At 50.9% G+C, this 69,681-nt stretch overlaps 2 protein-coding genes across 3 annotated transcripts; both read right to left on the reverse strand.

Moving 5' to 3' along the window:
• Window positions 1-2,215: 2,215 nt before the first annotated feature.
• Window positions 2,216-15,668, reverse strand: SASH3 (SAM and SH3 domain containing 3). Of its 2 annotated transcripts, XM_028122684.2 has the most exons (8): window positions 15,430-15,666; window positions 8,610-8,705; window positions 7,807-7,953; window positions 6,251-6,392; window positions 4,922-5,070; window positions 4,562-4,771; window positions 4,273-4,423; window positions 2,216-3,712 (listed from the first exon to the last, which is right to left on the reverse strand). In XM_028122684.2, exons 1-8 carry the CDS (start codon window positions 15,484-15,486, stop codon window positions 3,522-3,524), a joined length of 1,143 nt encoding a protein of 380 aa, XP_027978485.1. In that variant the 5' UTR covers window positions 15,487-15,666; the 3' UTR covers window positions 2,216-3,521. The 2 variants fall into 2 exon arrangements, with proteins under 2 accessions (XP_027978485.1, XP_087884780.1); XM_088028654.1 differs by lacking the exon at window positions 8,610-8,705 and having other exon boundaries at window positions 15,430-15,668.
• A 9,254-nt stretch (window positions 15,669-24,922) lies between these two features.
• Window positions 24,923-54,980, reverse strand: XPNPEP2 (X-prolyl aminopeptidase 2). The gene is made up of 21 exons (XM_088028526.1): window positions 54,941-54,980; window positions 48,358-48,434; window positions 46,483-46,593; window positions 45,270-45,333; window positions 44,266-44,370; window positions 43,931-44,017; window positions 42,886-43,032; window positions 40,121-40,222; window positions 39,370-39,451; window positions 38,867-39,062; window positions 38,012-38,101; window positions 36,713-36,822; window positions 35,929-36,006; window positions 34,718-34,789; window positions 32,437-32,497; window positions 31,078-31,147; window positions 30,457-30,561; window positions 29,957-30,016; window positions 29,423-29,499; window positions 26,020-26,109; window positions 24,923-25,404 (listed from the first exon to the last, which is right to left on the reverse strand). Exons 1-21 carry the CDS (start codon window positions 54,978-54,980, stop codon window positions 25,210-25,212), a joined length of 2,019 nt encoding a protein of 672 aa, XP_087884652.1. The 3' UTR covers window positions 24,923-25,209.
• Window positions 54,981-69,681: the final 14,701 nt, after the last annotated feature.

Consider the following 69,681-nt stretch of genomic DNA (forward strand, 5'->3'; position numbering starts at 1 on the left):
GTCCTCTTGTACTAGCCCACCCCTACCCTTCCAAAGGGAGCTAGAGGCTACAGATGCCTGGGCTTCTGACATACTAGGTTGGGGGTTGGGGTAGAGGGTCTCCAGCTGGGAAGACTCAGCCTCTTGGACTACAGCCCTCAGTTTGCTGGACTTAGGGTACCTCTTGGCATCTTCTAGACGTCCATGGGCTGGAGAAGAGGTTCTGGCAGCCCTGCCTGGAGGAGGAGCTTCGGGCCATGGGCTGTAGCCTCACCTGGCACTGCCTTTCTCATCCCTCAGGCCCTGGCCTGTAGAGTACATTTCCTTGTTGCCCCTCCTCACTTGCCCCTCCCAAAGTCCTGTGGTCACTGGAGTCTTTGTACAACTACCTACTTCTAGCCTGTATCCAGCCTATAGGCCCAACTGGGGCCGGATAATTCTGAGATGCTCCCACCCTCCTCCCTAGGCTGGGATGGGAGTTCAAATTACTTTCTCAGTCTGATTTTGCTTTCTCTGATATTTTCCTTTCCCCAACTTAGACCTAATAGGTAGTACCCAGGGATTTTGAAAGGTTTAGGAATCTCCTCTGATAAGGTCCCCTTGCTGTGTGTGACTTTTAAGTACTTTGGGCATTATTCATCCCCCACTCACCACCTTTCCAGAAGCCTGTGCCAAAAAATAGCAGGGTAATGACTTTGCTGCTGCCCCAAATTGCAGGCCAGAGGTTTGGGCCTATTTATTTATTTGGTTTTATTTTTTTCAAAAATTAAAATGTTGTTCCTTTTTAAATAGATGTAGAATAATAGATACTTTTGAAATTCAAACAAAAGAAGAATATAGAAAGTGAGTGCTTCTCTCCCTTACTCCCCCAATCCCACCCCACTTTTCTCACTGGTAACCATTTGGTGCAGATCTTTCCAGTCTTTATTCTTTTGTATGCTTTCCTTTTTTTCAATAAAAATGGAATCACCCTATAAATAATGTTTTAGTATTTGTTCCCCCCCCATGATATAGCACAGACTTCTTTTACAACAAGAATGTTTGTACATTATTTGTATAATTTAAAAAGTTTTAATTAATAAAAAATCATGAAGATTTTCCCTGTGTCATTATATATTTTTCTCCATCATGATTAACAGCTACACAGTATTGTATGAACAAACTATAATGTATCTAACTAATTCCCCATCTGTGTTGTTTCCAATTTCCTACTCTTACGGACAAAGCTGTTGTATCTTTGTCCCTATCTGGGTGCACTTATGTGGCTCTTTCTGTGGATCAAATCCTAGGAGGGGAATGGCTGGGTCAAAAGGTGTCAAAGGCACGTTACAGAGGGTCGGATTGCCCTCCGGAGGGCCGGGGGCCTCTGAAAGCTTGTTGGACTCCCTACTCAACTTCCTCAACCTGTCTGAGCTACAGTTTCCTCCTCTGTAAAATGGAAAGATGATGGTATGTACCTCAGCGGGGTTCTGTGAAGATTATCTGAGGTAGTCAATGCAAAATGCTTGGTTTCAGGCCCCAGTGTCGGTGCCCACTAAGTGACAACAGTTACTCAGTGCCATTGGAGCCTTGAGGCTGGGCTTCTCCTTGTTTCTTTGGTGAGGATAATGCTGGCTGTTTCCTACTGCCCACAGCCACTAAGGGCAGTGGGATGAGTGCAGCTGAGAACAAGGCCTGGAAGCACAGTGGCCTTGTCTTCGCTCTGGGAGCAGCTCTCACTCCAGTCTGCCCTCCCTGATGCAGTTAATGCCGGCAGAAACAAAGGAAGCCAGGGGTCTTCGTCTCTGTCCCACCTCCTGGGAGATGGTGTAGCTTCAGTGGGCATGAGGTGGGGCTCAAGAGGAGGTGGCCTCAGAGGGAAGGCCCGGCCAAATCCAAATCTCTCCCTTTTGGACACTGGACAGGCCCTAGTGCCGGTCCGTCCTCACTGGGGAGGCCCTCAAGGCTCTTGTTAAATAATCATTCTAGGAAGAGACCACTCTCAGACCCCAGCAAGGCCTGTGGCCCTGGGAGCCTGTACTCAGGGGACAGCTGGTTAGTGGGAAGAGCAGAGACCGTTAGCACTTCAAACTGGAGCTTTAGGTCAGCAGGATCAAGGGCACTGGGCATCTGCAGGGAAGGGGCGGATGGCCCTGAAAGGACAATGGAGGTCATTTTGCCAAGTCCAGCTTCGAAGGATATTGGTCTGACCCTCCCCCAGCCCTCTCTTCATAGGAAAGATAACTGGAGACTGTAATTTGTTCTACCTATGTTTATTGCTGCCAACTTATCCCCCTCCACCCCCTCATATGTACACCCAAACCCTTCCCCCAAGCTAGCTTTTACCAGAGTTCCTCGTAGTAGGTCCAGAAGTGCGTTCACTAAGCAGGCAGTCCTAGATGTAGTGGGCACTGTCCCCAGGCCCGCTGGGCCCTGGGGAAGGGTTACTCTGCGAATTCAGGGCACAGACTTGGTACTGAGGTCAAGGGAGGCCCCCATCAACAGATACACTTCCTCCCTTTCTGGAGCTCAGGGTACATCAAAACCTTTTGCAAAGCAAAGTTGGTGTAGCAGACTCCCCAGTGTCAAGCTTTGTGCTTTCTTTGCTTATAAGAACCCATAAAGGTGGCCAAGTCTGAGTTCAGACTTGCATGTGACTTCCAAGGGGCAGTTCTGTCCTTGGAAGCCAGATCTGACCATCTGCCATCAGCGTTCAGGGGAAGTGTCATTGGATGGGGCCAGAAGTGGAAGGGGAGAGTGCATGTTGCATGAGGTCTGGGCATTGTTTTAAGCTGGGGGGAGCTGCAGCTTGGCTTGAGTTATGTGGGGAGGTATGGAATGAATGAGCAGGAGGAGCCATTTCACTTGGGAGCCCAAGGCCCCTTCAGCTCCCTCAGTCAACCCCACTGGTGTCCTGGGCCACAGGTAACAGGAGAGCAGACATTTAATGTCCCAGAATGTCAGAGCTGGAAAGGCCCCCAGCAGTATCCATTCTAATTCCCACCAGTTAGTGGCCAAACCTCCAAAAAGGTTAAGGAGAAGGAATGTGGGAAAGGTACATGCGGCTTTCCTCAAGCCTTATTTGGGGAAATCTGTACCTACCCATGATCAGTTAGGGTCCTTTTAAAGGGCCAGCTTCCCTAGGGTTTTGAAACCGACCCAAAATACTGACCTGGCCTCCCTTTCAGGAGAAGTGTGCCAGGGGAAAGTGGTGTGGGGCTGAGGAGGGTTTGGGGGCCTCGATGGTGAGGGACATGGGTAGGGCGGCCCCTCAGTGTCCCATCTGCTGTGGCTTGGAGCAGGTGGTGCCTGGAAGTTCTATGCTGTCAGTAGCTGATGGAGGGAGGGGGCTGCGCGGGTGGGATGTGCCTTGGGTGGCTCCCCATCCACTCCAGCCAAGCCTACGGTGCCCTGGCCGGCCCCTACTGCCCTGGGCGCTCCTAGGGGAGCAGGGCCCGGCTCAGCACCAGTCCTCCAGGGAGTGCGCCACCGTGGGAGGTCGGGCCCGTCCCTGCAGTCTTTGCTGCTGGGGCCCAGCCTTGGCCCTCGCCTCCACTTCTGTCTCAAGGCGCCCCGGCCAGGGAGAGGCCCTGCAGCTGCTCCTCAGCGCCTGCCAACTCGGCCTCATCACGTCCGCTCTCTGAGCCCTCGAAGCAGCCAGAGTCTCGAGGAATGTCCACCTTGGGTCCAGACACTGTGTTTGCAGCTGGCTCCTGGCTGCTTTCCGCACCCTCTTCCGCCTCCTCGCTGCCGGCTGCCGGGCCAAAGAGGGGGATGGAATATTGGGGGGGGGGGGCTTGGCCCTTAGCTGGGAGGGGTTCAGAGGCCCCAGGGAGCCCCTGTGTGTGGGGGGGGTAGGGACTCTGGGAAGTCCACTGTGGGCAGTCTCTCCCTCTGGGCACCCACCACCACCCTTGCCCCTCTCACCCTTCCCGGCTTAGAACCAGGTAGGGTGGTTTCCAAGCCAGCAACTCAGCCCCGGAGCCCAATTTCTTTAGCAGCCAGCTAGGGGCTGGGAAACCTGCGCTTGATTGCTAGCTCTGCTATGACCCAGCTTGGAGGCCTCGAGTACATGCCTTACTTTCTCTGGCCTTAAGTCTCCCCTTTCATCCCAAAGGGAGTTGGACCCCATCATCCCTAAGGCCCCTCTGTCTGCAAACTTTGCCTGAGTCTGGAGTTCAAGTGTGGAAAGTGCCTTCCCTCTGCAGAGGGGTGCCGGGGCTGAGTGTGGTCACTGGGCCAGGCCAGGGCAGGCCTTCCCTCCCCGGAATACCTGGAGGCATTCCCCCCAACCGGGTTCCTAAACCCACTCACTGTCGTAGTCCAGCAGCAGCTCAGCGGCCGTGAGCAGTTTGGCCCGGTGCTGTGGGTCCATGATGTTCAGCTCATTGAGGTGTGTTTCCCGCAGCTCTTTGAAGTCCTCCAGTGTCTGGTAGCCATTGAGCAGCAGGGTGGACGTGTGCTCCTGCAGGTGGAGGCAGACCCCCAGTTGGGCCCCTTACAAGTCACCCCCGCTTGGGATCCCTCCCTTCCCACATAGCTGACCATGCCCTAGCCTCCATCCCTGGGGCAAGTGTGCCTCCCTGGAGGTCCCAGCTCCAACCTCCAGGCCTATGCGCTCCAGCAGCTCATGCAGAGTCTTGGGCTTGGGCCTCTTGCCCTTGCTTTGTCGGCGACTGGGGCGGGCGGGGCCCGCAGCCTCCTCAGGCAGCACATCCACGTAGATGAACTTGAAAGATCCCAGCCTGCCATTGAGCAGGCCCAGCCACGTGCCCACAGGTGGCTTCTCAATGATCTGGATCACATCTCCTTTCTGTGGGAGGACAGGAGAGCAGAGTGGAGCAGGGGAGAGGAGAAGGGTATTCCCTTGGCTTCCTTGGACACCATCCTATCCTGGCTCAATACAGCTTTCTTCATGGGCCCAGCCTGCCAGGCTCAGGAGAGGCCTAGACGCCAACCTTACCTGCAGTTTCAGCGAGTCACGGTCATAGGGGCTGGGAGTGAAGTCGGTGTGGACTCGTGCCCTGCCACAGAAGGGCCCTGTGTACTGGGGGGCAGGTGGTTCCTCTCCGAAGCTGCTAGAACCCGGGCTGGGGCTGCAGAGCTCACTGCCTGCAGGAGATGGGGCAGGGAGGAGGGTCACCTTTGTTGCAAGACAGCTGGGGCAGTACCCGGCAGGTACCTGCCAGGGGCTGTGGCTAGAAATCCCAAGGCCACCCTGCAGGAGCACAGCTTCACCTTTGGGGCCTCAGACATGGAAACAGTTGACCACAGAAGGAGAAAGGGCTCACAGACTAAAGAATGAGCAAATTGGGAGGACCTCTACAGGCCAACTGGGTCCAATGAACAGATAAGGAAAACTGAAGCCAGACAGGCCAACTGAGCGCCCAAGACCTCTCACCTTATAACTGGTAGCCCTGGGTCCATTTGACTCCAGGTCTCCTGACTCCCAGTCCAGTGCTCCTGGAAGCCACCTTCCACACAGGAAGCCATACCCTGAACTAGTATTTTAGTTTCTGTATGTAATAAGACTCAGCATCTAGTTACAACATCACATGGAAACTCAGAAGGGCTCTTTCTCTCTGGGAAGGGCGGGATGAAGGGCATTATAAGTGGCTTTCAGTGGGGGCAGGGAGGTGTCTGTGGAGCCAGAGAAAGAGCACGGAACTTAGAACTAGCCTGAGGAGTGAGAAGGCCAGTGCCTCTGTGGGTCTGCAGCTCAGAGCCTGCAGCCCCTCCTCCCGGAGGGGCTGCTGGAACCTCCTGTCCAACCTCATAGGCATCTAGAAGATGCCAAGTGGCTCCCTGAGCCCAGCAAACCAAGGGCTGCAGTCTAAGAGGCTGAGACTTCCCCGCCGGAGACCCTCTAGCCCCACCCCCAGCCTGGGATGTCAGAGGCCCAGGTGGCTATAGCCTCCAGCTCCCCTTGGAAGGGTGGGGTTGGGCGAGTCCAAGAGTGCAGTGGGGCTCATCGTTTCCCTTGGGCCCCTCCAGGGCCTGGTGACAGCAAGTGGCAGCCCCTCCAGGGTAGACCTCAGTTTGAGACTGGGTCATCTGGGCAAAGGGAAAAACCTCCCTAAGCCTCAGTTTTCACATCAGTAAAGTGGGGATAATAGTGCCAGCATCATGAAGTTATTGTGAAAATGTAATATGAAGACGGCTGGGAAAGTTCCCCAAAGGCAGACTGCTAAGGTTCATTTCTCTTACCTCCCTCCCACACAGCCAGCTGCAAGGCCCTAACCCAGTCCTTTTCTCCAGACTCAGCAGATGTCCCCTTGGGTCGCCTACTCACCCGTGGAGGCCTGGCGGCTGAGTCCCGGGAGCTCACACTCCTCCTGCTCAGAAAAGGCCATGACCATCTTCTCGGGGCCAGGGCTGTCCAGGCTGCCCTCTGGAGATGTCGGGGAGGCGGAGCCCTCCTCCAGAGTGTCTCCCTGCAGGGGACGGGAGGCAGGGGGCCCTGAGCAGCCCTGGCTGGGGCGCCCAGGGGTGCAGAGGAAATGGGCCTGGGCTCTCCGGGGGGTGGGTGGGGGGGTGGGGGGGCTCCCAGACTGCGCCGTGCTCTCTGAGCACAAGCTTCCGCTTCGCTGATGTGGGAATGGCCGTCCTCAGGCGGCGACCTCCTGCAGCAGGAATGTGCGGGGCCCGCGCGGAGAGGGCTGCGGCGCCCGAGCTGGGGCTCAGAGCTGCAGCCAGGGAGGAGACCGGCCCGCAGGGGCGCCGGCGCGGAGCTACCTGCCGCTGTGCTCCTGCGCGCCAGGTGGGCCTGTCAGGTCCTTGCACCCTCACAGTGACACTTCAAGGTAAGCGCTCTGATTGTCCCCAGTTCACAGAGGAGAAGTCACGGAGGAACGTCCCCAAGGCCGCATAGGAACCCACAACGGAGCTGAGCTGGCCTGACTCCAGAGCTCCTCCGCCTCACCACACACCTCAGGGCGGTGGCAACCCCTTTCACAACCGGCTCTCTAGGAATCAAAGGCCCGATTCCTGCGTTGTAAAGACTCCCCTCCGTGGAGTCGCTCACCGAGCAGCACACCGTGGGGGCTAATTCCGGCACACAGAGACTACAGAGGCAAATGACCTCAAGAGCCCAGAGAACAGTGAAAGGTAGTATAAGATTCAGGAAATTACGAGTTTTGAAGGTTGCCCGTAGTCTCTTTATTTTCAATAGAACTTATTTAATTCTAAGTTTATAGAATGTAATTTTCGGTAATGGTTGGGTTTCACCCCTGGCTCACCAAATTCCTCAAAATTTGACCAATTGCTGTCCTGAGCTGGTAGGAGCCAGTCTGAGAGCTGACTTGGGCACTCCCCCACCCCCGACCCCCGCCCGCAAACCTTCGGTCAGAGTCATGGCCACAGCCAACTCACTGTGTGACGTCAGCTACTTGCACGTGCCTGCCCCACAGCTGTCTGTCCCACCCTCTCTCCCTGGGCCCAAGCCAGCCTTCTCTGTTTTCTCTCCTAGGGGCCCCTTTTCCAATCCTGTCTTCCCAATCCCAGAGGCTAGTTCCAAGCAAAACTTTGAGGTGGATGAATCTGCTTCAGGCAATTGCATCTCCCTTTCAAGCGCCACCCTCCTCCTCAGGCCAGCCTTCCTCGGAAGCTTCTGTTACCCAGACTTTCCTCCCTCCTCAGACCCCACTCCTGCTCCCTCAGGACCATGCCTTGCTGCCAGGCTCATGGCTGAGTGAGCTCTCCTCCCAGATGACCTTCCTTCTCATATTGAATCAGGCCCTCAGGCCCAGTACCCGGGCTATGGCCGTCAAGGTGGCCATGCTCACACGCGGCCAGAGCACTGCCTGCCCTCCCTGCCCCCCCACCCCTCCCCTAGACCGCAGGCCTCACCATCTCTTCTGACAGCGCCTTCACCATCATCTTGCCCATCTTCCTGTTCATGGTTCGGGAAATCACGGCCCTCCACTTTTTCCCCAGCTTTTTGCCACTCTTCCCAGCATCTTCTGCGGTAGGGACACCTGACTCATCTTCTGGAATCTGTGACAACAAAGGAGGAAGTCCGGGATTTAGGGGCAGAAGGAGGCCTTCAGGTCCTGGCAGAGGATGGAGGTGGGAATGAGAGGCTCGCATCCCCTTCCCTCCTAGCCCCAGTCTCGTACTCAGCCCTATTAATTTGTAATTAATTTGACAATTACAGTTGACCCTTGAACAACGTGCGGGTTATTGGCGCCAACTACCCCCGCCCCGCGCAGATGAAAATCCACGTATAGCATTTGACTCCCCCAAAACTTAACTATTCATAGCCAACTGTTGACCAGAAGGCTTACTGATAACAGGGGGTTAATGCATATTTTGTGTGTATATGTACTATATTCTTACTACAAAGTAAGCTAGAGAAAAGAAAACATTACTAAGAAAATTATGAGGAGAAAATACATTTACAGTCCTGTACTGTATTTATTGAAAAAAAATCTGCGTGTAAGAAATCATGCTGTTCAAACCCGTGTTGTTCAAGGGTCAACTGTAGTTTGTAGTTGAAAACAATGTGGGTGATTTCTGGGGGCCCAGAATTTTGACGGGTGGGAGGGTTGGCCTTCTGTGTGTAAGCAGGCTTTCCTCAACAATCCCCAGATCTCCTCTTCCCCCCACCCAGGGCCTGCAGCCAGATCCCCCTGGGAGGCTCTGCAACTCACATTATCATCCAGATTAAATTCCTTCTCGCTCACCACGGGGGAGCTGGGTTTGGATTTGGCAAAATCCTTGAAGCTGCTGGAGCGCTGAAGTGAGAGCTGGAAGAAGCAGAGGTGTGGCCCTCAGTGGCTGGAAAAAGGCTGGCAGAGTGAGGAGCCAGGAGCTGTCCCCGGCTCTGGGCACGCGCACACCCCCCAGGGCTAGGCAGCGCGCAGGTGCCCTGAGGAGCCAGGGCTACCGAGCCGAAGCGTCAAGGTGTACTTGGAGCCACCTGGCTTCCTGCTACCCTTCAGCCGAGGGTAGCCCCTAATGCGGGCCCCAGAGCAGGCTCCAGACCTCAGGAGCCTCCAACCTCAGCCAAGCCTCACACAAAGCCCACATGACCACCAGCACCTGCAGTTTGGTCCCCAGAATTTTGGAGGCAAAGACTAAACGAGTCTGAGCAAAAGCATATCTCCTACTAGAGACGTACCTCAGCAGGACGATAGCATCACCTTTACCTAATAGAGCAAACCTTCCCCAGCCCTGCCACCGCCTCTTTGCTCTGGACCTGAGGCAAGCATGGTGTCCCTGTCACGGTGATAGAGCTGAACACACTGAGGTCGCCAGCCTGATGAATCTGTGTCCCCAGAAGAGCAAGGCAATCCCCCAGGAGTCAGTAAGACCTGGCATTCCGCTTTCTGGAAACCCTCGGGAGAGGCTTATTAAGAGAAGGTGCCAACAGATTTGGGACACGAATGACTGGGGCTCATTTAGTAAAAGAAAGTTGCTGTTTTAAATTCCTCCATCTCGGCTTTTAACCTTAGCCGCTAACGTGATGAGCTGGCTACTGCTGACGACATGTGCCAGAGCTTGGACTTTTAAACCCGGCTGATTGTTTGCGCTGATGAGACTGTTTTCAGGAAATGAGCTTTCTTAATTGCATATGCATGCGCATGGCAAGATAGCAGCCAGAAGCCAGGGCCCAGCAGGTTAGGAGTCAGGCTTTACACACAAGAGGTAAGGCTGAGCCTGCATCAAGATCAGGAGTCAAGACCAGAGAGAGATACACACAGGAACCAGGGTTCACAGATGGCCAGACAGATAGAGCGGGATAGACTGCAGACACCAGAGATAAGGGCTTGAGGAACCGAAGCCCCAAAGCCACACAAAGCTGAAAGTTTCACATCCTCTTTCCTATGAAAGGGGGGTCCAGTGGCAACACCCCAGGGCCGGGGCAATATCACCTGCCCCCAACACACACACAATTGGCCCCAACTCGTGGGGACTCCTGGGGACTTTGGTTCTCCTGGTGGGTCTTGACCAAGGCAAGTCAGCACTCAGGGTCAGGCGCTACACTTTCCTAGAGGTTTCAGCAAGCTAGTGGACCCAAAACTAGGTCAGCGGTCAGGCCATCAGATGCTGCCTCCACGGGGGCCTCCCGGATGGGGCACTTACGGCCTCCATCAGGAAGGCTCTTCTGTGCTACACTGGGGAGTTGGGGAAGGGGAGGCCATGAGTGGGCATAGGCAGGGGAGAGCATGACCGTGGGGTGACTGCTCGGATTCCCATGCGTCTCCTCCATCCTCCTTCCTTGGTTTCCCCACCCACTATTCTTTCCTCTTTTTCCCCCTTTCTTTCCCCTTCTCTCCTCCACCTTTTGTTTATTTCCTCCTCTTGAATGGCTAGGATGCAGCTGCCTGGGTAACTTCCTCCTCTTACTGCCTGGAAAAGAGAGAGGGTGGGCACCAGGCTGGCCTGGGCCCAAGGAGCGCAGGCTGGGCTGCTATTTATAGACCGATGGGACCTATTACGGCCTTCCCTTCACCACCCCTCAGCTTGGTCTGCAGACCGGGAGGCTGGGAGTAGCCCCAGAAGTCCCAGGGACTGTGAACCTGGAAAGCATGCAAGAGGGCAGGCCCGGCGCTGGAAGTAGGCTTTGTTGGGGAGAGTAAACTCACCACCGGGCCCCAGTTCTTTCCTTTCCTGTCATTAATCTGCAGGCTGGGGGCTGGGAGGGGGGCCTTTGGCCCCCAGGGACCTTATGTCAGGGCCCCTCTGTCCCAGCTTTAGCTCAAAGCTGGAGGAAACAATCCAAAAGTGCCGTGGGGTGGCGCTGGGACTTGGGCCCTGCTGGCCACTCCTCGGCCCAGGGATATGGAAAGGACTAGACATGTGCTTCGGGTGACAAGGGTCTGGGCCAGCCAGGGTGGCCTTTTGCCCGGCCTACCTCCAACCTCGGGGCCAACCCCAAATATCCTGAAAGTCTTTGGTGACCCTGAAATGATCCCACTCCCAGGTATGAGTTAAAATCCTTGAGTCCCCTTGGATTTTCCACCTGGTTTCCCTTTGGAGCGAGACCTTCCTGGGGGTCCTGCACAAGGCAGGAGGTAGTACCCTACACTGTTGGCCCCTTTTCCATGTCCAAGGGGAGTATGTGGGTCTCTTGGAAAGAGCTACTTTTCTGGCATCAGACATTGGTGAGTTCAACTTTGGGATGTGTGACCTTCGGGGAGTTATTTAACCTCCCAACCTTCAGTGTCTGTGAGCTGACAGGTGGTCACATCTTGGTTCTGCCATTGACCAGCTGTGTAAAGTGGGGAGAGTTCCACAACTTCTCTGGGCTTCCATTTCCTCATGGGTAAAATGAAGACAAAGGCACCTACCTGGTTGGTTGCTGTGAGGATAGAAGTCCTGTCTGCTAACACAGCAACCCCTCAACGAATGTCCATGTGTGCTTAGCCTTTCCTCTGACCCCCTCCAGACTCTTACCCAGGGCGTGCCCCACCTGGAACACTCCACCCTTCTCTGTCAACCATAGTTTCTCCCTTCCTTCAAAATCCAATGGAACTGGAAACAGTCCACGTGCCCACCAACTGTAGAATGGATATAGGAATTGTAGCAGTCATTGAAGGGAATAGTACATAGCGATGAGCTTGGTACAGCTTTCCCTAACAATATGGATGAATCTTGCAGATACACTGTTGAGCAGAAGGGGCCAACCACCAGAGTACATGATATGGTTCCTTGTATAGAAAGTTCAAAACCCGGCAAAACTAAGTTATGCTGTTGGAAGTCAGGATAGTGGTTACCCTTAGGGAAAGGGAGCATGTAGTGACCAACAGGGGCATGAGAGAAGCTTCTGGAGTGTTGGAAGTGCTTTTTTTTTTTTTTAAAGTAAGCGCTATGCCCAACATGGGGCTTGAACTCATGACCCCGAGATCAAGAGTTGTGTGCTATACCGACTGAAGCAGCCAGGTCCTCCAAAAGTGCTTTGTTTCTTGATCTGGGTGTTGCCTATGAGGGAATGTTCGCCTTGTGGAAATTCATTGAGTGGAACACTTGTAATTTATCCACTTCTTTGGACAGATATTATACATCCATAGAAAGGCTTTCCAAATCCAGTTTCAAAGGTGCTGCCTCCTGTAGGAAGCCTCCCCTGATCACCCCCTCAGAGCCTCACACTGCCCCCCATTGGCATCTTCTTCCCCTGCTTCCTAAGCAAGCTTGGCTTTCACCGGGTGTCTCTGCAACTAGCCCCTCAGCTCCTTCAGTGGACCAGTCACATACCCAGCACCCTCTGGGCTCCAGGCACTGGCTTGTGCGTGTGTGGGAATCTGGGAAGAAAGGGGTTAAATACCTCCCATGTGCCCTGCACCCTGTCCACCCCTTTGTGGGTGCCGGCTCACTCCAGCCTCACCACAGCCCCATCTTAACACCCTTCCTGCCCAGCTGAGGAGCCTGAGACTCAGAAATGAAGTGTCCGAGGCAGAGTTACACAGCAGGCAGCAGCAAGAGCAGGGGTTTGAACCCCGTTCTGTGACTCTGGAAGCCTGTGCGTGTTGCTGTGCTCAGAGCTCACTAAGTTGTCTCCCAGTATAGAAATGCATTTGAGTGTACTGGAAACTGTGGGTGGTGTTTGGAGGGAGCTTCCTGGAGAGTGAGCGGGAGCATGGAGGAGGAAGGGCTCAGGAGGGCTTCTAGGAGGAGGAGACACATTTAAGCTGAGCTATGCAAGGGATCAAGGATTTCTCTGGGAGAAGCTGGGAAGGGTTTAAACAAGAATGAGAGTTAGAAACATTCTGAGCATAGTCAGTGTGGTGCGAGGTGAAGCAGAAAAGGCCATGGAAGGCCCTGGCCAGCCATGCCAAGGAACTTGGGCATTAGCCTGCGGGCAACGAGGAGCCACTGGAAATGCAAAGTGTATGCTGGTGGGGGTGTCACGTAGAGGTGTGCTTTTCTACTCATGGGTTGAGTCTCTCATGTTCATCAGATTCTTCTAGTGCTTCTGGGATCAGTAGGGGGACAAGAGAGTAGAGGAAGAAGGGGTTAAGACTCTGGAGACTGATAAGTCTTGGCTTGGATCCCTGCTCTGCAGCTTACTAGCTGTGTGAATTTGGGTGAGTCACTTCACCTCTCTGAGACTTGGGCATAAAATAGAGATAGAGGCAATATCTGCCCCTGCTTCACAAGGTTCTCATGAGGAGCCAACAAGCTCCAATAGGGGTAGAGTGCGCGGCACCTGGCGCCTGACGAGTCCTCCCTTAGTGCAGGCTCTTAGTGCTTTTAAGTCTCGTTTCCTCCACCTCAGGGCTGGGACCCAGGCTTGGTCTTCTCTGCAGTGCACACCCCGCGCCCGCCCACACCTACAGCGTGCACCCTACTCGTGTGCACATGCTTGCCCGTGAGGGAGCACTCTCATGTTTATTGTCCCAGGCCATCTGCACAACCTCCTGAGATGGGCAGATCAAGAGCTGGCCTCCTTTTCCAAGGTGAAGGAACTGAGGCCCAAAGAAGGTCAATGAACTGTCCAAGGTCCTACTGCTAGAACCCGTAGGATTTCAACTCCCCTGTCTTGCCTCCCACTCAGCACACTCATTCTGGCAGCCCTGGGAGGAGGAGCAGGGGCAGGTGAGAGAGGCCTCACTTGCCTTTGTGCTTTCCCCCCACCGTGTCACCTCAGCCACTGAGAAGGGACTTGCCCAAGGTCATGGTGCTGGAGCTGGGCTGCTGTCTCTGGGTGTGGGGAAGATGCTATCTCTACCTTCTGGAAACTTGGCTTCTCCAAGGCCATTTCCACAGTATTGGGGCTTGGAGAGTGGCTCTTGAGGATGGCCCAGGCTCAGGCAGGGGTGGGGCGGGGTTTGCCTGGATGATCCTCCCTGGAGGGAGGGACATGGACCTCAGAGTGCCACACGGGCCTTGCTTTTCCTGGGAGAAGCCTGGGGGGACAATCCCAGAGGCCTAGCCACCAAATACAGAATCCGGATAATGGAAGTCAGGGAAGAAGACAGGGACTTCCGGCTTCTGTGTGCCACTGGGCACCTCCGCTTGAGATGGCACAGGGTCCCAGTGTCAAAGTGTCAGCTCTTTCTCAGGCTCTTTCCCCCAGCTCGCTCCCCTGTGGTTTGGGGCCCAGCAATGTCTACAGCAGTCTCGGCTTCCCACCGCCATCAGCCAGAGAGCAAGGGGAAGTGGGACCTGCTCACCCCGGAGTGGCAGCCAATGGTAAGTCTGCTGGGCCTAGCGCCAAGCAGGGCTTAGATGGGGGTGACGAAGCCTATGTGAAGACTCGTGAATCTCTACCCCCCTCTGCCCACCTCCACTGCAACTTAGAGAAGCATCTGGGGTGGGGAGAGTACAGCCGGAAGTGGCAGCCACCCCAGGACCTGAGATGGGGCAGGATGCACACCCCAGTGCCCAGGGGCTCAGTCTTTCAGCTGGCTTGGCCTCCACTTGGGAGCTGCTCCCCTGACAAGGGAGGGTCCCCCACAGGGCACCTGGGCTGAGCTCCTGGGAAAACAACAGGACACATTGAGGGCCTGGAGGTCCCCCGAGTGTGGCCTGGGGCTAGGCCTAGGTCTCTTGGACCCGGTTCAGGCCTGCTTGGGGATGGTCCTAGGATCCCGCTGGATGTGTGGAATGTACTTGGCTGGTGTCCTGGGAGAGTACTATAATCAATTCAAAGAATAAGTCTAGAAATTCTCAAATCCAACTAGAGAAACCCAGATCTGGCGGTCTTCAAGGAATCTTCTGGTCTGGTCTCTGCTCCAGGAAGAGGAATATTTGAGCTGTCCACGACAGCTGCTTTTCCTCTTGGCCTTTAGAGTCAGTCCCTCTACTGAATTTTTCTTCCTCAGCCCCTATTTCCCATCTCACCAGCTTCATTTCTCATTCTTCACAAATAATTTCTTCCCGCCTGGGAAGAACCTGCATGTCCCCTGCATCCCACTGAAGGTTTGGAGAGCCTTTTCCTGAGTCTAGGAATCCCCTGGGCCCCCTCTGCATGTTGGCCGCCTCTCCTGAGGGCCTGGGGAGCTGCAACAGAGCTGAGCCAAGTGGGCAGAGTCTGGCTATGGCCAGAGGGCAGGGGCCCCAGGAGCATCATGGCGCCCATCTGGGTGGCCCAGCAGGGCCCTTTGAGTGAGATGGCTCCTGAGAGGCCGTGCTTGGGCAGAAGCAGTGGCAGGACCAGCATAGGGGAGAGAAAATTGAGTACAGTCTTGGGATGCACCTTGAGAAGTATATTTTGTGATTCTTGAATTCTAGTCTAGGATTCTAGCCCCTGATTTTAGATCTCTATCCCATCATTGTAGGGTTGAATTCTGTAACTCTAGACTTCTAAGGGTCTGGAACCCTGACTCTCTAGATTTTGAAAGTCTCTTCTGTACTTTTGTTACTCCAGTAACCTTTGGGCCCCCGTCCCAATGCCCTTGGGAGAATGGCCCTTGCCTACAGACACAACGTCCGGCCTTTGGCTCTTCCCACTTCTAAGAGTCCTGGAGAGGGTGGGTTGAGAGAGCAGAGGGAAGGAAGACGTGAGTTCCCAGAGATGCTCCTCACCTTTCTCTTCTGAGTGGGCTCCTTATCGCTGGCGTTGGAGGGTTTGCGGCGCAACATGGTCCTCTGCCCTGGTGACACTCCGTCCCTGCAATCTTAGGTGTCGAGATGCCGAGACCTCTTGCTCAGCCTCGCGAGCACCGTCCAGGGGGCACGGCATGGACCGAGCCTCTGGCTGCCACTCTGTGTGCTGGAGTGGCAGCTTGGGGGCGCGGGCCATGGACACCCAGCGGCAGCAGCATACAGGAAGCCCAGCCACGTGACCTGCTCTTACAGCAATCGCAGCCCCTGCCGGCCCCGAGGGAGGAAGGAAGTCCCAACTTCAGTCTCCAGAGATTCTGATATAGACGGCTCTTAGGTTGAACAAGCAGAGAAAAGTCCCTACCCTGCTGTCTCGTGTCAATCATTACCTGTCCTGCTCCATCTCCTTGGGGGTGGCCCATCGACTTGACATGATATGGCCTACTGAAGCCTCTTCTCCCGCCAACCAGAAGCCAGAAGCCAGAAGCTGAGCCATCTCTGCCCTTTAGGCCAATGCTCCTGGTCATCTTGCATCACCAAGGTCATCACTACCACCACTACCACCCGTACAACCATGACCCTACAGTCATCCCCTACAGCCTATCATCACAACAGCAAGCACCCTAAGGCAACACCCTCGGATGTCACCCCCATAGTCATCATCATTGCTGCTAGCACCCTCACAATCAGCAGCCTCATGGCTGTCACCCTTATGGACATTCCAGCTAGTCACCAACAGTGATCTGACCCCTACAACCATCAGCCCTACAGTCATCACACTTATAGCCATCACGACATCCTTGCAGGGGTCACTGGGGCAGTCATCCCCACTGCCACCAGCATGCCTATAGCCATTCTCTTCAGAGCAGTCATGCCTGCAGTCAAAACACCTTGGCTCCCCCGCCCACCCCCGTATATTTATCATCACAACAGCCATCATCATGAAAAAGGCATGTTCTCGCAAGCAACTTCATACCATCAGCAAATGTCCCAGGCAAGAGGCATTTCTTAAATGCGTGTGTGGTTTAGAATGTTCGCTTTGTGGGTTATCTGTAGCAGATATTTTAATAACTTCAATGATCTTATTACAGAAGCAATTCATATTCATAACATAATTTAGCAAACACAAATACACAAAAAGAAGAAAATTAAAAAATTTTCCATAATTATACTGTTTGGATAAATATCTTTTTCTTTTTTTGAGGATTTAACTACCCCCCTCTCTATTTTACAAAAATCATACTGTGCAGAAAGCAGATCTGTGGTTTGAGAGGATAAGGAGGGGAGGGAGAGGTCAGAAAGGGCACAAGGACCCTTTCCGGGGTGATAGATATGTTCACCATCTTGGTTGCCCTGATGGTTTCATGGGTGTATACGTATGTTAAAACAAATCATACATTTTAAAAATGTGCAGTTTCTTTTAGGCCAATTACACCTAAACAGAACCATTTTTAAATTTTTAAAGTTAAAAAAAGTCATACTTCACAAACGGTGTTGATATCCGCTGGTCAAACTGAATACAGTATCATTGAGATTTTCTCACGCTGTGAGATATTTGTCAACTAACGCCATTCCTAATGGCTGCCGAGCAGCCCACGGCCCGCGGGTACCATGATGATTTCAACAGGCCCCCACCAATGAACTTAGGTTGGCTTCACTTTTTTTTTTTTTTTTTAGTCTTCGTGGTACATCCTTTTTTTTTTTTTAAGATTTTATTTACTTATTTGACAGAGAGACACACAGTGAGAGAGGGAATACGGGCAGGGGGAGTGGGAGAGGGAGAAGCAGGCTTCCCACTGAGCAGGGAGCCTGATGCGGGGCTCGATCCCAGGACCCCGGGATCACGACCTGAGCCGAAGACGTTTAACAACTGAGCCACCCAGGTGCCCCTTCATGGTACATCCTTAAGGCAAATATTCACATCCACAATTTTTTCCTTTGGATAGATTTCCAGAAGGGGAATCCTGGGGTAAAAGGTGTGCATCTTTTTAAGGCTTTCCTTTCTGTGGCACTTGTGAAATCCTGGGCTGGCCCTCCCCTGTTCCCAAGATGTTCTTGTGACTTCCTCCCCGCTGTCCCCCAGCCTGCCCCACGCCCTTTGACCATCCATCCGTCGGGCTGAGCTCAGGGAAGACAAGGTCCTTCTCCCCCAAGCTGAAGCCATACTTCTTTGGCTCTGTCCTCCTCAGCCGGCCAGGCCGGGGGCGCCAGCACCCCAGTTCGCTCCCCCACGGGCCACGCTCCCCTCGTTGGCAGCGGGGGGAGGGCGGGGGGGGGCGCCAGGGCTCCCACTGCCGGGCCTTGGAGGCCTGGGAAGGAGCCTGCCCAGGTTGGGGATGCGGCGGAGGGAGGAGTGGCGGGAGGGTGACCCCGCGGGAGGCGAGGGGCGGGCACAGGGCTGCAGGGGCTCTGGGCACTCAGGGCTCGGGCAACGGGAGCAGTCGGAGCCGGAGCCCCCAGCAGAACTTTCTGGGCCTGCGCCGCGACTGTGCGTCCGCGGACAGGCGTGCAGGATGTGCCGCGCTTCCTGTTTGCTCAGCCCCGGCCGCGAGCGCAGCTCACACACTAACCGCAGAGCCTTCAAAGGCAGCCAGCTAACCAGGGTGCTGGGCGGCCACCTCGCCTGGGCCTGGGAAAAGGCGGCAGGGCTGGAGAGGAGCCTCTAGTAAAGTACAGAGAGGTCCCCAACCCCGCCAGGACAGAAGGGAGCGAGTGTGTTCAGCGCTGCCCTCTGTCTCCTCTTCAGATGTGCCTCCTCCCCACCCCCGCTCTGGGGGTCCAGGGCTCCCCCATTTGGACTCGCCTTCCCCCAACTTTTCCCTCCCAGCACATTGCCCTGGCCCGAGTCCCTTGAGGTCAGGCCCCAGCTGGTTAATGGGCCCTAAACACCTTTTAAACAGGTTTCCCTTCCGGACCACACATCAACATTTTATAGGTCACTTCCCAGGTACACAGAGCCCTCAGCTAAAGAGGTGATCCAGATCAGTAGTGCAGTGAACAAGGCCACCTCAAACTCGATAATGGGCTGGTAGACAGGACCTAAGAGTAGCTCTGGGCAGAGCCTTGTGCTAAGCACTATGAAGAGATGCAAAATAAATAGTTGTCCAAGTCCCTTGCACCTGGGAGCTTACGTCTGGGCAGGGAGGCAAGCTTACATTTGCCCAGCATTGTTCTTTGCCAAGCACTACATTAATCCCAACACAACCCCCTTAGGTAAGCAGTTTAAATTGGGATTATTATCGCGAAGATGTGTCCAGTATAAATGTGGGATGGCAAAGCTTTGATTTAGCAGCAATATTGCTATTGTGTGTTTTGGGGTGCGAGGTGCCACAGATAAGTGAGATCCGTCTGAAGCCTCAGAGGGTAGACAATAGGGCTGCCAAAGACACAACGGTTATCATAGGCTGCATTCACACACAGCAGCCCCCACCTGCACCCCTAAGGAGATTCTAATTTGATAGAAGATCATGGATGGGATATTTGGGGCAGTTGGGACCCAGATATGTGTGAAAGTGTCCTTCACTCTCCGAATGGGTACAATCCTGGTTTGAGAGAGTAAGAGTTTGGGTATCGAAGGATATCTATATTTGGATAAACCTCCCAAATGATTCTTATTCTCACCTCTCCCAGCCACACACTCACATCCCGTGGAAAATAATACGCTGTGGCAGGCGGTGGGAATGAAGAGAAAGGGGAGGGCATCTGGAAGTCTGATCCCATGCACAGAAGCTGAATAGCTAGGGCTGTGTGTGTGTGTGTGTGTGTGTGTGTGTGTGTGTGTGATCTATAGGGGAGCTCCATCAACCTGAGGAGTACTCAACACCTGTAATATTTGGCTTAGAGGGTTGGGGTGGGGAAGCAAGTTGACTTTGAAGAGCTGTTATAGCGAGGAAGGGATGTATTCTGGTGGCCAGGAATGACGGGAAACAAATGGAAGGTTTGGGTTCCTTCCCAGGAAGACATTTTATATATATATATATATATATTTTTTTTTTTTTTTTGAGAAAGAGACAGAGAGTGAGTGGGAGGGGGAGGGGCAGAGGGAGGGAGAGAGAATCTTAAGCAGGCTTCACACCATTGTGGAGTCCCATGCAGGGCTCAACGCAGGGCTTGACGTGGGGCTTGATCTCACAACCCTGAGTTTGTGACCTGAGCAAATAGCAAGAGTCAGAGGTTTAACTGACAGAGCCACCCAGGTGCCCGGACACTTTCGATATTTAGATGATACTAGTTCAGCCCTGGTTTAAGTAGTAGAGCTTCCTGTCTCTGGAAACGTTCAAGCAGAGGCTACACAGTCGCTTGGAAACACTTGGGCACTTCTGAGGTGCAGTGCACTTTGGAAGGCCCAGCCCATTAGCAGATTTCATGGTGGTAGCCTTAGGCAGGGAGGATGAGAAGAAGAAAAGCCCGGGTAGGAGAAGGGCAGAGGAGGGCAAGAACCTGGGCAGGAAGCATCCATGCCTCGGGCGCACGGACAGTACCCGCAGGACGCTCAGCTCTAGGAGCACTGGGGAGTCCCTGGCAGCAGGGGCTGATGGGAGGGAAAGTCATCTCTGAATCTCTGAACCAGTGATAAGGTCTTGGTTTAAAAAAACAAAGAACACCTGCAGGCAGCTGTGGCAATGACCGCAAAGAGGCCGGGCTTTGGCGCTCAGATAAAAACACTCACTAGGCACTGCGGGGCCTTTCTGTGGAAGACTGGGAGCACCGGGCTCCTCCGCCTAGGGCTGTGTCCCAAGGTTACAAGGACAAAGGTCGCTGAGCAGTCTAGGGCACAAGTGTCTAGGGAAGAGGAAGGGCAGGAGACCCCTTCCAGAAATCGGGTCAGGTAGAACTGGATTCAAATCGCCATATATCACTTAGAGGCTGCGTGACCTTGGGCAAGTGACCTTGAGCAATGAGCTCTTGTGGAGACAGTGATAATGTGGGCCTCATTTGGGGAGAGAGAGAGAGAGAGAGAGAGAGAGAGAGAGTGTGTGTGTGTGTGTGTGTGTGTAAGTAACCAGAGTTACCCAGATGACATGTTAGACAGAATGCTGTCAATCCAGTGCACAGCTCATGCAAAATGCTTGGTACCTGGTGGGGGACTATATCTGTTCACTCCAGGCTCCACCCACAGTGTCTCCTCTTGCCTTGGCACCTGCTTCTACATCTCATCTGGACCCCGTCTGAATCTCCGCTACGTGACTCTGTCCCATATGCTGTGTGTCTCCACCTCGCCAAGGGCAGGGTCCCTCAGGCCAAGCTATTCTAGAACATAGACGGTGTGACAAGCGAGAGAATCTAGAACTACTCAGGACCCGCTGGGAGGGAAATTAACTTTTCAGCTTCACGGTCTTGCTATGGACCACTGGGGTTTTCTCAACCACCCATCCTACCCTACTTGAGCTGCTTGCTCAGTTCCTGTTTCACAAAGAAACAAGGAAGTGAGGAGGTGGGCCAGCCTGAGGGCAAGGGCAGGCTGGGCGTGGTCGGGGAGCACCTCCCACTTCCAGCTAAGAGAGCCTTGGAGGGCAGGGATGCACGCGGGGGAAACAGTTGCTACTGACTCTTTCATATTTCCAGATATTTTTTGGCACCAAAAGCGCCCAACCACTGCTTTGAGGAAGTGCGGGGTGAGTTGGTAAACTGCACTGCTGACGTGGTTTGGGGGGCTGAAGGCAGCCAGCTCCAGCCCTCCCGTGGCCCCAGCTCATGAAGCCCCCGAGCCAGCTGGCTGGCAAATGAGAGAGGACTGGCTTCGTTGTCGTTTTAAAAATGAACCATTTAGACTCTTTCTGTATATACGTAAGTAAGTATGTATGTATGATCTCACCCAGGCTCTTTCCTATTCCAAAAAGGATTTAAAGCATCAAAAAAATGTAGCTCAAGCCCATCATCCCCGCTGTTACCATGGCCCTGTGACCGGCAACTGGTCCCCCTGGGCTTCAGCTTGCTTCTTCGAGGCAGTAGGGAGTGACGGAAGAACACACTGAAAGCAAGAGAGGAGCCCACACAGTTGAATCAGGATGCTGGGCATTTAATCCCCGCTTTGGCCTCAACGGGCTGTGTGACCTTGGACCAGTCCCTCCTTTTTCTGGGCTGCTGTGGCATTTCCCCAATCTGTACATCAAAGGCATGAAACCCGTTTTTTCTTAGTTTTTGTTTTGTTTTGGTTTGGTTTGGTTTTGGTTTTGGTTTTGGTCATGGAGCTCCTAGTCCAGGCTGGCTATGGGATTTGTGGGACCTGGTACAAAGTGAAAAGGCAGGGCCCCTTGTTCAAACATTTTAAAAAATTTCAAGATGGTGACAGCGGAGCTCTTATTTTTTTAAAGATTTTATTTATGAGAGAGAGAGAGAGCGCGCGCCCACAAGTAGGGGGTAGGGGCAGAGGCAGAGGGAGCTGCAGACTCCCCACTGAGCCGGGAGCCCAGGGCCCCGGGATCATGACCTGAGCCAAAGGCAGACACTTAATCGACTGAGCCACCCAGGCACCCCTGTACAGGGCTCTTCTAAGCACCAGGCTCTCCGTGACTACACAGGCCCATCACCCACAAGTTGGCCTTGCAACTACTTCTGATACAATTTTATGGGAAGCCCATGCAGGCTGCTTTTGGCTGGAGCTCTGCTTTTCGTGGCAGTCCCTGTGGCATTTCTAAGGAACCTCGGGCTCTTAGGAAGCACAGCTGGAAAAACACAAATTAGATACTTGGTCAAAAGCCTGTGTAGTTTCGATGATGTATATATAAAATTTGGATCCCCCGTTTTTTCCTTACCTACCTCCAAAGGTGAGGCAAGAGTTGAACTCGTGCTGAGTGGATAATAGCATTATCATCTCCTGTCTGTGTGGCTTCCTGGCTCACAGAGTGCTGTCACATCCGGATCTTAGGAGCCTTTCACTGTCACCTCATGGGTAAGGTGGTATATGTAGTTTACAGAAGAGGTAACTGAAGACCAGAGAGGTGAAGTGACTTGCCTATAGACACAAGCTGGCCCAGCTGGAACTGGAACCCTAGAATCCGAACTCCTGGGAAAAGAGGCTTTTCCAAGGGGGCATTTATTTATCTTCAGTTCCTAATGACGTCTCAAGTGCTCCCGCGTGGGTTCGCCTTGCTGTGTATGCTTGAATGTTGCCCTGCCTGGTGCAGAGTGGAACCCTTCAAGAGGGCTGCTCAGTGTGCTGATGATCTGGGCCCCAAGGAGGGAGGACCTGAGGTGGCAGCCCCCCATCCCCCCTGCAGCCATGCTCTCAACCCCACCCCGTGCTGGTGGATTGGAAGAGGTAGTTAAGGGAAGCGATGAGGCAGAGCCCTGGGTCTTGCTCTGAAGGAGGAAAGGGGAGCACGTGAGCTGCCCTGGGCTGAGAGGCCTGTGAGCAGGTCCTGGTCAGGTTATGGCCTGGCACAAGCATCAGGGATCAAAGGGAAAGACCTGGGTGGGCAGGCCCTGGGGAAGCAGGATGGTGTGGAGAACGGTCAGGTCTGAGTCCCAACTCAACCAGTTGTGTGATCCTGGCTGAGCCTCAGTTTTCTGAGGTATGTGAGAGCCGTACCACCTGCCCTTTTCTGGGAGAGCGGGTTCTGGAATCATCAGACTGGTTTGAGTCCCACTTTTATCATTTCCTTGAGGAGTGACCTTGAGCGAGTTGGCTAATCTCTATGAGCCTCACTCATTTTCCTCACTTGCAAAACGGGAACAGTAAAAGTACCTTCTCAGAGGTTGTGGAGATTAAGTGGGAAAATGCAATAATGTATTGTACACTTAACAATGTATGAGAGGGTAGATCTCATGTTTACCGTTCTTATCACAATAAAATAAAAAATATTTTTAAAGTGCATATAAAGCACAGTGCCTCAAATATATGAAACACTCAGTGAATGGTAGTGGTGGTGATGATGATGATGATGATGATGATGGTGATAACTTTAATTTTATTATTAGTAGCTGTCTTTGTGGGGTGACCAGGTGAAAGAGTAAATGAATCAGCAAGTTGAAGCCCATTGTTGGGTGCCATAGGCTCGCAGTGAGGATGGCTCAGAGCAGGGGCCTTTGGATACAAGCCTCAGTGGTGATAACTGTCACAGGTCACCCTCACTCAGCCAACCAGGTCTGGTGGTCCCACGCGGGGGGGTGGGGTGGGACTCTGCCTGGCGCCTCTCCCCAGCACTCTGCCTCAGAGGCTTAGTTCCCTCCTCTCCCTGACCCTGCTCAGCAGAGCACAGGTGCTGCTTCCAACTTTCCTGGACTACATTCGACAAGTCCCACGGCATGGGGCTCCCCTCCATGCTCTCCAGAAGGCTGTGACCTTCAGCACGGGTGCTGGTTGGCTGGGCGTGGCATGCACGCGAATACGTGAATGTTCACACACGTACACGCACGCATGCTCACATGCCCATTCTCAAGCACATGTGCTCCCCAACCGAGCTTCTGGGAGCCTCACATCCCTCCCCCCATCTCACCCCCTCCCCTCCCTCCCCCACCACAAAAGCCACAGGTAACAGCAGTCCCCGGCAACAAAGAAGACACAATGCAAAACCCAGAGGCAGGCTTCGTTGCCATGCTGTTTTAAGCATCTAGCAGGATGTGAGCCCAGGTGGCTAACGGCAGGGCTGACCAAAGAAAGCTCCCTCCCTCCCCTCCGCCCTGCCCCCAACAGCGGGCTCAGTGAACTTGGAAGGGGCTGGGAAGTACCCTAAGGGATTTCACATGGGGCCAAAGGGCAAAATAGCTGGACTGCCGGCCCATTCTGGCCCTGCCATGTCCCAACCGAACACTGTGTGTTCTTGGAGAGGTACCCCCGGTCTGGAGCTCAGTTTTCCTATCTGTAAAATGGGGAAAGCAGAGTCACACAAGTTAAACCAGCCCACATAGGTTCAAGCCCATCTGAAGATGCTGGAGGATTTGACAGCATTGTCACTGTAGCTGCATTTTGGAGAGTTAAAAGGGCTACCCACGCGCTGGGAAGTCTGGGATGGTGATTGGGCACTGCTGCTGAGGTTGTTCCCAACTTTGGGTAGGGTCATATTCCAGAATGCTCCCCACATTCCCTCCTCCTCCACGGCCAGATTCCTATGGCTGAACTCCCTGTCCTGTCCATTGGTTTGGAACCCACCCAGGGTTTAGAGGTGATGAGCTCACATGGCGGGCAGGCTGGCATACGTGCCCCTTTCTGGCTGGCCCTCCTGGTTGCAGAAGCCTCGGCCACCTTCCCTTCCTCTCCCTCCACAGGCTCAGCAGGGAACCTAGAGGCAGCCCTTGTTCCTTCAGCCTGTGGGTTGCAGCCAGGAGGGCATTGTAGGGCCAGGGGCAGGTTGCTGTGGTCAGAAGCAGCTTCGAGGGTGTGGAAAGACCAAGTCAGGAGCCCGAGGGGATGGGAAGAGCTCTGACTACATCCAGCAGGTGGCGATAGGGTGGGGCTCTCCCGGGCGGGGGGGGGGGGGGGGGAAGGAGGGGGCATGGCGCTCCCGGGGGTAGGGTACCGCCTCATATCGGTCGTGGGGGGTGGGGCAGTGGTAGGAGGCTCTGCCAGCTAACAGGTTGGGCCTACTGGGCTCACAGGAGGAAAGGGACTAGCTGTTTAGGGGTTGCGAGCCCAGGGTGCGGTGTACAGGCCCAGAGGGGGCCAGCCTGGGGCCAAGAAGCCCTGTGTCCCTGGGGCTTAGTCCTGGAGAAGGAAGGTGAGGGCAATGGTCTCTGGGCAATGGGCTGGCAGGGGCTCTGGGGGTGCAGGTGGTGCAGGGTGAGGGGAGCTGAGCTCAAGGGTTGGCCGGGGAGTCTGAGCGTCTAGACACTCCAGCCGAGGACGGTAAGAGAGGAGACTGCCAACAGAGAGGCCAAGGAGGCCGTGTGCGGCGCCCTTGCGGGCAGAGGCTCGGTGTGCTCCCACAGCCACTTGAACTCCTCCAGCAGCTGGCGCTGCGACAGCTCCGGGCCCACCTTCTCTCGGATGGTCTGGTGATAGTGGTTCAGGTGCTGGAGCTGCCAAGGGAAGGAGGGGTTGAGGGCCTCCCCCCGCCAAACTGCTGCAAGGTGAGGTCTTGGTGCCAGCCAGTCCCCGGTGATGGTACTCTGGCTGCCCACCCTGGCACAGGGGCCCACAGGTACCCCACAGATACCCACAGCTCCCCGGCCATCATCAGGCCACAAGCATATGCCCTGGGGGCTTTTCAGAGGCAGCTCACCTCAGTGGCCGTTTAGTGTCACAGCGACACTTTCGTGGGGTGCATGGGGGACGGGAGCGGAATGAAAGTTGGGCAAGCATCATTATCCCCATTTTACAGAAGAAGGGACTGAGGCTTATATTAGGACTTGAGGTGGCAGAGTCCAGAGACTCAGACTCCCCAGGAATTCACTACCTGGGGTTGGGCAGGTTGGTCTGACCAGAGAGTTCTAGAAGCTTTGCAGTCTCTGGTGAGGTCAGGGAGGGATGCCTTGGTGTGTGCCTACAAGCCAACAGCGTGGACCGTCCCGGGGGAGCGGAAGTGGCAGAGGGTCTTGGGGTAGGGGGAGCAGAGGCGAGAAAGGCCCAGGGTTGGGAAGAAGGCAGTCAGTGGTTCACGGGCCGAAAGATGGACGGTGCTGAGGGTCACTTACGTGCTCTGGAGACAGCAGGCTGACATCAATGAGGTTCCGGTCATAGGGCACCAAGGACACCACTTCAAAGGTCAGGTAGGACCCTGGGTACTGGAATGCCACAGGAAAGGCGGGAAAGCAGGAGAATGAGTGAGGAGAAGGGGCCTGGCTGAAGGGAGGGAGGCAGTGCTCCACTCAGAAGCCACAGGCACAGGGAATTGGCCCTTGTCAAGGCCGAGACTCAAGGTAGGCTGAATGTCCTACAGTCCCCTGGTCCACCCCCACACCCCGGTCTGCCACTCAGCACCTCACCTTTGGTGCTTATTAGGTCTGTATTTCTCAAAGTGTGTGCATCTATAGCACCACGGGGGCCTTGTTAAATATGTAAATTCCCGGGGCCACCCTCCAGACCACTGGAGTGAGAACTTTTAGCACAGGGCTGGGAACACACATTTTAATATTTTTAAGATAAGTTATTAGGTTTTTATATCTATCTATCATCTATCTAATCTATATCTTTATATGTCTCTATCAAATCTCTTTGTATCTCTCGATTGACCTACCCATAGAAATAAGTATAAAGAAGACAAAATAGTCCATAATTCCTGTTTCCCAGGGATCCCTTGCATGGGTGTGCTTAGAAAATTCAAACTACAAAAAGATACACAATAAAAGTGGAAAGTCTCCTCCCTGCCCAGGTTCCTTCCTGAAAACATTTAAGACATATACAGTAATTAATCCACTAATTAATTATTCTAATCCACACAAAATGGATCCTACCACATGCTTTTCTGCACCTCTCTCCACCCTGTTAATAGTAAATGTAGGAGAGCGCTGCATATTAGCACAAGGATATCTACCTCACTCTTTTTTAAGGGCTGTGTAATGGTCCATAGTATGCATGATGATTTATTTAATCAGTGGGATACGTAGGCTGTTTCCACTTCTTTTTTTACTACGACTATTGATGTTACAATACACATCAATGTATAAAACATCTTGGTGACCTTTTGGGACTAGATCCAGAAGGCACATATCTGGCAGAGGGATTGCTGAGACAAAAGGTATAGGCATTTTATTTTATGTTATTTTTATTTTATTTTATAAAGATTTTATTTATTTATTTGAGAGAGTGTGTGAGTGAGAGAGAGAGAGAAGGAGCAAGGGGAGGGGCAGAGGGAGAAGGAGAAGCAGACTCCCCACTGAGCAGGGAGCCCAGATGTGGGGCTTGTGGCTCGATCCCCAGACTCCAGGATCATGACCTGAGCGGAAAGCAGATGCTTAACCAACTGAGCCACCCAGGCGCTCCAAGGCATTTTAAATAGATATTTTGATAGCTATTGTCAAACTGCCCTCTAGAAAGATCGTATCAATTCGTGCTTCCTCCAACGGTGTGTGAGAGGGCCCATTTCCTCATAGCTTCACCAGTACTGGGTATCATTAAAATCTCTCATTGTTTGCCAATCAGATCGGTGAAACATGGTAATCTATTGTTTTGATTTGTGTTTCTTTAAGAATAAAGTTGAGCATCTTTGCATGCTTATGGATCATTTGTGTTGATCTTAGAGAGTTGCCTCTTCATGTCCTTTGCCTGTTTTTTTCTGTTTTCCCTATTTTTGTCATATTGATTTGTAAAAAGCTCATGGGGCCAAAGAAGGAAATGCGTGCTTTCCCTAGTGTATGTGCTCTATTTGTCATACATCTTTTGACTTTGTTTATGGTATTGTTTCCATACAGACAGGTTTTTTTTTTAAGATTTTACTTATTTGAGAGAGAGAGAGCGAGAGAGAGAGAGAGAGAGAGAGCACAAGAGCATGAGCAGGGGGAGGGGCAGGGGAGAAACAGACTCCCCGCTGAGCAGGGAGCCTGAGGCTGGGCTTGATCCCAGGACCCTGGGACCATGACCTGAGCTGAAGGCAGACACTTAACTGACTGAGCCACCCAGGCATCCCTCCATATAGACAGTTTTACATTTAATTTATCAATCTTTATCTTCACGGCTTCTGGGTCTTGCATAGAAAGGCCCATTTCCATCCTGGGATTATAAATGAATTTATATAGATTTTCTTCCAAATCTTTTATGGTTTTACCTTTAAATCTTGATCCATTCAGAATTTTACTTTGAAGTAACAGTAAGGTTCTTCACTTTAATAGCCCCCCAAATGATTAGCCATTTGCCCCCCATTTATTAAATCTCTCTTATCTTTACTCTTTTGAAATACCAGCTTTATTATAAATTAAATTCCCATTTTGTTTATAGAAATTAGAGGGGCGCCTGGGTGGCTCAGTCGGTTAAGCACTGGACTCTTGATTTGGGCTCAGGTCATGATCTCAGGGTTGTGAGATTGAGCCCCATGTCAGGTTCCACCCACAGCATGGAGCCTGCTTAAGATTCTCTCTCTCTCTCCCCCTCTGCCCCACCCCCCCAAGAAAATAATAAATTAGAGGGTGTATTTCTGGATTAGCTGTTCTATTCCACTGTTACATCTATCTCTCCCATTTCTGGTGCCATACTGTTTCATTACAGTAGCTTCATCGTATGTGCTAATATCTGAAAAGGCTAGTTTCCCTTATTGCTCTTCTTTTCCAGAATTTTCCTAGCTACCTAGCTATTTTTGCCTGTTTATTTCTACAAACTTTACTATCATTTTGTGAAGTTACAAAAGCAACCAGTTAGCACTGAAATTGAGGTTGTCTTGAATTTATAGATAAATTTCCAGAGAAATGACATCTCCATAATATTGAGGCTTCTTTGCAGAGAGCACCATTTACCTAAATCTTTTTTATGTCCCTCAGTAGAGATTTTCTCCATATAAGTCTTTTTAAGTTTTTAGGTAGGTATTTTATCCTGTTGGTTGCTATTATAGGGAATCTTCGTATCTAGTAAGCTCCCCTGGTGATTATTATGGGCATCGAAGACCAGTGATTTAGAGCAGGGATACTGATTCATTTGGTCTAGAGTGGGACCTGGGCATTGGCATTAAAACCAAAAAGCTCTTCTGATGATGCTGATACTCTAATGTGCAAACAGGCTCGAGAAACTCTGAGTTATGGAATTTTTCTGGAGCAGAGGAAAACTCCAAATCAATTCATGTCTGCCTATTAAACGCCCTTCTCCTTGGACCTTCCTTTTTTTTAATTTTTATTTTTTTAAAGATTTTATTTATTTATTTGACAGAGAGAGACACAGTGAGAGAAGGAACACAAGCAGGGAGAGTGGGAGAGGGAGAAGCAGGCTTCCCACCGAGCAAGGAGCCCAACACGGGGCTCGATCCCAGGACCCTGGGATCATGACCTGAGCCGAAGGCAGACGCCCAACGACTGAGCCACCCAGGCGCCCTCCTTGGACCTTCCTTATACCCCATACAGCCCAAAGTCACTGCCATGCTGTCTACAGTTCTCGCCTGTCCCAGCAGCACTTTACCTTGGTCTTTGCTTCTACCACAAGGGCCACATCTTCAAGACGTATCCCGAATTCTCCATCCTGATAGTAACCAGGTTCTAGGAGACACAGAGATGCTGGTGGTATTAAGCAGGAGGAGGACCCAAGGCCATGTTTCCTGTACCAATCGAGGAGTGGCTGGAGGCCCAGCTGCCTGGCTGCCCCAGGCTCGGGCAGACCCACCACTGACCATGGGGGAGGCCAGGCCTTGTGGCCCAGCAGGGAAGACATAAAGGCTCACTTGGATCCTGGAGGCACTCCCATCTCCTGGTGTACTACTATCCTGTTACCCCAGCGTTTGACTGGAGACTCCAGAGTTTGGATGTACAGCCAGGAACCAACTCCCAAGGGCAAAATGAAGGTTTGAGCTGAAGGGTTTTAGGATTAGGGTGGGACAATGCATTTGGGGCTGGGAGTGCTGGAGCCCAGGGGGCCTGTGCCTGGCATGCTCCCTAGACTGTAGTCCCAGGCTGGTCTTAGGGTGGGGAGGGGGGTAGAAGAGTCCAAGAGCCATACCGATGGAAGTGAACATGCCCTTGGCCATGGGGATGTTGCCAGACTGGAATCCAACTGGCCCTGGAAAAGGAGATGTAGGCATGGTGTCAACTCTCCCATACTCACCAGCTTGGAAACTAGCAGGCTCTGGGGAGGGGCAGGTAACTGGGGGAACCCTGGGGCATCTCTAGCAGCACTTGTCCACCACCTCATTGTCTACCTGGGGCTGGTATGGAGACCAGATTGGCTCTGCTTTTTATTACTCTGATGTCTATGCCAGCCAACCGCTAGGCCTTGACCTGCCACTCCTCTCTGAGGCCCTACCCGGTGCCAAGCAGGCAGCAGGAAGGGCCAATTGCTACCATTTCTCACTTACCTTGTGGAGCATCACCTCCCACCAGCTGGGTAACCCTGGGTGGGTCACTGCATCTCTGCGGGTCTTAGTCATTTCCATACCTGTGAAATGCTCTACCTCCTTCATAAGAGGGGGGACCCCAGGGAAGTGTAGAAGAGACACCTACACTCGTGCACACACAGGAAGTTGCCAATGCCATGGCCTGTCCCGTGACCATAATTGAGCCCAACATCCCACAAGGCTCTGCGGGCAAAGATCTCCATCATTCGCCCTGGAAGAGAGATGGGCCTAATCAGTCGGCTGGACCCCAGACTGTCTGCTTTGCCCCTTCCTGCTCTCTTATCCCTGCGCCAACTACCAAGATGGTACGTGTGGAGAGTCGCTCCTGAGAGGCAGGTCAGCATGCGCTTTTTCCAGCACATCCTATGTCGTACCTACATTACCCGCACTGATGGCCCTACTGTAGTTTCTCCCCATCTATCAAGATATCTGCTTCCCCCAGAAATCCTCCCATGACTGCTATAACCCACAGTGACCTCCCCCTCCCCAATGAGCTATAGTATTAGATTAAGAGGCAGGTGGCCTGGGTTCAAGGCTTGGCTCTCCCAGTGACCCCTCTGTGTGACCTTGGACAAGTTGCTTTCACTCCCTGGGCTGCTTTTTCTCATCTATATGATGGATGGGATGATGATACAATCCCTGCCCCACTAGCCTCCCAGGGTGGCTGTCTGGGTCCAGTGAAATCAGGGCCTGAGTCTCTGGGTCCAGCCTGGTTTCCAAAACCCACCTGATGTATTAGCAGGAAAGATGAGTCTGGACAGATCGATATTTCCTATCAACACGCGGGTATATGCCTCCTGATGGGAAGAGGGAGAGGTAACATGCTGCGTAAGAGGAGGATCTTGGGAGTTTCCAGCTCCCAGGCATACAGGGGGGCTGTGCTGGGGGGAAGGTGCATGGTCATGTGTAGTCATCCAGGTTCTGGAAAATGGTCAGAGGCAGCTGAGGGGTACCTGTTGAAAGCTGGAGCTTGGTCCATGTGGTTCTCTTTGGCTGGTCCACAAGGGATGCTTATATACGGTGGTGGGCTGAGGCTTGACAGTAGGGAGTTGGGAGGCAAACTCCCTGAGCTAGAATCCTGACTTGGCCACTCACAAACTCTGAGACCTTGGGCAGGCAACTTTAACCGCTCTGTGCCTCAGTTTCCTCATTTGTAATGGAATGCTCACAGTACCAGCTCATAAGGCTGTTGGGAGAAGTAGGTAGACTCACGCACATAAGGTGCTTCAAACAGAGTAAATGTTCAAATAGAGGTCGGTGCCCTTATTACTGTTATGATCATCCTTCAGTTTTCTTAAGGCCTTATGTTTGGGTTGGGGCCTCATAATCTGGCAGGTCAGCCTTGCTTGCTTGGGCTGGTTCACCTTGTGGATAAAGGGAGGGAGGTGGGTTGACAGCGACCTCTTCACTCCTTGTGGCAATGTGGTCAGTCCCTTTCATCACACACACACACACACACACACACACACACACTTGTCATCTTGTGCAGGACAGCCTGGGGACTCAACCCACTAAATTGTGAGCTCCTCGAGGCCTGGCCAGCTTTTGTTTTTTCTCTCTTTCAGCACCACGTCCGAGCCACAGTCTGCTTGCTGAATGCACGAATGCGGCGCCCTGCTCCTCACCCACCCAGAAGCCGCCGGTGCACACAGAGGATGTCCCAGCCTCTGCGCCAGGTGGACCAGCCCTCGCTGCTTTCTGAAAACCTCCAGCACCTTTCCACCTCCACATCTGAGCCTGCCTGTGCTGTTTCTCTCTGCCTGGAATGCCTGTTTCCCTCCTTCCTGCTGCACACAGGGGGCTAGGTACGCAGACAGCAGCAAGTAAGTATTTGTTCACTGATTTACTGAAATGAGATGATGAAGAGCTTCAGCTGAGGCCCTGTTGGAGGCCTGAAATATCTCTGGGGAAGTAGCCAGGAGCATTGGGTTTTCTGGTTCTAACTTGCTGTGTGACCTTGGGCAAACTACTTAACCTCTCTGGGCCTCAGTTTTAGCCTCTGTAAAATGAAAGGCTCTTGCTGGAGTGATTGCTTGGATGTCCCTTGGGTAAAGGTGGGTAGGGGAATTCTGGGTCCAATGCTTACCTTTTGGAAGGCAGAGGGGGTACCCCAGTGGACTGTTCTGGTGATGTCTGTGGTTCCATCCCTGTGGGCAAGGAAAATCAACATATACAGCTCTGCTGAATACTTGGGGGTTGGGATTGTGGCTGTGTGCTTCCCGTGTGCTTTCCACTGGGGTTCGAGTGGTAGGAGTGGGGTGGGGGTGGGTGGGTTAGGGGTAAAAGAAGAACACAGATGCTATCATCAAGTTCCCATCTTCAGCATCTGTGCATAAAGGGATTCTGCAAAGCTATTAAGTTCAAAATCGCTATATTGTCTGACAATCTTGATCCCCCACATGCATACTCCACCCCCATACCACTTATTTTGGCAGTTTTTTATAAATCTGAGTTTCTTGGGTCAGCCTGGCTTTCAAAGCAAAGTTTCTTCCAGGCTTTCAGGGAGGCAGGAGGGAGGGGAACGTCCCATTTTTACCAGTGGAGAAACTGAGGTTCAGAGAGATCATCACACTCTTACACATTCACATAGAACACTTTTGCAGCTCCCTGGGAAGGGCAGCAGAAGAGGCCACATTATCCTCATTTCCCAGATGAGGCAATTGAGGCCATGAGCCATCTCCCTTTCTGAGCCTCAGTGAAGCCAGGCCTGGAGCAAACAATGACTCTCTCCACAGTCCTCTCCTTGTAAACATGGATCTGACCCAAGAACTTGCTCAGAGTCCTAGGGAACTGAAGCCAGAAGCCAAAAAGTCTGACTCCCAACCACCAGCGGCAGCTGTGCCCCCAGATGGCCCCTGTGGCCACCACCAGGGAGGGGGAGGGGAGAAATGGTCCCAGGGCCCTGGGGATTCCTCCCTGGGAACAGGTCACAGGGCGTGGCAGACTTCTTCAAGAAGGACAGAAGAGGAAATGAGGTGACCATTTCCCCGGCCTCACCCTGCTCAGAGCGTGCCCCAATCCAGCAACGCCCCACAAATCCACTTCCTCTTTGCACATTGGCCATCTCAAGTACACAGTACACACAATGCCAAACTGGGGATGAACAAAGGCTGCTAGGCTAAGCTCTCGCGTTAGCCCCCAGAGCTGCGCTTGGAACAAGCGAAGAGCCGTTGTCATTAGCACATTTACCATTTCCACGGGATAGAGAAGGGGAGCCGGTTTGAAACGACTCCTTGCTCCTCCATCAGTTCAGCACACCCCTTCCTCCCCCCACCAGCCCCACCCAAGCTTTCCACAGTCCACTTGCTTCCTAGATGAGAAGGGGAAAAAGAAAATCTACTGGCTCATCTCATCTCAACCTCTGTGTGAATGGTTGGTCACACATTTGGAAAAATTGGGGTTAGCCTATTCTGCATGGCTGTCCTGTCTAGGTGTTCAGATTGTGCACTGTACAAGGGTAGCACAGGTACTTCGTGGTTATATAGGAATGGCAATGAGAGCACACAGGTGGACACATAGATTGTGGGGTCTTGGAGCAGGGGGAGAGGGCCCTCCTACATAACCCGACATGGTCACGCACATACTCAGGCCTATCTACTCACAGACGCATGTCCGTGCGGCTAGGTGTGCCCTCTTCTGGCTGGGCTCCAGGCATCCCCTGAGACTGCTTGCTGCTCTCAGAGGCCTGATCTTGCCCCCCCCCCACCCCAAGCCGACGTGGTCACCTGGTCTGTGCGGTGCAGGGAGAATGCCTGCTGCTGGTGGTGTGGGGACCATGTCTGGGGTGCATGTGAGTAGGTGAGAATGTGCGTGTGGTGCCTGTGGGGCCAGGCAGGGCTGCTAAGCATGGCTACTTGGACTGTGTCATGATATGCGGGCTCCAAGAACATTTTACTTGAGGGCGCCTGGGTGGCTCAGTTGGTTAAGCGACTGCCTTCGGCTCAGGTCATGATCCTGGAGTCCCGGGATCGAGTCCCGCATCGGGCTCCCTGCTCAGCAGGGAGTCTGCTTCTCCCTCTGACCCTCTTCCCTCTCGTGCTCTCTATCTCTCATTCTCTCTCTCTCAAATAAATAAATAAAATCTTAAAAAAAAAAAAAGAACATTTTACTTGAGCAAGGAGAGGTGTTTCCTGATTCACACAGAGCTGCTGCATGGGCAGCCCCACCGTTTTGGCTTCTGTGTGTTTCCCACCGCGCAGGGGTCCCCGGGTGTGCAAATGGGAGTGATGCTCAGGCTCATTCCACCAGGGCTCTCCGTTCTCAGACAGAGGATTCACACCCAGGAAGGGGGAGCTGCGGCCGAATCTTGGGAAGCCCCGGATGTCTGAGCTGAGGTAGTCAGCCAGGGCAGGGTGGGGAATACATACCAGTATTGCCCTCCAGAATCCAGCAGGTACATCTCATCTGAAGACAGCTTCCGGTGCTGCTCCTTGGTCGGACTAAGGAAGGGGAGAGCCACTGAGAAGGGGGCAGCCTAAGCCTGCACTGTGCAGGGTGGGGTGCCCTGAGTGGAAGCAGGGGAACCCCTCATCCCTTAATTCCCCAAGGGTCCTGGGGGAGTACTCGGTTGATGCTGCAAATGTACTCAGTGCACAACTGTTGATCTTGTACCTCACCGAGCAAGGCTCCCAGGAAGGGGAGAAAGGAAAGAGCCCAGAATGCGGGAGTCTAGAGAGCCTCAGAGAGCATCCAGGGCTGCCATCTCCCCCTACATACGGAGACGCAGGCCTGCAGAGGCTCAGGGGCTTGTAGGAGGCTGTGTGGTAAAGCTGGGAAGGAGCTGGGCCTCGACCCAGATGCTCAGTCCAGTGCTCTCTCTCTAACTTTCTGTGGCCCCTGAGAGCAGAGGGCCCTGAGAAGCCAAGACACAGGAAGGGGAGGGGGGGGGGTCCTCGAGGGTGGGGCTGGAGAACAAGAGTTGGTAGGGCCAAGGAGTTCCTCCCCTGCTACTCTCTAGGAGGCAGAAGGGGCTGGGCCAAGGCAGCTGCAGGCTTGGGAGACTCTAGGGGAGGGAATTCTGGGATAGGCCAGGCTGGCCCATGGAGGGCATCTGATCTCCTCCTGCTATGCCCGTGCCAGGCTGAGGCATTCTGGTCAGCTTGGGTCCCCAAATTCCATCAGGCAGGCCTGCAGGTGTTTGTTTTCTATGGACCCAAACATCTGGTTAGCCCACCTCTGGGCCCACCTCTGGGCCCACCTCTGTTGGCTCAGGCTAAGTAAACAGGCCTTTTTCCCTGTGTATTTGAGAGCTTTAAGAATTAGCTAATATAAATAACTCACAGGAAGCCAAGGAAAACCAACAGCAGCCCTGCCTCCCTTCCAGATCCCTCAGCCCTGTGTGCTCCCCTTCTTAGCCTTTTGTGGTAGAAAACTGCTTGGGCCTTTTCATTCCAAGAAGACTCCTGATCCCTGACTAAGCTCCACTGCCCACCAGTAGCCCCCACAGTACTGAAGGCCTCAGACCTTAAATGTGGACTTGGGTCCCCAAACATTCCCTCCTTCACATCCCCCTACCCCCCTGCACATACCCCAGGATCCCGCCCCACAGGGCCCTAGAAAATTCCTTCTCCTGAAGTACCTGTAGTGGGCCAAGGCAGCGTTCAGGCCACTAGCAGAGATGGTTTCGAAACTAGGTCCCGAGGAGAATGCTTCCTCTCTAGAAAGTACAAGGCAGGAATGGTCAACAGACGGGCTCAGAAGCTAGGCTGGGCCCAGGATATCGAACCAGGGCAAATGAAGGTCATGGCTGCCTCTACCTCAGCCAGACTCCATTTGGCGCTCCCAGCCCCACCTCCCGGTGCCATCTTCCCAGGCTCCAGTCTGTCGGTGACGGAGCATTCAAGGTCAGAGAAGGAGGGACTGTAGACACCAATTATCCCCCTCCACCTCCATTTCTCAGATGGGGAAGCCAAGGCCCATTGTCCCACAGCAAGTTCGTGGTAAAGCCAGAGTAAAGAAACCTAGCTCCTCGTGTCTGAAAGCTTCCCCAGCCCCAGAGCAGCATCCTGTGCCTCAAACCTACACTATGCTTATGGCCTGGGCCAAGCGTGCCCTCTGGGAACGTCGCTCCGCAACTTGATATTTTCAAGTGGTCCAGGAGCCCCACCCGGCCTGACCCAGCCTCCGCGTAACCCGCCCCCCCTCCCCCGCGACCCCGGGGAGAGAGGGTCTGTGCCTGAAGCAGACACTAGGGGGCACTGATGAGTCGTGGCCCTTCTAGTTGTCCCGCTTTCAGCAGGGGGCTGGGGACTGTCGCGCGGAACACGCCCTGCCCAGCTCCCTGACTACCCAAGGACCTGTTACTCCTTGTTCCAGAGAGGCCCCCCCCCCCCGCCCCGCAATACAAGGAGGTGGTTCTTCACCCGCGGAACTGGTCCAGCAGCTCTGCCCCTGAGAACTCATCCACCGTGCCCTTGGGGACGTTCTTCTCCAGCCAGACCAAGTAGCGGATCACAGCCACGGCGTCCCGTACCTGGAGCGGGCAAGCAGAGCAGAGGGGCGGGCTGACGAGTGCTCAGAGTGCTCGCAGCCCGGGCTCCGGGATCAGAAGGATCAGCTGGCTGCCCCAGGAGCTGAGCTCCACACACTCGAGGGTGTGCTGACTGTTGGATGATGTTAAGGGGTTCTTGGGCAAGTTTATATATGATCATAGTGTGGTTAGGTTTTGAAAAGAGTTCTTAGCTTTCAGAGATACTTACTGAAGTGCTATCTTTTAGAGATGCTAAAGTGTCGACAGAAGAAACTGTCTGATACCTGGGATTTGCTTTAAAACCATCCAGCGACAGAGGCTGGGCTTGTAGGCAAGGAATGTGGCCTTACGTGGGCAAACCGGCCGCAAGCCGCAAAGCGGTGAAGCCGAGTGAGGGGGCGGGCGATCATTAGGCTGGCTTCTCTACTTTCGTATATGTTTAAACTTTTCTATAAGAAAAAGTTTTGTAAAGTGAGGCGATTTCTTCTCGTTTCAACAGGAATATCCAAAAGAGCAAGCCATCCTCTTGCCAGGGTGTGAAAATCAGGACAGCAAACAACTTACTTGACACTTGGAATGTGCCAGGCAGTGATCAAAGCAATATATATATATATATATATATATATATATATACATATATATATATATAATTCAATATAATTATACTTATGTAAGTATATAATTCTGTTTATATGTATATAATTATATATTTATAAACTCATTATATACTTATATAAGTACATATTTCTATTTATATGTATATAGCTATTATATGTATTAAAATATTAATGTTACTTCTATATTTTATAGATATTATATATTATATAACATATATGTTTATTTATCAATTTAATCCTCACCACAACCCTATGCTGTAGATTCCTGTTACGATACTCATTTCGCAGATGAAGTAACTGAGGCCCAGGGAGGTGAAGCAACTTGCCCAAAGCCACCCAGCTGGGAGGTGGGTAGAGGAGCTGGAATTTGAATTCAGACACTCTAGCTTCGGGGCCCAGGCTCTAGACCACGGTACCAGGCTGGGAATAAGGGGGTGAAGCCCAGGTGGGTGCTCAGGAGTCTGGTGTCCACTTCTCTGTTTCATGGAGCTTCTTTGGGTTCCTTGGCAGGGTCTCCTTTCTAACTCATCAGACCAGGAGTTCCCAACAGGCTAGGCTGCCTGCCTGTGACTTACATGGCTGGCCCTGAGGAGGGCCTGCTCCTTGCTGTTTTTCATCGCCTTCGTCACCATCACCGGGGAGTAGGTGTCTCCTATGAGCTTCTCCTGTCATGGGCAGAGAGGAGGAGGTTGGGGAGCATCTCCAGGGCACAGTGGGGTTTGAAAAGGATTGGCCAGAAGGTCCAGCTAAGGCGAGGTTTAACATTCCCTATAGTGGCAATGACCTTTCCTTCCTGTGCTTTCTGGCTGCCTAGGTCTCTCCCTGTCTTTTGTGTCCAGCTGAATCTTACCTCCTTCCCCCACTCCCTGCCCCTGGATCCCAGCAGCACTCGGGGATGGATCAGAGCCTAGCCCCTGCCACTCAGTGGGCTATTCTAACAACGTGAGTTTCCTGCACATATCATATCATAACAGATAACATTTATGGAGCGCCTGCTGTGTGCCAGGCACCGGGCTTCACATGCACTATCTCTTTTAATCTCTTCAGAGCAACTCCTCTGAGGTCAGGGCTCTTACTGCCATTTTGCAGGTAAGGAAACAGAGGTCCGGACTAGCTAAGTCACTTGTCCAAGGTCATGACGCAGTCAGTTCAGGGCAGAACCAGGACTCAGTTTCAGGTTTGGCGACCTCAGAGCCTCTGCCCTACCAGGCTGTACTCCCTGTGGTCTCCTTGACAACCTCTGAGTTCTCTGTGGGTAGATATCTGCTTCCTCTTTTTCCATCTCTTCCCAGGGAGGCCGAGAAGGGGACTGACCAACTGCCTGAATGGCTGAGGGGCTGTGGCCCCACTTTAGGTTGAGACTTACCAGGGCCGGAGTGGGCGGGGGGTGGGGGTGATGCCTGGCCCGGGGGGGGTGCTGGCAAACCTACCGTAGGTATCACTTCGTAGAGCCCGTATGTAGTATAGCTGGTCCCAATCCAGATCTTCACGTCTCCAGAGGCGTAGGTCTGGACATTGCCACGGACCTGGCTGTAATCTTCGAGTTGCACACACATGGAGCCCGTGCAGCTGGAGTTCAGGTACTTCCGGGTCTCAGAGTCAAGGCAACTCTTGTTTACAAATAACCTGGGTGGGGAGGGAAGACCAGGAGGGGGTCCTGAGGGTCCCTCAGGACAGCGCAAAGGACAAGGATCCCTTCGTTCCTGGAGGTCAGAGGAACCCCCCCAAGGAGCCAAGCAGACCAGATTTGGAGTGGGTGGGAACAGAGTGTCAAGGGGTCAGGAAAAGCCGACAGGAAGCTTCCCTGCTTGGGGGCAGGTGGCAGGCGGCAGGCTCCTGGGAGGGCTGCATGTTAGGGCAGGGTAAGTGGTGGGGCAGATGAGGGACGGAAGTTGGGGGAAGTCCTGGAGAGCAAGCCGAGGAAAAGCCGTACCTGATAGAGGAGTCCGTGAGCAGTGTGTAGGAATAGAAGAAGGGGTTATAAGGGATGTCACTGCCGCGGAGGTTGAAGAGCCCTGGGGAAGAGAATTGATGGGCACGTTTTGAGGCTGATCTGCCCGAGGCAAGTCCATGTCCCACCTTTGCCCCACCGTTTGCTCTGGCCCCCCAAAGATTCCCAGCAGTAAGCCTGCACATCTGCCTCTGAATGTTTCTCAGGTATTTTTGGGGGGGGGAGGTCTTTGAGGCGCTGATGAGAGTTTACAGACTCTTCCTCCCAGAAAAATGAAGATACCCAGCCAGCAGTCAGCATAGTTTCAGTGGGTTCCCAGCAAATCTGAAGCCCAGAGCTGGGGTCAGGTAAGAAGCCCTGAGCCACACTGGGACAGAATCAGGCGGCAATGGGTGCTAAAGCTGGGGGTATGAATGCCCCGGGCTGGTGGCCAGGCTGATGGCAGGTGTCAGCTGGGCCCCTTTCCCTTCATGAGATAGCTTTTGCCGCTGTGGTCAGCCCATTGCTCTGACGGCCTATGGGCTGGCTCCAGCTTGCTCCGGGCTACCTGGTTTTCTTATTCAGCAGACGTGATCTCCTGCCCCCTAGCTTTCTCAGTTCCCACAGGCCATGGCCACGGAGTGAAGCCTGGGTATATGGTGACTGCGGGCGGAGTCCTGGGCTGCAGGGCCCAGGAGGCATGGGGGTTGGGGGTACCCAGGTGCCCACCCCGTGTCCACAAGTCCATACTCACAGGCCGTCTCATCGAGTGCCGACAGAAGGACAGCAGTTGGGCCCTTGCGATGCTTCTGCATCTGGCTGCGGATGCCAGCTACCTTCTCCTGCCAGGGGCTCCCTAGAAGCAAAGGAGCCCAAAGAAAGCATAAGCGACGTGCTTTCCCTTTGGCACGCTGTTCCTGAGAGGGCTTCCTTAGGGCAACCATTTTCCATGTCTTTCAAAGCAACAGAAACATTCCTCCCAACAAACTCTCACTTGTGTAGCTGTTAAGGACATGGACTCTCTGGACCGACTGTCTGTGTTCCAGTTCTGGCCCTGCCATTACTAGCTGTGTGACCTTGGACAAATTACTTAACCTCTCTGTGTCTTATTTTGCATGCCCGTAAAATGAGGATAGATCGTCATATGATAGTATCTAGTCAATAGGGTTGTTATGGGGATCAAATGAATTAATATTTGAAATGCACACAGAACGGTGTCTTGGTGTATGGTAAGCCCGGTGTAAATTTCTGATCAATAAATAAGCATGCAGAACAGATGTCAAGAGAGCAGCCTTAGTTGAAGGGTGAAGGGATCAGGCTAGGTCATGTTCAAGCCTCTTTTCTGAAATAACCTGGTGCCTAATTAGCCACGGGTCCTTGAACATTGTTTTAATCCCTCTTTGACCCATTTTATAGATATTAAGACTTCGGGAAGGAAAAGTGACTTGTCTAGGTTTTCCTAGCTAGCAAGGGGTAGAGCTGAGATTTCCACGCGCGTCTGTTTGACTACATGGCCCACCCTCTTAGTCTATATGGACTCTGGACTCTCTTGCTAACACAGTCAGTCCCCAGACTTGTCCTGAAACTCTGTGTCACAGAACTGCCCTTTCTAGGATGCTTGTACCCTGGTTCTGGTTTTCATCTTTTATTCCTATTCTCTGCAATGCAGATGAAGAGTCTGCCCCTAGGCAGGGCTCAGAATTTGCTGGCAGAAGGTCATAAACATTAAGGGTCCCAGTTGGGCTCAGAGATCAGGCATAAGTAAGTTAACGCCATTTAAAAAAGCTTTAAGCAAACAGGTAAAAACTACTCAACCAGAGCCGGAGCTTTGGGTATGATACCTTTTAAGGATTATTTTATTTTATTGTGGTAAAATACACATACCGTAAAATTTTATCATTTTAGCCATTTTAAAGTGGCTAAAATTCATTCAGTGGCTTTAAGAACATTCACACGATTGTGCAACCACCATCACTATCTAATTCCAGAACATTTTTATCATCCAGAAAGGAAACCTTGTAGCCAGAAGCAGTCACTCCCCATTCCCCTCCCCGTTCAGCCCCTGGAAACCACTCATCAGCTTTCCGTCTCTACAGATTTGCCTATACTGGATATTTCATACAAATGGAATCATACGCTATGGGGGCTTCTCTGGATTCTTTTGCTTAGAATCCTGTTATCAAGTTTCATGAATCTGCGACAACAAACGAAAGCTCATTTAAATTGCCTGATGCATATAGGTATCTCTGAATAATTAACTTTTCACAGTCTCTTTGCCCTTTGTCCCCTTTAAAGCCTATCAGTTGCTGGAGAGAAAGTCTGGCCTGTCTCCGTAAGCTTATAGACTCAAGAACTCTTATACTTGGGCTTCCAGGCCCAATTCCGGCTCTGGATGGCTTTTCCTTGAAGACTAGCAGCCTATGAAGGCTCAGCATTCCATCACTTGTGGGCAGTGACAAATCCCATATGAATTCTCCCTCAGTCCCTGGAAGGCTTCCCCCCTCTATCCCCTCCTCTTTCCGACATAACTTCGCCCTTCGTTATCTGAAAGGGATGAGTTTTATTTATGATTACACAGTCTTGGATAGCAAGTTTCTTTAAAAACTTTTTCAAGATGCAGAATGATTCTGCAAGTTCTATCAGAACGGATAAAGAAAATTGGGCACAATTTTAGCATGTTTCATCATCCTTGCTTTTTTGAAATTTCCCTCCTGCTTTCTGGACTCCTTTTCAAACAAGAAATGTGCACGGGCTTGCGTGCGGAAAGGGGCCCTCGGATTGCCCAATACTCCTAGGAATCCACGTCCGTTGGCTCTTTCAGAATTCCTGGGGAGGTAGGGGGTGGTGGTGGCCAGGATGGTGATTCATCATCAGTAGCCTGGTCCTGGTCAGGATTTTAGTTACTACTTACCAGAATCATAGAGCATGCTGTTCTTTTATGACGTATTTAGATGGTATCAATGACGTCAAGATGAAGATTATCGATGTTAGAATTTGGGGGGGGTCAGTTAACTTTCCTTTGTGGTCTGGCTAAAACCTGAACCCTAATTTGTGCCATGGATTGACCCTGAGCTTAGTTGTATACTTCCTTTGTCAGCCGGCCCACCTGACCCCTAATCATCTTACTACAGGAGGGCCGGAAGTCAAGGTTTGAATGAATCAATAGAAACCGGTCTCCACTACCAGAGAAGCAACTCGTACCATGTTTTTTATTTTTTCTCTTCAAAGGGGTAGGGTTTTTGTTTTTGTTTTTGTTTTTTTTTTAATCTTGCTCCGACTCCCTTGTTTCTTCCCTTCCTTGCATTTTCTAAATATGGTCTGAGGACCTTTCGATTCAGACTCTTTGAGATGAGCGGGCCCAGACGTCTGCTTTTTAAATAAGCAGCCCAGGCAATTCGGGTGCACAGGAAGGTTGGAGAGCCACTGCTTGGGTAATTCCCAGGACAACATTTTCAGCCAAGGAGCAGCAGTGGGGACCCGTGTTGCTTCAAGCTGGGAGGAAGGAGCTTAGGCAAGCACCTGTGAATGCGTCCTGCAGGGCATAAATGGGCTGGCTTGGAACCAGAGGCTTCTCTGACCCCCACGCCAGGTCCACAAGGTTGGCTGTGATGGACACCAGTTGTATGTTAGAGTTTTTGAGGGCCATGTCATAACTCTCCCAGGAACCTGCAGAGACAGGAAGCCGTCACTCGTCCCCTGCCTGTTTACACCTCAGGAAAAACTGTGACTCTGGCAAAATTAGTCCTTGTCTGCTCTGCCTCCCACTCCACTCCTGCCACCTCAGCAGCCTAGAGCAGGCCCAAGCAGGCTGGTCCTCCTGGGGTGTGACCTCCCAGCCACCTCTCACTGCCTGGGGCCCACCCCAACACTGCCCACAGCCAACTGGCTAGGCTTATCTTTTCAAGTGCCAATGGCCATTCGGCCCTCTTCTCAGGACTATCCATTTTAACTGAGCATCCATGCCACGGCCCAAAGGAATGGTGATGTTCACGTCATCAGAAAGGCTGGCAAACAAGCCAGTTCTGAAGGGGGAGCCTTTAGGTACATATTCATGAAGACTCCACCCGTGGGGGCAGGCTGGCCATCTGGCTGGGACCCCAGAGCTCAGGGAGCTATATTCCTAGAGTGGGGAGGGGATCATGCTCCTTTGCTCAGAAACCCACTGAACTCCTTTGGCCTTCCAAGCTGCCTTCCAGAAGAGGGCTCCCAAACGATTCCAGTGCCATAATTGGTAGAGCTCCAGAGCACAGAGGGTGGTTCTGGGTTCAAGAACATCCTGGCCTATTGTCTGCTAGATCTTAACGATTCCCCAAGTCTTCTAGGTTGGGTCTCTGTACTCATGACTTAAAAAAAAAAAATCTGCATTCATTCTTTTAAATGTATGTTCATTTCACAATCCATGAATAAATTTTTGTTGCAAAATATTCGGCAACTACAACTTCAGACACTCTATCTTTAGAGTCAACCTGTCCCTCCTTCTACCAAGGCATGCTTCTTTACATCCCAGAGGGGCTGAGTCACCCTTGTTGGTGTGGACAAATGCAAGAATGAGGGAAGAACATACCAATGGAGAAGAGAAAGGGGTCGAAGCCCACACTCCCTCCGGCAGGAACCTCAGTGAGGAGCCAGGTGGTGATGGAAGTTATGTCAACTGAGAGGAAGACAGGAAAGAACGTAGAGTCACCTCCAGAGCCAGCCCCAGGCCTTCCAGTCAGATTTCTGTCTATGACAGTCCTACCATATCTGTCCTCCTTGAGGTTAGCCTCAAAGATTAGGGATGGCTTCAGATTTCCAGAGTCTCCCATAGAAGCCCATCATGGCTTTGCATGCATCCCCTTACCTGTGCCTTCTTGAACCTAGTCCAGGTTTCAGAGTTTGGGGGACATGCGACCCTTTTACCTTCTTTATGTAGCTCCCAGTTGCAGTCCATCTGCCGCTCAGCCTGGGTCCAGTAACGACTGTCGGTCCAGAGACCTGCCTTCCCCATGGTCACCACTGCAGTTCCTGGGGCAGAACAGAGAAACTTGGAGGTGAGGATGAAGGTGAGGAAGGTAGTAATGCGTGGGCAATACGGTGCTGGCTCTGAGAATGTCACAAGGGGCCTCTGGAAAGAACTTCTCTCCTCCGTTGCAAAGAAGTGAGGCAGGAGACATTAAGGGGAGCCCTGGGGGAAGCCAGCCTGGGCATCTCTGCTTTGTGTTGAGGGCCTCTCCTAAGGAGGGAAGACTGGGGTCCACTTCTGGCAGTCCCAAAGAGTCAATGCTGCATGTAGGTGCTCTCAGGAAAGATGGTGTGGTAGCTAACATCAAGACTCAGTGGCTGATAGGGCCACTAAACCAGGGGCTTAGCTCAAGACAGGCAGAGGAGCCAAACCCAGGGATTTTGGCAAGGACGGGTAAGGCAAGGGAGCGTGAAGCCCAGGGGAAGAATGTTTAAGGATCAGCAAGGGAAGCTTGGATTTCATTCAAGGGGCTGGGATTAGGCTGGAAGGACCCTTCAGAAACTGGGACCCCATAAGGGGCCTCTGTGTTTGCGTCTCATTTGGCTACGTGAGGTGTCCCCAAGTGAGCCATGTGTGAAGGAATCAGTGGGCCCCTAGTGGCTGGATGTGGACATAGCATCTGTTCCAGAAATGGCGCCCAGGGTGCGCTAAGCTAGGCCTGGCTGCTGCAGGGACAGTAAGCGCAGGAACAAAGCTGGGAGGGCCGTCTGCCTTGTGCAGAAGTGTGACTGGTGGGTTATGATGTGTGCCCTGGCAACCCTTTTCAGAGTGGTGGAGGGCAGGCAGAGCCTCTGACACTAGGTCCTGGTGTCCTGGCTTCTGAGAACTGGCCATATCAGAGCCTCTGTGACCACGTCTGGTCTACCAACAGAAGGAAGAAGGGCTGGGTAATGGCTCTCACCTGCAGACCCTGTAAAGCCCGTAATCCACGCACGCCTCTTGTCGCGATTGCCGATGTACTCACTCTAGGAAATCAATAACACCATCGTTAGCTGTTTCCATGGTGTTAGACCCCCCCACACACACCCCATGGAAGACTCCCCCAACCACATCCCAGTTCTTTCTGTCTGGTCGAATCCAAGCCCAGGCACGCTGGGCACCTCTTCCAGGAAGTCCTCTGTCACTCCTCCAGACCTCAGATCTCCCCCTTCCTTTGGACAGCTGTATTTCTCGGAGTCTAAATCCCATAGTCCAGCACTGGGCAGAACAGCCAAAGAATCTCATCTCCCTGGCCAGAATGCAAATTCTGCGCAGTCTGAGATCATGTCTTCTGGTTCTTCTGGGTTCTCCCCTCCAGCTGTCCCGCCCCTCCCCAGTACAGAACACTGGGTACATCATCAAGAACTTCTGCAGAGGGCTTCACACATTATTGTATTTTGATCATCATCATCCTTCAAGAGAGATCTCAATATTTCCATTTTGCCGAAGAGGAAACTGAGGCTCAGAGACGTTGAGACAGGTGGGAAACAGAAGTTTCCCAAGGTGGGAAAACAAACTGAAACAATCTTATTAACACTGACAATGCCTTCTCTTCCAAACAGGCTAGTACTGGGAAGGTGGATGGGATGGAGGTGGGACCAGTGGTGGGGAAAGGATGGGTTGGGTGCGCAGGGGCGCTGCTTGGGGGAAAGCAGTTCTTACTCAGACAATCTTGTTTCCTGTCTGCTCCCCTCCCCCAACCTACACCTCAAACTCTTGTAGTCCGCGCCTCTGGATCATTCCAATGCTCCATCCATCAGGTTATGGGAAGGTTAGAATTCCTCCAGTCCAATTCCTAGCCCACACTCTAACCTGCTAGGGCCAGAGTACCCTAAACATTCATTCTGGATCTGCCATCTAAGAATTGATCAAAATCGATTCTGAACTTGTTGGCAGTTTCATTGCCCGAAGTCAAGGAGATTTGGCAGTGTCTTCTCTCCTATGTAAAGGAATACATTCTCTCAGCTGCCTTAAAACTCCCATGTCCAAGACCCCTCCTTCCTTCCCTTCGCCTTTTGAATCCTTTCTCTGCCTTCATCTTCTGAGACTTGATGGCCTCTGGTTTGTGAGCTGTTCTCATTGGTGGTCGACCCAGGATAGCAGAGGGCAAGGGTGCGGGAGGAGCTGTCCCTCACCATGTGGGCATCTGTTTCGGGGATGATGTAGGCAGAAAGATTCTGGACGTGCATCTGCTGGCGGAGGGCTGTGAGCTGCGCCGTGGTATTGACCGCAGTAACTGGAAGGTACTGACAGGTGACAGGAAGACACAAAGACACACACACAGACACACACTGCTTAGAGAGAATCATGCCCGGGCCCCAGCGTGCGGAGGGGCTGCCACCTTCTCCTTAGGCAGGTGTTGGGGGTAGGTAGGCTGGGCCAGCCTGGAGAGGAACGGGGCGGCAGCTGATGTTACGGGTTAGTCTAGATTAAGGGGCCTGGGCTGAGCCAGAGATGGAGGTGTTGAAGAACTTGGAGAGGAACTCCTTGTGACAAAAATGGGACCTGAGTCTGGGGTGGGGGGCATGGCTGAGAACTGTGGGAAGCCGAGCCCTGGCACTGGGCCCCGCTAGAGGGACGGTCTTTCTCGGGATACCTTGGAGGCAGAGGTGCCAATCTGGCAAATCAAAATACAGGATATCCATCCAGTCACATTTGAATTTCAGATAAGCAACATACAATGTTTTAGAATAAGTATGTCCCATGTGCTATTTGGGGCATACTTAAACTAAAACACATAGTCATTATTTGAAATTCAGATGTAAGTGGGCGTCCTGTATTTCATCTGGCAATCCTACGTTGGGGACTTTTTCGAGTTTCCACTCACTGGTCCCAAATGGCAGAGGGGAATGAATGAGTACCCCCAGCAGTTTGGGACATTATCCAGAAAGATCCCCCTCTAAGCCAGACATTTCTTTAAAGGCTGGTTTATCTTTAAAATGAAAAATGTGTGGGGCGCCTGGGTGGCTCAGTCCTTCAGCATCTGCCTTCGGCTCAGGTCATGATCCCAGGGTCCTGGGATCGAGTCCCGCTTCGGGCTCCCTGCTCTGCGGGAAGCCTGCTTCTCCCTCTCCCACTCCCCCTGCTTGTGTTCCCTCTCTCGCTGTGTCTCTCTGTCAAATAAAGAAATAAAATCTTTTAAAAAAATTAAAAAATTATTTTTTAAAATTTATTTTAAAAAAATTTTTATTTTAATTTTTTTCATTTTTAAAAATGTTTAAATTTTTAAAAAAACAATTTAAAAAATTTAAAAAAAAGTGTGGGTTTTTTTGTTTTACCTTCCACTCAATGACATAGCCATGTTTGTTTTTATATAAAAACCTACCCACCTGCCTGCCCCAGTGGTCTCATAAAGTTGATGCTGCAAGCAGATGTACCCCATTGGGCCTGAGGCTTAGGGGACTGCTGGCAGCCCACCAGCTTTCACCTCCGGCCTGCCCCGGCCCGAGGAAGCTCTTTCGCCCTAATCTGGTTATGGAAAGAATCTTCTGATCTCCAGGTAGGAAGCCGCTGACCTTTCAGCTCCAATATGCCTGGCCTTCTCCCCAGTCACACCCTAGGCCTCGCTCTCCTCCTTTCCGCCGGCTTTTCTAGTTCTGTCTTCCTCCCTCCTCCCTTCTGTGCCGCCCTCTGCGCTGTTCCTTTAGAACTTTTGTTTTCTTTCCTCCCATCCTCCTGCTTGCCTCTGCCTAGCCTCCGCCCGAAGGCTAGCTAGGGGCCTCCACCCTCCACCCTCCTTCCCGCCCTCCCCCCCCCCCACAGTGGGGCGGCCCAGGCCAGGACGGAAGTAGATATCCTGCTGTGGGAGAGGTGGGTGGGTAGGAGGGTGGGATGGGGGATGTCAGACACCTGAGAATGTGCTGCTCGCCCTGAGGGATGTTAATCAGAAACAGGGGCCCCAGAGTCCGGAAGTGAGGAGAAAGGCTGGTAGAGGGAAAGGCCTGCAACTGAGCCTATGGGGGGATGGGAGGAGATGGGAGCTGAGGGGCGGGGCCGGGGCGGGGCCTTACCGGAGGGCTGAGGGAACAGTTTCTCACATCTTCTCCTCTCAGGTCCACTTGTTTTGGGTGGCCCCAGGCACCCAAAGCTAGAAACCGGGGGAAAAAATTCAGGGTCACTTGGAGACCGGTTAGCTTCTAGAGAGCACATGGACTTGGTCTCCTAAATCGCACTCCCCGTCCCCACCGGGTCTCCATCCTTTTAAACAAGCAGTGCTGTCCAACTCGAGGATAAAAATAATCACACTTCATAGGAAATTAGGCGGAATGGGTTGGCACCCTGGGTCACAATCAAAGAAACCTGTTTCATCGACAAGTGATGGCCACTTTTGCAGGGGTTTTAGTGCTCATTAAATCAATTTTTCCCTTCTAATCTAATCGGGTCTTTTCGGGGTTTACCGAACTGTTGTGTGTAAATTAAATTGTTGTAATCACATTTTCTTTGAAATGCTCTAGAGGATCTTGCTAAATAATCACCCCACCTTCATTTTACCCTTCTATAAATCTAATTTTATATATATTGGGTTTACTTAAATTCAAGGCCCACTTGTGCCATTTATTACAATCCAAATCTCTGGCTCTCATTCCAGGCCCATTTTAAATACATAAAACAGTTGATCCCAGTCTGACACCGTCGCCTGGTGGAGAAAGGTAGGTTAGCATTTAAAGATCTTTTACTATGTGCCAGAGCTCAGTAATTTATCTATAGTATCTTATTCTATACTTGCAACAAACCCGTGAGGTGGGTATTACCGTCTGTTTTCTATAGAGGAGGAGGCTAAAGCCCAGATAGGTTTGGTAACTTGTCCAAGTTTTACCGCAGTGAGTCAGTGGTAAAGCCGGGATTCGAACCCCAGTCATCTGAGTACAAAAAGTCAACCCTTCCATGGAAAGGACAGAGTATATGAAGACTTAGTTTCCAATTTGGGCTCTGCCCCAAATTCGGTGTGATCCAAGGAGAGTCACCCAGTATTCACTGGCAAACATTTCCTGCGTACCTACTGTGTGTCAGACACTGGGCTAAGTCCTACAGGCTCGGGGCCTTCCAGCCCCGAAAGTCCTGTGGTCTCTGCTAGTCCTTCCCTCCAGCCCCCGGATCTCCTCAGAGCGTAATGGGGGCCTGGGTATGGGGAGACACTGTACTTTTACTTTGAGTGGGTTGAGCTACGGATAGGAGGGTGGCTGGCATCTAACACCATAAATACCCTGCCCGGCTGTCTTGGTCTCATAAACTCAGCAGGGAGATGAGATCCCATACTGTTGATCTAAAAAAATGATCCCGTTTCTGTAGGAAGAGATCGTTGGCAAAATGGTGATGCTGAGATGCCAACACGAGAAGCAAGATTCCGTCAACCTGTGTCCCTCGGGACACCCAGATTGCTGTTCTCTGAGGCCGGCGCTGGGGCTCCCAAGGGCAGGCTGTGCAGCTGAATCTCTCTGTGCTCCCTGACACAGGGCCTGGCACTGGGGAGGTGCTCAGGAATTGGGTGCTGACTGACTGAGCCGGGTCCTGCTGACGGAGTGGGAAGGGAAGGGAGGCCTCCCTAAGGCTGGGGGTGGCGTGGGGGTGGCGTGGGGGTGGAGGGCACGGAGCTGGGCATCTCGTTGTGACCAAAGAGGAAAACAGGGCACCAGAGGAGTGACAAAGACCGAACGTTAGTTGCCTAACTAGTTTAGTTTAGTTGCCTTGGAGCCTCTTTACTTGGATTTGACTTGGTCCATGTCCATCTTGTCCTTGCTGGGCCTGCCTCACCCAGTCCTCAATAAGAATCTTGCTAAGCCAGTTTGGAGACAATCCCCCACCCTTAATATCTGATCACCTTTGCTATCTGATCAAATTCCTCATCCTTCACCCTTTGTATCTCTTCACCCTGGCCTGCCTCCAGCAAGAATCCTATTAAGTTGGCTTAGCGAGAACCCCCCCACCCCTGATGTCTCCTCTTAGTAAGTAATTTTCCATCCACTGTCCCCCTCCCTCTGTTCGTTGGCTGTAAGTCCTCAGCCATCTTTGCTGTGTTCAGAGTTGAGCCCGATCTTTCTCCCCTATTGCAGTGCCCTTATTGCAATAGTTCTGAATAAAGTCTTCCTTACTCTTAACAAGTGCCAGAATCATCTTTTCTTTAACAGGTGGGAATGGAAAGGTGCCAAGCCCGACTTGACCTGAGTCTGGAGGACCCCAAGGACTGGCCCCGGGGCTCCTCTTTCTCAAGACAGAGAGGAGGACCAAGAGAGAAAGAGACAACCTGGGCCCCAGCCCTTCCTCCAACCCTTTCTGAGCCCAGAGGGGAGAGGCCAGAGCTGCTCTCCAGCTGGACCTGCCCTCCCGGCGTGGGAGGGAGGGACCAGGATGCACATACCACAGAGGAGGACAAGCCAGGGGCAGCAGCCCCAGCGAGCCCAGGCCATGGGGTCTCCAGATGCTGGTGCTGGGTGGATGGAGGGATGGGGGGGAAGGGGCAGGGCTGTTTCCCTGGCCTCTTCCTCCAGGCCTTCCCAGGACAGGAGCAGCCAGGGGGCTGGGGCTGGCGATGGGGAGGAGGCGTCCGGCCAGGGGATGGAGAGTCCCACTCTGGTGTCCTGTATCTGAGGACTCCAGGGAGTCGGGCCTCGGGAGTCCGGGTGGGTGGGGAAGCTCGCGCTCTCCGAGCCCGCCCCGTGCGGAGTCCAAAGATCCCCAGGGCAGAAGAGCAGCCGCTGGTCTCCATCAGCCTGCTCCTCCCCCCTGCCCCCTCTTCAGCAGCCCGCCCCCGTCATTCCTGAATTCTGTCCCCCTCCTTCCAGCAAGCTGTTTCCCATTAGCTCCCCCACCCCAGGCTCTGGCTCCGAGAGGAATGTTTATCCTTCCTCCTCCTCTGAGCTGGCCCGTCTCAGAAAAAGCCAGTGTCCTCTCTCCCTAGTGTTTGGGAAGCCCCACTGCACGCCTCGGGGAAGCTGGTTACAGCTGGAGAGCTACTTTCTTCAGCTGGGGTGAGTCCCCTTAGGAGAGCCCACTCTGTAAAAGTGCTGCCAGCCACTGGCCGAGGAAGCACACCCTTCTCCCCGGGGGGCGGGGGGGGCGGGGGGGGGCGGCCCACTCACCGCTCAGCCATTGGAGCCATTCCTACGTGGGAGGAAATGAAGGCCCCATTTGGAGGGATCAGGGCATGCCACTGACGAGGGAAAAAGACTCAAACAGGGGAGTTTGAGGGCTCCCAGAAGACACATTTGGTGAACTGGACATGTCCTTTCTGCCACAGCTTCTAGAACAAGGCTTTGGTTCCCCTGAAGTATGGATCACTCCTAACCAGCGTGAGTCCCTACAGGGGAAGTGGGGAATACGGGGCCAGCCTTGTCTCCACACCCAGGGCACCAGTGGGCAGCTCACTGCACCAGCGCCTATAGGCAGCTCCCAGTAAATGCCCTCTAGAACGCTCGGCCAGAAAGCAATACTTCCGAGAGCCAAACAGACCCAATGGACAGGTACTTACCTACTAACCATTGGTAAGGTCCCAGTGAGGGAACCCAGAGGCAAACTTTTGATTTTATTTTTAATGTATTTACACTCCGCTTCCATCCACAAGTTTAAGTTTAAGGTGGCTTTCAAGTAATCCATCCGAATACAATAAAAAAGACCCATTTGGAAGAGGGGAAGGGGGTCTTCATGGGACTCCCTGAAGGAGGGGAATTGAAATGAGTGAGGAGCTTCAGTGAACTCCACCTCCAGGAGTAAAGGCAGAGGGCACAGCCTCAGAGGATAGGCCAGAGATGACGACTGTGAGAACCCTGTGTGGCTCTGGGACCGCTGACCCTCCCACTGTCTTTTCCCCGTCCCCCTCAGCCCCATTCCAGGACTGGGAACAACATGATTCCCAGAGACCAGAGGACGGGGGAAATGTCCCCCCGGAGGCCCTATAGCCCCTTGTACACTGTGATAGCCATCCTGAAGGGCAAGCAGGTGGACTTGACGGGGCCATGCCGAGGAGGGACCCCGAAGACAGCCTTTTAGGTCAAACACCCCGCCTTCCCCAGTGGAGCCAGACTGCCGGGGGTTTTAGTACCCAGCTCTGTCACCCACTGGCTTCATGGTCTCGGGCAAGTGACTTCGCTTCTTTGAGCCCACAGTTTCCTCACCTGTGAAATGCGGTAATACTAGGACTAAGTTCTTTTTTTAAATTTTTTTAAAGATTTTATTTATTTATTCATAAGAGACAGAGAGAGAGAGAGAGAGGGGCAGAGGGAGAAGCCCAGGCTCCCTGCTCAGCAGGGAGCCCGATGCGGGACTCGATCCCAGGACCCTGGGATCATGACCTGAGCCGAAGGCAGACACTTAATGACTGAGCCACCCAGGCACCCTCTTTTTTTTTTTTTAAGACTTTATTTATTTGACAGATAGAGAGAGCACAAGCCGGGGGAGTGGCAGGCAGAGGGAGAGGGAGAAGCAGGCTCCCTGCAGGGCAGAGGGAGGCCGATGCGGAACTCGATCCCAGGACCCCAGGATCATGACCTGAGCTGAAGGCAGCCGCTTAACCAACTGAGCCACCCAGGCGTCCCTAGGACTAATCTCTTAGCAAGATGATGAGGACTAAATTAGTTCATGTTTGTGAAGCTCTCAGAACGTGCTTGCCATAAAGAGTCAATGCGGTATGAGGGTGGGTGAAGTCAAATATGTAACTACAGCAAAAACCGGTGTCGTCTGTACCTTGACCTCTCTGCCCCTGACATCCAGCACTGCTGAAATGGCAGTTAATATAGCAAAGATCAGCTGGCTTGAAGTGTCAACCCTGGAAGCAAATAAACCAAGCAGGCACCCCTCCCCCATCTTCTGGACTGTGCCCCGGGGAGGGTGTGTGTGCGCGCATGTGTATAAATATAGGGGTGGTCACAGGGGATGGAGGCATGAGTCAGTTTCATAGAAGCTGGTCTTTGCCGTGATGAGACCCAGAACCTCACCCCCCAGCCGGCCAGGCAGCAGGAAGGGGGTTTATCCCCTCAGAATGAGGGTTGGGCTTCCCTTTGCTGTGATTAGAGGATGCAGTGGGCAGCTCCCTTCCAGCAGGAGGCTCCTTCTCCTCATGGAATAAGGTGGTAGTTATGGTCCAGGAACTTTGTTAGCAAGGCACAGTGCGCCTGGCTGGAGCCCCTTGTGAGCCAGTTAGATTGGTTTGGTTCTGTGGGCACAGACTGAGTCAGATCGTGAGCCCTGGCTGAGTGCTAAGCTCAGCAAGTCATGGTGCAAACCTATGCTGCCCCCTCATCTTCTCAGCACCTATGTGGTTAGAGTACCACCGTGGCTCACCAAGGTTCCAGTCAGTTCCACGTAAGCCTCTATTTGGTGGTCCTTGGGCACTCTCCCAACCATCTGTCTTTGGTAGCCTGATCCCTTTTTACTTCTCTGTCAGCTTATGCCTCTCTCCTCACTGTGTCCATGCCAACCACACTGCCCTTCCGTCAGTCTCGAATATTCGTCATGCCCCATCTAGCCACAGGGACTTTGCTTGTTCTTTTTTTCTCCACCTGGAATGCCCTTGCTTCCTCTCTTGCCCTGTGAACTCCTTCTCCTTCAAGTCTCACCTCAAGTGTCACTTCATCTGGGAAGCTTGCCCTGACCCCCTTGCTAGGTTGAATTTCCCTGTTAGTCTTCTTACTGCCTTTGTCACAGATCCCACCATCTGCCTCCCAACACTTCCCCAGTTGTGGAGAGGACCGTGGCTCACAGCTGCCTCTTCCCCTCACGTCTGCTGTTACTCTGCGTGACATCAAGTTTCCTTTCAACAATCTACCTGATGTCTTGGTTCTTCAAGTTCAAGCCCCTCAATTGAAAGCCTTTCTCCTCCACTTCTCCTCAACCTCCCACACCAAAAGGAGCATCTTGGGCCTTGTCATTGCTTGGGATTGCCGTTCTCTGATATAGTGAACTCCAGCTTCCCATTCTCTGGCCACGTTCTCTTATCCTTCTGTCAATAGTCCTCTCTCCCTTACTCCTATCATACCTGCTTTTTTTACCTCACCAAAATTTCCTGTCACTTACCTTATGTTCTTCCTATCCATTTATCAGCATCCCCAATCTCACTTCCCTCCCTATTTGGTCCAGGTAACATAATCCATCACTCCAACTTCCCTTTAATTAGCACATTTAACTTTTCTGTACCTCTGTCCTTCCACTACATCCATCCTGCCAATCTCCATCTTCAAGTAAACCACACTCCTACCCCAAGGCCTTTGCACACACTGTTCCCACTAATAGGAATGCTCTTTTTCCAGATATCAACATGGCTCACTTTGCTTCCTTCAGACCTCTATTCAAATGTTACCTCCACAGAAAGACCTTCCCTGATCTTATTTGAACAGTGCCTCTGTCATTCTTTATCTTCTTATGCTGCTTTATTTACCTTCAGAGCATTTACCTGACAATATATTATTATCTGTTTGCCTATTTCTCTCTCACTAGTATGCAAGCTCCATGAAAGTAGGGACTGTTTATTTTGTTCACTGCTGTATCCCAGAGCCTAGAAATACTGCCTGGCACTTAGTAGGCACTTGAAATATTTGTTGAATGAACGAATAAACCCCAGGGCATTTGAACTATCTGTCTTCTTCATAGGAGAAAATATCATACCTCTGTGGGTTGGAGTCACTCCAGATTCGTGGTGCTCCATGTCAGCAGGCCTCTTGATGCTACCCGGCGATCCTTTTTCTTGTCCTGGGTTGGCTCCCTTTCCTGCTGCCCTCGTAGGCGAGTCCAGACTTTTACCCTGGTCCTCAGACCCCTAACCTGCCTGCATTCCATGACCGATGGATCTTCTAGTTGTTTCTGACTTTGCATTATTTCAAACAAATGTACTGAAAATCTTTGCACACGTAGAAAGATTTCTCTAGGAGCCACATCTAGAAGTAGAAAGTATGCATTTCTCATGTCAGTAGATTCTATCAAACTGCCATCCAAGAAAAGCTATGCCAGGTCACACTCATACTAACAGGGTATGAAAATAACTGTTTCCACAACCTAATCAACACATATGTCATCAATTTTAAAAGATTTTTTCCAACTTGATGGGTGAAAATTGGTTTCTTGTTGTTTTATTTGTATTTACCCTATTGCTACTAAAGGTTGACTATGTTTCTGTATGTTTTATTTGTCTTTTATTTTTTCATCTCTGAATACCTATTCCTTTCCTTAGCCCATTTTCTTGTTGGGTTGTTTGTCTTTCTTATTGGTTTAAAAAGATCTTGATATATTTTACATATTTCTCCATTATACGTTTGACATAGTACAAATATTTATATGCCACAAATATTTTCTCCCTTTTAGCTTTGTCTTTTAAAGACATAGTTTTTTATGTAGTAAAAAAAAAATCTATCAAGGTATTATTTTATGATTTCTAGGATTTGTGATCTACTTGAAAAGAAAATATTATCCCACATTTTCTTACAGAGTTTTTTATTTGTGTGCGTGTGTGTGTGTGTGAGAGAGAGAGAGAGAGAAAGAGAGAGAGTGCATGTGTATTTAGCTCATTATTTCATCTAGAATTCATATTTGGATATGGTAAGAGGTACAGATCCAACGTGATTTGGGGTTTCTTCTTCTAAGTTGGACAACTATTCATCCCAACATCACTTAATGATTAGTACAGTTTTCTCACTGATTTGCAATATGCCTTCACGGGGCTGTACCAGACTCTATTTTGTCCAATGGATTGATTTGTGCCAACATCCCACTGTTTTATTTTTTTTCTTATTTTTATTTTTTTTAAGATTTTATTTATTTATTTGACAGAGAGAGACAGTGAGAGCAGGAACACAAGCAGGGGGAGTGGGAGAGGGAGAAGCAGGCTTCCCGCTGAGCAGGGAGCCCGATGTGGGACTCGATCCCAGGACCCTGGGATCATGACCTGAGCCGAAGGCAGACGCTTAACGACTGAGCCACCCAGGCGCCCCATCCCACTGTTTTAATTAATATAGTCTATGTTTTGTTTTGGGAGCTGCTAGTACAAGCCTTCCTCCCCCTTTAGAAGTACTTCTTTGTCAGGGCACCTGGGTGGCTCAGCGGGGTGAGCATCCAACTCTTGGTTTTGAGATCGGGCCCCACCTCGGGCTCCATGGAGCCTGCTTAAAGATTCTCTCTCTCTCCCTCTGCCCCTCCCCGCTCTCTCTCTTTAAAAAAAAAAAAAGTCCCCTAGTCATGTTTTAGAAATAAACAAATGGTCAGGGCACCTGGGTGGCTCAGTCATTAAGTGTCTGCCTTTGGCTCAGGTGATGAGCCCAGGGTTCTGGGATCAAGCCCCGCATCGGGCTCCCCGCTCTGCGGGAGGCCTGCTTCTCCCTCTCCTGCTCCCCCTGCTTGTGTTCCCTCTCTGGCTGTCTGTCTCTGTCAAATAAATAAAAATAAAATCTCTTTAAAAAATAAATAAATAAATACCCTTATAAAAAAAAAGAAATAAACAAATGGTCAAAAAAAAAAAAAACCTAAACCAAAAACAAACAAACAAAAACCCAAATATTACTTTGTCATAATTGCAGTTTCTTCTTTAGGTGATCTCAAGATCAGCTCCTCAAGCCCGACAAAATTCTGTTATTGATTCAAGTTGAGATTGTAGTAAATGTATGAGTTAATCTGGAGAGAATGTCTATCTTTCTAAGACTGGGCCTTCTTATTCTGGAACATACCATGTCTCTTCATTGATTCAGGTATTTTATGCCTTTCTGTCAAGTTTTCCACCCTCACCCTCACCCACCGTGGCCTGATTTCAGCCCCTATGACTCCACCACAGGTGCTCTAGTTAGAGTCAGCAATGACCTTTGAGGTGTTCTCCCCTTGGGAGTGGGGGACTATGTCTACTCCCTTTGAAGCTGGGTGGATTTTTGTGACTGTCTTGACTAATAACATATGGTGAAAGTGACACCATGTGGCTTCTGAGGCTAGATCAGAAAATTCGGTACAGTTCCTGCCTTGCTTGCCAAAATACTCCTTTTTCTTAAAAAAAAAAAAAAAGAGGTGAAATTTACATAACATAAAATCAGCCATTTTAAAGTGAACAATTCAGTGACATTTAATATATTCACAATGTTGTACAACCACCACCCCTGTGTAGTTCCAAAACATTTCCATCACTCCACAATGAAACCCCGTACTCATTTTCTCCCCCTTCTCCCTGCCCCTGGCAGCGACTAATCTACCTTCTGTCTCTGTAGAATTACCTATTCTGGACACGTCAGAATACGTGGAATCATACACTATGTGACCTTTCCTTTCTGGCTTCTTTCACCTGGAGTAATGTCTTCAAGGTTCACCCATGTTTCAGTACTTCATTCTTTTTACGGCTGAATCATATGCCGTTGTATGGATATATCACAATTTGTTCACCCATTCATCCACTGATGGAAATTTAGGCTGTTTCCACCTTTTGGCCATTGTGAAGAGTGCTGCTATGAACATTCATGTATGAGTTTTTGTTTTAACATCTGTTTTCAATTCTTTGGAGTATATACCTAGAAGTGGAATTGCTAGATCATTGGATAATTCTATGTTTAACTTTTTGAAGAATCACTGAACTATTTTCCACACCATTTTACATTCCTACCAGCAGTGTACAAGGGCTTCAATTTCTCCATGGCCTTGCTAATGCTTGTTATTTTCCTTTTTTTTTTTTAAACGATAGCCATACTTAATAGGTATGAAGTGGTATCTCATGGTTATGATTTGAATTTTCTTAAGGATTAATAATGCTGAGCATCTTTTCATGCCCTTTTTGGCCATTTGGATATCTTCTTTGGAGAAATGTTTATTCAAGTCCCTTGCCCGTTTTAAAATTGGTTTGATTTGTGAGAGTTATTTATATATCCTGGACACTAAGCCCTTATCAGAGACATGGTTTTCAAATATTTTTTCCCATTCTGTAGGTTATCTTTTCACTTTCTTGATAATGCCCTTTGATGAACAAAAGTTTATCATTTTGATGAAATCCGGTTTATCTATTTTTTGTTCTTTTGTTGCTTGGCTTTTGGTGTCATATCTAAGAACCCTTTGCCAAATCCAAGGTCATAAAGATTTACCTCCACGCTTTCTTCTAAGGGTTTTATAATTTTTTTCTCTTATATTTAGGTCATTGGCTCATTTTGAGTTAATTTTTGTATAATGACCTGAGCACCCTTGTCAGAAATCAATTGGCAATAAGTGTTAGGGTTTATTTCTGGACTCTGTTCTATTGCATTGGCTTTTCTGTCTGTCTTTATTCCAGTACCACACTGTTTTGGTTACTGTAGCTTTGTGGTAAGCTTTGAAACCAGAAAGTGTGAGTCCTACAGCGTTATTCTTCTTTTTCAAAATTGTTTGGGCCATCAAACCCCCTTGTAATTTCACATGAATTAGATGCTCAGCTTCCTTTTCTGCACAAAAACGCCATTGGAATTTTGATAGGGATTGCATTGAATTTTTAGCTCACTTTGGGCAATACTACCATCTTCACAACATTAAGTCTTCCAGTCCACGAGCAAAGGATGTCTTTCCAAGGCCTTCTTTCATTTGTTTTGGTAAGCGATGTTTTGTACTTTTCAGTATATAAGAATTTCACTTCCGGGCGCCTGGGTGGCTCAGTTGGTTGGACGACTGCCTTCGGCTCAGGCCATGATCCTGGAGTCCCGGGATCGAGTCCCACATCGGGCTCCCTGCTCAGCAGGGAGTCTGCTTCTCCCTCTGACCCTCTTCCCTCTCGTGCTCTCTATCTCTCATTCTCTCTCTCTCAAATAAATAAATAAAATCTTTAAAAAAGAAAGAGTTTCACTTCCTTGTTTATATATTTATTGATAGAGATCTTATTCTCATGCTATTATAAATGAAATTGTTTTCTTAAGTTCTTTGTGGCTTGTTTGTTGTTGGTGTATGGAAACATGAGATCCTCACTTGCAAAGCCTTCAGCTGCTGTGTAAGCAGTCCACCTACCCTGAGACCTCTAGGCTATGAGGAAGCTCAAAGTAGCCCATTTGGGAGGCATTTTGGAGAGGCCCTGAAACCATCTGGAGAGAGAGAGAGAGAGAGAGAGAGAGATGTTCAGGCGGCTCCCAGCTGCTCCAGCCACCTCCCTCCCCATAGTGTTCCAGCTCGGGCCACTCTCACTTACACCTAACTATGTGAGAGACCCTGAGCCAGACTGTCTAGTCCCCCAAATTCCTAACCCATAAAAACCATGAGAGATAATAGAATAATACACAGATTTTTGTTGTTTGAAGCCACTAGGTTTTAAGGTGACTTTTTTCTTTTATATAGCAATAGATAAACAGAACAGTCTTCTAATGACAAAATCTAAAGGACCATTTTGAGCGCACTGACCTCTCTGTGGTAGATGATCTGGTAGGACTGTTCCCTCCTTGAAACTTTCTCTTTCACTGACTTCCTTGACAGTTTTTCCTGGGTTTTCTTCCTCTATCCGTGGCGCTGCTTCTTAGTCCCCTACCTACACTTCTTTTATTCTACCTTCCCCTCAAATGTGGATGCTCTGGCCTTGGCCCTCCATCTCACTCTCCCTGGAAAATCTCCCATCTACATGGTGATGCCAACCCGGACCTCTTTCCTGAGCTCTCGACTTGTAAAACCAAACGCCCGCTGACCACCTCCACCTGGATATCTCACGCTCACCATGGCCAAAACGATCTCTTCATTTCTCCCGCAGCCCATCATGTTCCTCATCCAATCATCTCCGCTGTTCCTATCTCAGTGATGGGCGTCCCTATCCACCCAGTTGTCTGAGCCAGAATCCTGAGAGTTATTTCAGACTCTTCCCTCTCTCCTGTCTTCACTTGCAATTGATCGACATATTTTGTCATATTCACCTCGTAAGTATATCTAAAGGTCATTGTGGATGTCTTCCACACCTGCATTCTCCCCCTAATCAACACAAGTGCACACACAGTCTTTCCCATTCAGACTCACCATACCGAAGCACAGCTGGTGTGGTCCGTGAGTGTGGAGCTGTTGGCTTCGCTGAAGAAGGTGAGCTGCTCGAGCCAGCCAGATCCCTCTAGCTCCAGAGTCTACGTCTTCACCACTGGCCACGGTATAGGGGCTAGTTTTGTAACACGAGAACGGAGGCAGACAAACCAGCCAGGGTCTGTGACAATTGCCACTCACTAGCTTTGTGACCTTAGGCAAGACATTCACTTCTCTGAGTCTCAGTTCATCTGTAAGATGGGGATAATAACAATTTTCCCTACTTGCAAGGTCGTTGCCAGGATTCAGTAAGATAATGCACGTGCAACACTTAGCATAGTGCCCTGTATACAGCAAATGCTCAATAAATGATTGGGGAATGTTTAAGAAGGAGACTTAGAATCTGGCTGGCTCTAGCAGCTCACCTTCTTTGCTGAAGACGACAGCTCCACACTCACGGACCACACCAGCTGTGGCTTTGATATGTTGGGTCCGAATAGGGACGACTGTGTGTGTATTTGTGTTGATTAGGGGAGAGTGTGGGTGGTGCAGAAGACACTGCATTTTATCCCTAAGGTCAGGGAGGCGGATAGGGGCTAGAGAAACTGGTAGGTGCATGGATGCCGACTTAACCTAACTGGAGCCAGCACATCTGGATCCAGACAGCAGAGGGCAGCAGAGGTTGATGTGATTGCAGTTCCCTGGGTTGGCGTGGGGGTGGGGGTGGGGAAGAAAAACCTAAAGGAAGAACTTGGGGTCCTAATTCCAAATGCAGGGTGGGCTAGGGAAGCTGTCCAGAGCAGAGGAGTACTCTTCGGCTTCCTCTTCCTTGGGGCCTGGGATGAAGATGATTAAGGAAGTAGGGCGGCTTGGGAGGGGCAGAAGGGGCTAGAATTTAGGGGTGATAGCTGACTGAGTTGCGATATTTACAAAGTATATTAAAGAAAATACATCTATCCTGGTCTTGTGTGTGTTTGGGCCTTCTGTCTTTTCTTGGAGTCCCAATGGTCCTTCTAAGGGCAGAGTTATCAACTGGGGACCCTAGAGGGTGGATACCCTTATGTGTGTTAGATGATGAATTTGTGATACAGGTAAGGAATATGTTCCTAAGGTCCAAATGAAAAAAGCCTCAGGCTCAGGAGGAATCCAAGGCCCAGGGGAGGAGAAATGACTTGCCTAAGGTCATATAGTTAGGATTCAAAGTAAAAGTCAACACTTACCGAAACCTTATGGGTACTGCTGAACACATTACATACATTACCCCCACTTAGTCCTCACAATAACCTTATGGGGCAGAATCGGATGTTGTATCAACACATTTTACAAATGAGGAAACGGCAGCTGAGAAAGGTTAAGCCACTTGTCCAAGGTGCACGAGGATATAAACCCAGCCTGACTCCAGCACCTATGCTATTAACCACCGTATTCTCTGCTACCAGCCTAGACCCAAGATTAGGTCTCTGGACTCCCAAATCAGGTGGTTTTTTTTTTTTTAAATCATCACTGTCCTTTATGTTGGATGGAAACACAGTTTCAGTAAGTCAAATCCTGGTCCCAAATTATATATGAAAAAGCAAAGCAGTTTGCTGCTTCAAATGGATTCTCAGTTAATTCTCTTGTAATGTAAATATCCCCATTTAAAAAAAGCCTCCTCTCATCCATAATTTACCCGCTTTGGGGTGTTCCTGTATTGTGTGAACTATCCGAGGGATGAGCTTCCTACAGAGCATTCGTGCCTATCTGTGTTCTGCTTTAGGGGTCATCTTTCCCAGCCTGCTCTGGCTCTTTTCTGGGCTGCCTTCCTACCCCAGACTGTCAGTGTAGGTCCAGGGACAGTGAAAGAAAGTTAAGGCAATGAGATTTTGGGGGCAGTCCTCTATTTTGTTTTCCTTGTACTATTGCTTATTGTTGACCGAGCAACCATTCTTATTCTTATTCAATGTTTGTCTGCACGGAGGCATGCGTGAATACATTCATTCAGCACTCCCCGAGCACCTGCTATGTGTCAAACACTATGCTAAATCCTGGTGGACACAGGGATGAACAAGGTATGCACAGTCTGAGTCTAGAAGGAAAGCGTATCCATTGCAAATCATTGCCTCTCAGGTGTTCCTTTGTGCAATCTCCTGTCTTCTCCATCCCTGTTGCTTTAGCTCAAGCTCTCACCATCTGTCCCTTCCTTGGGTCACTGCAGCTGGTCTGCCAGTCTCTGCCTCCTCCCAACCCCCTACCCCAGCCTGCACATAGCAGACAGCAGCAGACTGACTCCACCTTCGAAAACATCCCTTTCAACATGTCACATCCTTCCCCTGCTCAACCTGCTCAGAATCCTTCAATGACTCTCCATTTCCTGTCAAATGCGGCCCAAATTCCTTCACCATCTGGCTAGAGCCAAGCAATTCCATAAGCCCATCTTGCCCTATCTTCCCCTCCCTACCCTTATTTCCTACCTGTCCCTCTGCTCTAGTAGGGAGGGTCTTCCTACTGTTCCTATACACTGCCATCTCATTCTTAATCTGTACTTTAGCTCCATCTCCTCAAGTCCTACCTGTCCTTCAGAAGATCCAACTAGAATACCACCTCCTGCTGGAAGCTTTCCAGTAAAGACTGCCCCCTTACTCCACTCTTCCTTCCCTATAATCGTGGGCCCAAATCCTGGCTGGTGTGAGGATCAAACAAGATACCATCATGGGCAAATGCTTTGTATCACATAATGAAGTTGTCTTCATATCAATTCTCATATCTATACTACCATTACTATCTCTGCCAGATAGTGGGGATCAATGGTTTACAGACATGGAATCCTCATAACAATCTACAGAATAGATAATATCTATTATTCGGTCCACCATTCAGATGAGGAACTGAGGCTCAGAGAAGTTAGATATCGAGCCCAAGATCACACTTATAAATAGGTCCATCTGGGGAGCCTGTGTTCTTTCAGGAGATGGTCCATTGGACTGAGCTAGGTTGAATCGCAATTCTGCTTTTGGTTTTTGGGTTGTTTTGTTTTGTTTTGTTTAGCTCCCTGTAGTTCACCTCTATATGGCCTTTGAAGTTTTTTTACACTTGATTTTTAAAAGTTCTATTGATATTTCTCCTGGTCATGACTCTCTGTTTCTATTTTATCATTTTTTATTGTTGTAAGCCACTTCCAAGCTTTTGGGAAATGAGGCGAAAGTAATTTAATACATGCAGATAAAATGCACTTCTTCTATCTTCCCTCCGAGTGTCCAAGAGAGAAGTGGGTGCCAGTGCTAGGCAAGCATCCCCTAACCCTGAGCTCTGTGAGGCCTTGAGGAAAAAGGCAATCCAAGTCAGAAGCCAAAGGCCAATTCCTTCTGTGAAATAAAAAAGCACAGAGTCTGTGCCAGGTCCTCTAGCAAAATGCCAAACTGTGGCATGGACTTTATTTCCTTCCAAGGTTTTATTTTTATTTTTAAGGAGCCATCAGGTGGTAACGGATGATTCATGCTTTACTTACTCTTCTTGTTTATTTCCCTTCCGCGACCTTCAGATTTTTTTCCCCTTAATGTTTGTTCCGGGTTTTGACAAAACACGGAGGTACTAGACTTGCCTTGGCAACTTCTCGTTTTTTTGGTCTAATGTCTTCTTAGGAAAAAAAAAAAATGAAAGGAAGTGACAGTATTCCAAAACCATCTTTTATTCCATCAGTAGACAGATTGCACCTGCTACATCTAAGGTCACTCTCCGATCATTTCCTTTTTCAGTTAAACCTCATTTAGAAGACACTCCATGAGTACCGTGACTAGTCTTGGGCCCTACCTGGCCCTACTTTGCCCACTCTTGGCAGAAAGAGCCATCTGAATAAATGGACTCCATGCACTGTATTTCCATACTCTAGGCAACAAATCTTATCACTCTTTTGGAAGCACCATTTACATACAACTGATTGATGCTGGGGATTCTTTTTTTTTTTTTTTTCATTAAGGCAAGTCTCGATTAGGCTACAATTTGTTAGCCTACTTGGAGTAACTGTGAATTATTCAAAGCAATAAAACTTCATTTCTTTACAAGTAACCTACAATACAAGTGGCTCACTAATTTGAAGGGCTACCTCCATTAGTTTGAGTAAGTGAGGTTGGACTACATTCAGTAACAATTTATTGATTTCTTTCATCATTCAAATCATTCTCCCTAGGCAAGAATTCTTTTTAACATCCCCAGCACTCTAGGAAGACTGGAGCAGTGGGCTCTCCCTCGGAGAAAAAAATGAGCTGTCCACTCACCTGTCCTTGAGTTGGAACCTTAGACTTAGGGATCCCTTTGCACTTTACATCCACATGCTTGCAGTCTGTCCTCTGTGGCTAAAAAACATGGGCTGAAGGTTCATGGTCGGGATATGACTGGACTGGAGGATTGCTTCTGTGTGATGCAGCCCAAGTTGCTTTATCTCTCTAGGTCTGAGTTGCCTCACCCTGCAATCGTATACTCAGCCCGTGAAAAAGATTAAGGACAGTCAGAGACCAGGGTCAGGGCTCCGACTGGGAATGAAGAACTAAGTGAAGGGGCTTTCCGTTTCTAATCCTGACTGTCTTGCCTGCTTATAGGTAGCTCTGTGCTCTACCCACTGAGCTAAAGACAACTAGACACTAGACAACGAGAGAAGACTAGAATTATAGGACAAAGACATTGAGGAAGGTGGAAAAAGTTACTGGATAATTCATATTCCCCGCCCAGTACTTATATACTTTCTGTAAAGAAGGCAAAAAGGAGAAGCTCACTTCCACAGCAAGGCATTCTTGGATTCCAAATAGATGGTTGAAAGGGATGTCTTTCTTTGCTGTGAATTTCTCTCTGGGAGACTCTGGCCATGACATGCAGCTGAGTATGCTTCAGTGAAGTGTCTCTTCTTTCCCTATACTAAGGGCGGGGAGGAAAGGAGATGGGCTGGGCCACCTTGGCCATGTTTGAGTAACCAAACGACAATAGAATTCCTGCTTAGACTGCTAGGGAAATGGGTTTCTCTGATCTTCTGGGAGGAATTGTAATCACAGGTTTTTTTGAAAAGCCTAGGGAATCTGTAACTGAAGGCTGTCTTTCATTTGGGACAGGAAGAGACAGACACGGAGGGTGAGACTGATAAGTGCAAGGGCGTGAAGCACCACTTCCCCCAGCAGGACGCTGAAGCTGGCCTGGAGAAAAGGAGGTGGTGGTGGGGCTGGGAGAATCTACCCGATTTGACCTAAAGGCCTGCAACCACCCTATGAGGTCATTACCATTATTATCCCTGTGTTACAGGTCAGGAAACTGAGGCACAGAGAGAGAGAGAGAGGTCACAGGGCCAGTGAATTGCAGAGCTGCAATTTGAACCCCAGATTGTCTGACTCCAGAGCCTCCAGTTATGGTTATTTGGAAATATACCTGGGAGAGCAGGGAGGGATGGAGAAGAAGAGGTGGAGGGGGTTATGGTAACATGACCCCTCAAGGGCCCTGAGGTGGCCTCAATGCCAGGAGGTAGCTTAGTGTAGTGGTTAAGACCATACACCAGGGGTCCAACGGTGTAAGTTAACAGTCTGGGTTCAAATCCCAGATCTACCACTTCTTGACTGTGTGACCTTGGGCCAGCTACTTGACCTCTCCATGCCTCAGCTTCCTCATCTGTGAAATAGGGAACTAGGGGTAATCATTGTACCCACTTCATAGGGTTCTTGTGAAGATTGAATGAATCAATGCAGGAGGATGTTTAGGTACCACCCGACACTCAGTGAATGCAACTTACTTATTTAATATCTAACATAGCAACAAAGTGCGTGAGTGGTAGGTCTGTGGTCGCCTGGGAGCTCCGTGAGCCTCAGTTCCTCCCTGAAACCTGCTTGAGGGTTCCCGTGGGACGTTGAGGTGATGTCTGAAGAGAAGAGCACACAGTGAGTACTCGATTCCCAAAGCCATTTTGCAGTATTACATCAGCCCCATGCAACTAACCCTAAGGTAGAGTCCACATTCTCCTGTTGGCCTAGGATCTGGGAGTTTAGACACTAGATGAGTGGGTCATTGGCAAGGGGTGGGGTACACCTTGTGCTATGCAAGGAATTCCATTTTTAATGCATGTGACCTTAGGTCCTGCTGACAGACATTGAAGAGGGCAAGAGGCCATGGCCTCAGATATCACTGGGCCTGGGTCGAGAGCCTCAAGAATCCAAGCCCTGCAAGGTGGTAGAGCCGATGGGGAAGAGCCCAGCCTCCAGAGCCAGACCTGCCTGGGCTCAATCCCAGCTCTAGCACATATTGTGCGACCTGGGGCAGGACATTTTGTCTCTCTGTGCCTCAGTTTCCCCACATGGGAAATGGAGATCATGTCGTACCTTCTTCACCGTGGTGTTATCAGGATTAAGCAACGTGTAGAGAGCTTAGAGTAGTGCCTGGCACGTAGGATGATTATTGTTGATTTATTTCCAGAGAAACCGGAAGATGAATGAAAAAATGAAGGAAAGCTGTGGCACTCCTCCCCACCCTCTCCCCTTCCCCACCCCTGGCTGGAAGACGCTCCTGTCCAAATGGGAAATTGAAGCTAAAATAGCACAATAAAGGAAAGGAAGCAGATGGGCTCCCACTCGCTGTCCTGAGGAATGTGCTGACTATTCAGGAACAGGACTTTGGCAGTCACTTAACACAATCACGAAGCAAAAGGAAATGATCAAGTCTGTCATCAGGGTCAGTGCCAATTTATTTAAGAAAGTGGCAAGGCTGAAGAGGAGGATGTGGGGACTGGGAGGCCCCATACATTCCTGGAGCTAGTTCACAAAACCCCCCAGGAGCGGCAGTGCCAGGTGAATGTGGCTGGAGAAGCATCTCCCCGCCCCATTTCCTGCTTTCCAACATCCCCAAGTGAGCAGCCTTGACCAGAGGCTGGGACTGGGGACTTTGAGCCAGGTACGATAAGAGGATTGGTGGCCTGCATGGGTGTGTGTGGGGAGTCCAGTTGGGGCCCCAGTGCTTCCTTTATTCGATTTGGCAAACTCGTAGCAAGTGCCTTCTCTGCCTGGTAGTGGGCTAGGAGCCATGGGGGATGCTGGGAAGAATGGTACAGGTAAGGTCGTTGGCCTGGAAGAACTGAGAGAGGATAGAACCACAGAGGGGTCAGGGACCAAACTGTTACCTCTTTGCTAGGGAGTTTATATGGAAAAAAGAGAACGTCTGGAAAGGATAATGCTTAACATGAAATAACCTCTATTGGTGGAATTAGTGCGGGGGTGTTATTTCCTGGGGGGTAGAGGGACCTGACAGACTGTAAATTCATTAAAGGAAAAGCTTCTGCCTCTGTCTATCCCTTGACCAGTCACTAGCTGGCTTTACACTTAAAGAGACTTCTAGGCAGGGCATTTAGAATTAGATCCCACCAGCTCTGACTGAGAACTCTGTGCCAGGCACAATGCCACGTGCTCTCCCACGCTTGAATATCATAGAAATATGTCTGAGGTAGATTAACGCAAATATTGAGTGATTTGGCATGAATCATAGAAAGGCCTGTAGCTGTAATATGGCCCCGTGGTCCTCACAGTGTGGTCTCTGGACAAGTGACATCAACATCACCTGGGAACTTGTTAGAAATGCAGATTCTCAGCCCCATCCCATATGCACAAAATCAGAAACCCCGGGGGTGGGCCCAACAATCTGGCCCTCCAGGGGATGCTGGTGCAGGCTCAAGACAGGACCACTGCCCTAAACCGGTGATCTTTAAAACCCTTTAAGATGGAATCAGAGAGGGAGGTGACCCATAAGAGACCCTTAACTCTAAGAAACAAACTGAGGGTTTCAGAGAGGAGAGGGTTTGGGGGAGGGGGTAACCAGGTGAGGGGCATTAAGGAGGGCACGTGGTGTGAGGAGAACTGGGTGTGATATGCAACTGATGAATCACTGAACTCAACCTCTGAAATTAATAATATGCTATATGTTAATTCATTGAATTTAAATTTAAAAAAAACCCTTAACCCAGCGATCTGAGGTGCCTTGAAGGTTCTGGGGAAACCCCTGGGGAGGGGAAGGGACTTGAGCAGCACTATTTTCATCTGCCTCACATGTTGAGCTGCCACCTCAGACCTGGTTTCAAGAAAGTGCTCCAAACGGAAAAAGTTTGAAAACTGTAACTTCACTCTACCTATCCTGCCTCATCACCGATACGGATGCGGACACTGAAGCCCAGAAAGGGGAAGGCTCCAGGAAGCAAGGATGGGACTGGAATCCAGGCCTCCTAACTTTGGGCCCAGGATGTTTTGGGGCATCTCGGGCAGCCCCCACATGAGAGAAGAAACAGGAAGACAAGCCTTTGAACTATATTTCATTAAGATCCCGGGGGCAGCCTGCTTCTCTTTCTAGTTATACCGGGAAAGGCCGGAGGCTTCTAAGGTTCTTGGAGGTAACCCTTTTGGTTTCCTCTCTCCTGCTGTGGCCCGGGGCTTGAAGTCCCAGACCACCTCCCAGCCAGCCTGACTCCCCCCACCAACCACCAGCATTCATCTCAAGATGGAACATCATGGAGGTCTGCCTGAACTCCCAGCCTGGCCTCTCGTGCCCACCTGATGTGTGAGGCTCTGCCCAAGTCTACAGTGCCCTGGTCTCCATTCTTTACCCAACTCCATGCCAGGCAATGCTCGGTCATTGTTATCACACCAGGACCTGGGATCATCGTGAGCCTCTCTTGGGGGGCGGGGCGGGTATCCTTGCCTTCTGTACCAGGTCTCCTCCCTTCCCAGCCCCCAACACTCTGCCAAGCCTATGGTTCCAGCAGGTGGCTCACAGGGCTCAGCAAGTGAGCAGGGGAGATGTTGGTGGGATTGAGGTCTGTATCGCCTGCTGCTGATTCTGCCCAAGGCCCAAAGTCTCAGCTAATCGGACTTCCCCAACTGCTGCCTATGCTTTTTCAGATGCCGGGTATCACATTTGACCTCAGACTTGAGCTGCTGCCAGCCTCTTGTGGTTGTTTTCCCCAGGGCAAGAGCACTCAGTCCAGCCATCTCCACATGGAGGGGAAAATGCAGTGGCTTCTCTGGGTGCCAAATGACAGTGCTGAGGCTAGTGGGGGGTCTCCAGAGGCTGAGCCTACGTGAACAAAGTCAGGGCAACTGTGGTGTGGTGTGTGAGTCAGCTGCTTGGCTCTTCACTTGAGGGAGAGAGAGGGAGGGGCAGGGGGAGGAGACAGGGAGAGAGACAGGGAGACAGGGAGGGAGACAGGGAGAGACAAAGAGAGAGAGCGCGAGAGAGTGCGCACGTGCGCACATGCACACACGGTGGAGGAGATGGATTTCTGGAGGACAGAGCGAATGAAAAGAGATTGAAAACATGACCACTAAAAGGCTAACATTTGCAGGCCAAGCCAGCTCATCCCTCCTGCAAAAGAGGGTTTGAAACCCTAGCCAGGTCCACCCTGTCTGACATCTTGGCTTCTGTGGACTGACAAAGCAGGAATTTCACAGCTG

The sequence above is a fragment of the Eumetopias jubatus genome, unplaced genomic scaffold (genome assembly GCF_037043125.1).
Source record: "Eumetopias jubatus isolate StellerSeaLion01/CBP00866 unplaced genomic scaffold, mEumJub1_p1.0 scaffold_11, whole genome shotgun sequence".
NCBI lineage: Eukaryota > Metazoa > Chordata > Mammalia > Carnivora > Otariidae > Eumetopias > Eumetopias jubatus.

Excerpts from the sequence above, each read along its gene's own strand:
- SASH3 (XM_028122684.2), bottom strand. The coding sequence starts at position 15,486 with ATGTTGCGCCGCAAACCCTCCAACGCCAGCGATAAGGAGCCCACTCAG. Across the intron at positions 8,706-15,429 it reads AGCCCACTCAGAAGAGAAAG|CTCTCACTTCAGCGCTCCAG; the intron begins GTGAGGAGCATC and ends TGCTTCTTCCAG. Across the intron at positions 4,772-4,921 it reads GTGACTCGCTGAAACTGCAG|AAAGGAGATGTGATCCAGAT; the intron begins GTAAGGTTGGCG and ends GTCCTCCCACAG.
- XPNPEP2 (XM_088028526.1), bottom strand. The coding sequence starts at position 54,980 with ATGGAGCACCACGAATCTGGAGTGACTCCAACCCACAGAG. Across the intron at positions 38,102-38,866 it reads TCTACGAAGTGATACCTACG|GAGAAGCTCATAGGAGACAC; the intron begins GTAGGTTTGCCA and ends TGCCCATGACAG. Across the intron at positions 30,562-31,077 it reads CTTTCCTGCTAATACATCAG|GGCGAATGATGGAGATCTTT; the intron begins GTGGGTTTTGGA and ends TCTCTCTTCCAG.